The sequence below is a fragment of the Polyergus mexicanus genome, unplaced genomic scaffold, assembly GCF_030449975.1.
Source record: "Polyergus mexicanus isolate NDT 795.1 unplaced genomic scaffold, iyPolMexi1.0 SCAF_7, whole genome shotgun sequence".
Lineage (NCBI taxonomy): Eukaryota > Metazoa > Arthropoda > Insecta > Hymenoptera > Formicidae > Polyergus > Polyergus mexicanus.
Window position 1 is genome coordinate 4,231,474 of NW_027223327.1, and position 72,089 is coordinate 4,303,562.

The following is a 72,089-nucleotide window of genomic DNA, read 5'->3' on the forward strand; positions in this document are numbered from 1 at the left end:
ATCAGCGGATCGTGCTGGCAACACCACGGCGTGCATGCTGACATAACACCCGCACAGTGGGGGACCGATAAAGTGTGATGCGTGCGCCGTGCGTTTATTATGCGCGGCGTAACATCGCGCTCGGAATTAGAGCGAACGTCCGTCGTCGCCGTCGTTATTTACCGATAGCTTCGGCAGACGACGAGCCAACCATATTGTATGGAAATCCACCGTCGGTGTACAGATTGCTGAAAGCACTTACCGTACAGTCGCGGATTGTATTCTCGTATGCTTCGAATCACAGAAGCAACAGCCCGCATTTCCGCTCTCTTTACTCACACGTTCGGTCCTTTTAAATTAAATTGGTAGCTTCGAAAAGAGGCGAACTCCCTCTCCTCTCTTATTTGATGACTTTTATTCAACGCACCATTTAGAGCTTTCAAATGTGTAACACTGACAATATCCGATAAGATACACCATACTGTTCTTTTTTGATTCTACAAAATCCGCGTTGCATCTTATTACGAAAAATTAATCTCTTTACTTTTATATATTTTTTTCATGTTAAATCAATCCATCTGTTTGGTTTGCTTCGCGATTATATATATGTATATGTTATATACAAATGATTTGAAACATATAACTTCTATTATGTTGGACGAAGCTTGCTTTACCGTAGCTTCTAACGCGATAGGCGATCGAGCAACGATTCGACTGTAAGCAAAGTGCTTATCTTGTAACTAAATTTGCAGAATTTCTCAAAGTTCTGAATACACATTAGTCGATCTAAATCCATTTGCTATATATATATTAGAGCAATGGGAACAATGATCGAAATCCTCGTTGCGAACTTATGACAAATTGTATAAAAGAAACGCTGCCGAGATATATTAAAAGAAAATAGATATATTGTACTATATATAGTTTTTCTCGAACGGTTTTTTCCGCGATCATCATCCATAATGAAAATGCGAAAGTATATCGAGAACTAAAACAATGCGCAGCATAAACTTTGCTTCATCCTAGCGAGATCAGTTTGATTGAAATGAATTGTTTCAATAATATTTCATGATATTTGTGCAACGAGCATATTTGCATTTGTCATCTGGTTGCGCCAGACTTAGTGATTTAATCTGTGGCTTTGTTTATAAATTTCTTTCGATCGCGCGTGCCCGTGAAGCTACATTTGCCTGTCACGATGACTAATTTTATATCATATTATAAATTTTATTGTAAAACGTCGACGCGCGCCTGCGTACCGGTCGAATAAACTTTGTTCTCGCGTTATTCTAAATTGACAATTCATCTCCGACATACACTTCGTCTCGATCGACAAACATTTGCTACTCGTTATATGACGATGTCATTGCTTAACTCCATAATTTGCGTATCGTCTTCATAACGCAGGCAAGAATGTTACGGTAGCGAAACAGATTTCATCGATAATCACCTTCGTCATAGTAATTGCTCGTATTAATGGAGAAGCTTCTAAGGGAAGACATTGATATACCGTTGATCGTTACATTAATAAATCACAATTGCATGATTGCCAGATAATCTAATCTCAACCTGTAACGCTTATCAGCAAGCTTGTATATTGTCAGACAAGTGGCACAATATATAGTTAAAGTAATTCATTTTACATTAATTCAAATGTAAAAACATGATGGATTAGAGACAATAAATCGTACTTTTTTTCTTCAACAAAAATTGAAAATACCGTTACAGTGTCCGATGAACGATGCTTTTCTCTAAAAGAAAGCGTGAAGTCTTCGATATCCATCGTACAATGCGGCACCTATCGATGCAATTTATGGTACAAACGATCCACGCTTCGTAATCGATTTCGCACGCATCGTGCATCGCGGGTAATCAATTACTTTCGCATAACGACCGTCCCTCCGCGCCTCGTTTACGTATAGAAGACTCCCATGTCTGTGTGCTTCGTTCCACGAAGCTTCAAAAGAGGAGAGAAACGAAAGGGGAGTCTAATTTTTACTAGCGTGTGAGAATGATATCTGATTTTTTTAATTCATCAGAACTCTATTTTTAAAATTAATAAGGAACTCGGAATTGTAATAAAAAAATTAATTTTTTAACAGACGAGAGAGATACCACTTCGCACATGTTGATATTTGATTTAACGTATTTACTTTCAGAAAAGATTTCTTGATGGCTTCCTTTTAGACCTTCGATATTTTTAACGCGTAATCTTATTTACTTGGGAGTAGACTTTTATTGCGTGCCATGAAAGTGTTAAAATGGAATTAAAACCATGCGGACATCTCTCTCTCTCTCTCTCTCTTTTCTCGACAATGGTTAATGGTTTGCCAGCAGCGTCGAGATTGTCGAGTTGTTTCTTAATTTACTGAAAACTCGCCTTTTACACTAATAAACGATGCTTCTCCACGGGACGACCGAATGTACCAAAGCGATAACGATTCCGCAGACATGATGCGTGTCGTTTCCACGACAATACGGATTTTCGGTGATTTAATATAACGTCCGAGAGATATTCCATCATTTTACTTACACGTACTGCTAGTATTAGAAATTAAAAATAAATGCAGAGAATGTTGGACTATTTGGTTTTATATTTTTCCGATTTTAATATAATTTATGGCTTAATTTTTTTTTTTTTTTTTTTTTTTTTTTTTTTTTTTTTTTTTTTTTTATCTAAAACATAAAAGAAGCTATAAAGGAAAAATTAAGAAATTTTATATTACGTATATTCTCGGCAAAAATACCAGTTCAAATCTATCCCGTGTACGTATATATGTCTCTAGAGACAAAATTTTACTTCGTTTATCACCGAATACACAGTGTTACGACCTACCCATTATCTTTTACGAACTTTATACATGATAGCGTAAAGATACTTATATATCCCCCTTTCGAAGATATTTTCCGATAATCAACCTTTGCTAACACGATAAGAATTTTACGGCGGCGCGCGATGCTCGCGCTGGAATTTACATATCGCGTCATCTCGCAGTTTCCCTTCCAAAGAGAGCTGCTGCTATAAAGTACGAAGAATAATGCATCTCTCGCACACATGTTAAAACACCGTGTGTATCGTGACGCCGAGGGGTTTCGGCGCGTTACGACCATTCATTTACGTCGTATCACGCACACGTATAGAATGTACGTTGAGCCGTATTCCAGATCGAATCAGCTAATAGTGAATAATGTCATCCCCTATGTAACTAGAAAGTTGCACGCTACATTTACACATCCGTGAATTTAAATATTCACGACAAAATCGTTGTTTATTAATTATTTCTCGCTCGTCGCTAGACGATTTTGTACAAACATTTTTAATTTTGTTTTCTAATTTTATCTCGCAGACGCAAAGTAAGCTCGCTTAGATTAATAATTTCGCACCAACGGTTTTCCTCGCACGTGTCAAATAAATTATCGTACAGAGGCTCGTTGTTGCGCGTAGCCGGATGGACGGGCAGTCGAGAAGGAATAGTAAATGAATCGATAAAGCGCGAGGGGTGAATCGCGTTTGGCAAACGCCGTACTCTACGCACCATCGCTCTCAATCGTCCTTTTCTCTTCGAATTTGTTACAACCCCGTTGAATTCCGCATAGGGCTAATTTCCACATTTCCCTCGGTATTTCCTCCCTCTTGCCTCGAAATCCGCGCATTCCCCTCCTTTCGCTTCGTAACCTAAATTAACGGGCGATTTTACCCGACAGTCTCGTACCGTTCTGTAATAGATCGTACGGATATCGGCGCCATTATACGAATCGTTTACTCGGCCCCCCTAAACTGGATACTAACGACGACTCTAAAATAATTAACTAGGGTTCCTCGCGCTCCGAGGAGTACCGCGATCATTTGGGCGTACAATTACTCTGGATTTAATGACGATCGCTCGCGTTTAAATCGGATCCGTTGATTGACATAATTGTTCGATTACTTAGAAACCCGTTTCCGGCGACGTATGACAAACGGATGTGACATTTGTGGAACGGATAAATCTTTGCGATCGTTCACGCGCACATTACAAATAAAAATATCACTCTTCAACCTGATTTTAGAGAATTTATAATTTCGTTTGATGGAATTTGCGATTTCGTGAGTAACGGATATCCGAGATTTGACGGAAATCGCTTTTATTTTTGATAGAGATGTATATTTTATTTTTTAAAAGCAGTATGTATGACCTCGATGTAAAAAAAAATATATATATATATGTATGTATATTTCTCATATAAATTTTTAATATTTTAGAATAAACGACATTTTTTTAATATCGAAGGAAAATATTTTACGCATTATCCGGAAACACCGGATTTGCTCCATAGTCTCTTGACATTTAACACACGCGCGGATGCGCGCTGCGACACTTTAGAACCACCTATTATAGGGAAGTTTCATAAATTTTAGTAGGCTAAATCTTTCGCCAGTCTCTATTCTTGTACGCCGATAAATAATTCAGCTGCGCTTGAACCGCAACGCATCAGACGCATTCTTTAACCTGTTTATGTCGGGAAGAGCGTACCCGGTCATCTCTTGCCGGTGTAAATAATAAATTTTATCCTCGGTGATTGACCCAGAGATCTAGGGAACGGTAAACGGGGGAGCTCTTTTTAGAACTAATATATTTTATGGGCCATTTAAGCTAAGTAGGATTGATACTCGTGTTAATCGCTATGTGTTAATGGCATTACGATGAAATAGTAATAGGAATATGAGGGAGCACGACCAATATAGAAAGATAATATTATTTCTTAACGTTACGCGCAAACGATATAATAAATTATATTTAGGCTGGCATTGTGTAAATTATCTTCTCTTATATGTATATATAATATTTAATTTTTTTTCTTTCGCATAAATATAAAAGATAGATTATTTAAGACGACAGAATCGACGTTTTTTTTTTTTTTTTTTTTCCCCTGTATTCCGGAACTGATAGAGACCAATAGTTTAGAAAAGAAAATATCGATAATATCATTACATAGTCATATTATTATCATCGGCAATGAATGCGTGTATCGAAAAACGAGAATGAATCCCCTTTCATCTGAAGATTCCATTGCGTGCTCGTCTCTTCAATTCCCTCTTTGCCACACTTCCGTGTGACAGACGTCGACGTAATAAAGGCTCCTCTCCGACTATAATATCGCTACTGTAGCGCGCTAGAATAGCTCGTCGTGTACAAGGGTATCAATTCCAAATATTTATCGGCAGCGTTGGCGCGAAAAGACACGCGGGAAGATGACAAGGAGAAAGAGGCGAGGAGGACGCGGTAGGGATTCGTTTCCAGGAGAGAAAAGAGTATTGGGCTCTGTCTCGCGACAAAGCTACTGAGCCCATGAGAGAAAGACAGAGAACGCAACGAGGTTCGTCGAGCGACAACCATCTTGCCTTATGTGTCTGCATTTCCATGGCTGTAACCTGCGACGAGCGCGACTCCGCTGCGATCATAATGAAACCGCATGTTTCTTCGAGATACAAGTGCAATTCGTATTCGAACGCGATGCACGGCCCGAGATGAAACAAATACACCGGGACGAGTCGCGCTTTCGCCGCGAGCGTTGCCTCAATGAAACATTGACGAAGAGAAGAGAATAATATTGTCTTCTAATTTACGCGAGTAATAGGTAAACGAGCGACATGCGAAGGGAAATATGAATTATAAGTATATTACAATAATTATATTAAACGTATATACGAGAGGCGATTAAAAAGAGATAATAACGAATAATACTTTTATAATTAATTGATGCGGTTAAGGGATAAAGTAAAGTCCGGCGTTGAGATGAAATAAGTTGGATCACGATCCGCGAATGAACCGGCAAGCGCGGCGATGACGAAGAGCCTCGTACATTATATTTCCGATAATAACGAATTAATCGCGAGAGAATAAATTTGCGATATACATTATCCTATAACTGACACGCAATTTGTTTAATATGCAATATTTTTTTTTAATCAAACTGATGCTATTACCGATGCGATTTTTGCGAGCGAATACTAAATCGAATTGCTCGCGTGTCAGGCTATAATTGTGAAATAAATCGATGAAATGCGGATATGATAGCAAAAAGAAACAAATTTACAAATATTGAATGATTGCATAAGTTCGTGCCCGATTTTCATAGATGGCATTAAGTTACTGCATGGCGGAGTTCTATTGTTTTCGTGTGGTAATTGTTGCCTACACCGAATAGATGACGTTGTCTTATGTCAATTTAGCGTCAGACGTTGTTCAGATAAGTCCATTTGTGCATAAGAGAAATCATTAAAAATGGAGAACGAAAGGTGCATTTGCGGCATGTAACGCTATATGAATTTCGGAAAGGCGTGAGTGTTGGGATTGCACAAAAAAATATTCAAAGCGTTTATTTAGACCGCGCTCCTGCTCTCCGAACAGTCAAAAAGTAGTTTGGCAGATTTCGAAATGGTGATTTCAACATGGAGGATCAACCCCGCTCTGGACGGCCTTCTGGCATCGATGATGACATTGTGCATGCCTTAGTGGAAAGAAACCCAAGGATTACAACTGAGGATATTGTTGAGAGGCTGAACATGGATAATTCAACCGCTTTTCGTCATTTAAAAAAGCTTGGATACATTTCCAAGCTTGATACGTGGGTGCCGCATCTCCTGACTGAAAGGAATAAGCTGCAGGAAAACTGCAGGAGTTGCAATGGGAAATTCTGCAGCACCCGCCATATTCTCCAGATATTGCGCCTTCAGATTTTTATCTGTTCCGGTGTTTGCGGAATAGTTTAAATGGCAAGAATCTCAATTCCGAGGAAGCTGTCGAAAAGCACCTTAGAAACTTTTTTCAAGAAAAACCAAGTTCTTTCTTCAAAAATGGAATCGACAAGCTTATAGATCGTTGGAAAAGCATTGTAGAAAAGAATGGAGACTATATAATTGATTACTAAAAATGTTATCTCTAAAATATAATCTATTGAAGTTTATATTTAAATCGGGCACGAACTTTTATGCAATCACCCAATAGAATGACGAACACTGTTTCAAAGATCCGGCGAATCGAAAAGGATAAAAAATACACACGCGCGCATATTTGCTGGCAGTGTCCTGTACGTGAATTCGTCTCGGTAAAAGTATTATACACATTGCGAATCCCCACGGTGTCACTTCGTATCTATTTCGCAGTCGTCGCGTAGAAAGTTAGAGGATCAAAGGGTCAAGGGTCTGCTTGTCTCTTTTCACTCGTTCGTTGTCGAGGCTGTAGCCGAGAGTTTCTTCCTCCCCCGTAAGTCGTCGTTGGCGGCACGTAACCGCGACAATAGTTTACACATGTGTGTCTCCTCGTGTCGCGACATCCTCGACTGCCATAAAACTCCGCGTAGTAGCAAAAGCTTACATATATAACCGCCGTTATTCGTTCGCCGGCTTTTCTAGTCGGCGGCGGCGGCATCTGTGCGGTACAAGGGTTCGGGCAAAAGTTTACGACGTTTCACCGCGCAAAGACAGGAAGGCGTCGGTACGTTAAAGGTACGAGATAAGTCGTCATAAAGCCGGAAGTCTGCTCGTCCGGAAGAGACGAAAAGGGGAAAAAAAAAAGAAAAGAAAGAAAGAAAAATATACACACACGTCACGCTTTCTAAAAATATGAACCAGGTTTTAAATAATTTCGAATCGAGAGTAAATTTTTGTGTAACACACGGACATGATTTTTTTTCTCCGCCCATCGAGAAATACATTCGAAGTATATCTGTCGGAAATTACCTACTTAATTAACGAAAGTCAAGCTGTTTAACAAATTCTTTGTAACCATTAGCGTTTGCAACTTACTGCAAACTATTTATTGCCAACGTCTATTCGACGTCGTGAATATGTTTCTCCTTCCCACATGACGCGTACATGTATATGTTTGCATACGTCGTTTAATATGTGTGCGTCGCGTTTGTAACGTCACGACCTTATCGCGTTTCATTCGCAAAGAGACTAATTTTCTGGCTGCTGTTTCGAAACTCGTGGCACATGAAATCGCGTGATATTACGTATAGTATGTTATAGATTAGACTGTTTACCGTTATCATACCAACAACGTAACGGGAAACTGTACGATATGCAGATTGTTGAACTTCCGCAGAATCGCACGCTGCACGTGCATTGCGTGTTATATCGGGTATTAATAGCAAACCATACGCCGTCGCTTTTGTTTCAGAAACCTCTCCGTTCGTATTTTTCATTTATCCGGGGGAAACTTTGCACCGCGAAAACTTGATCTCTGCTTCCGAAACAATTCGCCGTTGCGTTATACATGAAAAGAATAAAATATTTCCTTTAGTAACACTAAACGCGGCATAATATTCGCCACGCGAAAGTAAGATAAATAAATTATTTTTCGTGCCACGTCATTGCTTGCGCGCGGTTGCTATTTATTGTGTGCGTATATACAGGGTGTCCCGTTTTAATCTCCTCAGGCAGATATCTCAAAAACCAAGCCCGGAAGAGAAAGATGTTTCCGACAAAAGTTGTTTGGTTTCGAGGGGGCCATAAGATGGTGACAATGATTTGACCTTGGAAAATCATTTGAAGGTCATGTGAAGGTCAACTTTAAAATCTTAAATGGAAACCCCCATTTTTTATTTAGTATTCTTGTAGCTGACATACAGTGCTTTCCAAAACCCTATAATAAAGTATTTTTTTATTAAGTACTTTTTGAGTTATTTTATATTTTAATCTGACATATTTTGATATAAAAAATTAAATATCTCGTAAAATATTGTATTTAGTTTTTGATAATCTTACCGTAATACTTCTATGTACAGAATAATGAGACAAATCAATTAGTATTAAAAAAAAAAAAAATTGTTTTTAAGAAAATTATTTACAATGTATTTTTTTAAACAATTATTTTTTTTTTTTTTGGCACTAATTAATTTGTCTCATTATTCTGTACATAAAAGTATTACGGTAAGATTATCGAAAACAACTTTTGTCTGAAACATTTTTCTCTTCCGGGCTTGGTTTTTGAGATATTTGCCTGAGGAGATTAAAATGGGACATCCTGTATATGTATATGCCACCCCGCTAAATTTTTTAATATCTAACATTCGCGCGCAAAGCTACCTGCGACGAACGTTAGCGCCGAGTCAATTAGATTTACGGCATCATAAATCTCCATCGGGCGCGAGTCAAATTGCAAATCGCTGCCGCGGGAAAGGATATCGATACAATGGCCCCCGAAAGGGCATTAAGCCGAAGGAGTGAGGGCAGGAGGTGCAACGCACGAAGAATGATACAAATATCAAACGAGATGGTGGCCGTTAATCTAATGTCCCGTTACTTTATCGCGACGTTTAGACTTATAGCAGACAATTCACACCGTGACCCGAGACCCGTCTCCCTTTCGCTACTTGTCGCGAAATTTTTAAGACAGTACGATGCGATATTTCGTAAAGTAATATTCATCGATTTCGCGACATCTGAAAATTGAATGCGATAGAATTTATATTTACAGCTGTTTGTACAAAAAATACGACACGGGGAAGTCGCGTGAACATCGATTCCTTCGAACGCCAGTGGCTCTCCCACTCGTGTACAATTATTTTGACATCCACACGGTATCGCGTTCAACTTTCGCTACATCATTCGATAAAAATCACCGGATCGTACACTTCCTTTCGATCATTAATCGTAAGAAGGTTATCCTTAAGTTCGCAAGCCACGCGCGCGTACACATACACAGACACACGCGCGCACACACACACGTATAGTATATCGAAAATCTAAAGAATTGAAATTCTTGAATTATAGTGCCACGTGTAGCACCACCTCATCTATATTTCGTCTCGTGACACAAACGGGGAGGGAGGTGGGGGGGGGGGAATGTAACACGATGAAAAGGGCCACGGAGGCACGATGGTACCTGCGTGCGGGAAGATTTATGAAATTCCCCTCACGAGGACGAGGAGAGGCAGCGTAGACGCGGCGATAAATAACGTTTCACCCTCGAAGACACGCATGCGAGAGAGGCGTTGTTATCGATGCAAATGCACCTTGCCGCGCCTTACTGCTGACGTGAATATAAGCGATCTCGCGCGAGCCCCGCATATTTGCGTAACCCCGTTTCTTCAAACAGGTCCGCGAGCGAAAAAACTGGCTTTGTCGGTCATAATCCCGCTAATTAATTTATTCCTCAAAATTAATCGCACGACAGCGGCGGTTGGCTCACCCAATAACTTACGGCAATTACAATTATTCACGATCGTAAATTGCATCTTTATGAGCTTTACGACGCTGCACGATCCGGGCCCAAATAAACCAACTACATATTTGCAAATCGACGACGTTGAGCGTTTTCTCGCGAATAAAAAATTGTGTACTGTCGAGAAGAGCATTCTAACGTGAAAACGAATCTTAGTATGAAACGTCGCTTTGAGCTAAAGCAGCGCTCTTTGAGCGAATGCCAGAATATTCAATCGGAAATTTTCGCTTCGTCACGATGACAACCGTTCTTTTTCTCTCTATTTTATCACTCTTTTTGATCGTGTACCAGTCATTACGTAATTCGTCCTTTTATACGACGAGATAAGAATGCAAAACAAGCGCCGCACGGTTGGCTTTACGCTCCCCGGTATCAACGACGACGATTGCAATTTCGCGGGTCATCCCTTTTAATTTTTTTCAGCGTGATACAATGCACGCTGACGTAAGTCTCTCTTTACGTATCGTCATGGTGCGAACGCCTACGATGATCGTAATTCCGTGTAATTGCTTCGTTTATTAGCTTCCTCCGGGCATACGGCATGTTTATCGAGGAGAAGGGGAGCGAGACGAGACGGACATCGCATGACATATCGATGACATGCGAGATAGGTTTTTGTCGCATGACATTTTTTTCGCCAACATTACTGGATCGGGAAGGATATCATCCCTTGCTTCCACCTTGTCCCTCCCATCCGTACGAACTATTAACTCTTAATGGACTGTTTGGCAATATATATCCCGTGGAATTGCGTTCGACCACTTTGTTCCTCTTTTTCCACTCTTCTACCTTTTCTTTCGGCAATTCCTCTCCGCCGAAATCTAGTTAAGACCGTGTCCGATTGGGTCCGCGTCGCTCGTCCTTCGATACTGCCGCTCTAATTGGTTTCTTCCATCTCGTTCTATTCGACCTACATCTCGCATCTTTCTTCTACGAGCTCCCTCTTGGAATCGTCGAGCGTACGATGTGCAGAGGAGGATTCGCTGCTTGGATTTAAAGTCGCGTTTCACGTAGGTTGGTGAAGGAACGTAGAAGCATGATGGTTGGATTCTGTTCTACCCGAATATGACGAACGAGACTCTATTTTATCGAGGATAAAAAAAAAATATATAGCGGTTGTTTCGCGAGACAATACATCATATTGATTAGAAGATTTTTGCGAATCAAGATCTGTAAATTTTGACAAATATTAAATGAAAAAGAATGAAAAACTTTGAGAAGCAAAAACAATATATTAATTACAATTCATGAAATGAAATTTATGCTTCTTTAAAATGTCGCTAATCTTTGTGACTTGCATTTTCTTCTAATTTAAAGGAGATACAATTACAAGTACTATTCCCACGAATAGTTCCGGATTGAATTGCAACGCCGGAGAAAAACGCCCGGCAATCGTTCATTTGCCCCCGTCCATTATCACGTCTGTCGGCGTTATTCGGCGAAGCGCGCAAATTCGCCATTCACGTTTGCTCGATACACGGGGGCCGCAAAACTTATTTGGCGATAACGCTCGCGTAGTTTCCTAAACGATGCATTCGCTAATCCCGCGCTGTCTACGGTTATTTCTACCGGTCATGTCGACCGGTGCAAGAAACTTGGCCGTTGTCCAGGGCGGATACAGCAGCTCGTAGTTTCATGCATTTCATCGCTGATCGCGAGGGATTAGACATGGAACGGGCTTTTGCACTTCCGGTATCGGCGTGTGTTGAATCAAGAGAACGATTCACACGCGTCGAGCGATTCCATGTTAAATCGACATCTCTCTCTCTCTCTCTCTCTCTCTCTCTCTCTCTCTCTCTCTATTATACGAGGATATATTTAATTATCATATACGAAACCATCTGTATTCGTTTGACACGCTTTATAATTGATTTATTGCAAATTATCATAACACATTTCGCGTGATTTATTTATTTTTCAAGATATCTCTTATCGCTTCTCTTTTTGTCCCACGTGCTGCGTTCGGATTTCGTCGACTCGCGCGATGTTAGAAGTTTCAATTTGCGCAAACCTGGAGAGTTATTCCGAAAGACAGTCTCATTAAGGGAATTGGGTCGCTATGCGACAATGAGCCCATGATGAAAACCTCGAATGATCCCTAAAGGACAACCTGCAATGAAATGCATGATATATCCGTGCACGGATGTCGTATTCGAAGCTCGAGTCTTGTCTCATCCCAGCAGACAGCGATAGCTTAGGGCTTTTGCGAGACGAATTTCGACCGCTTGTCTCTTGGTAGAAGCAAACTACGAGCTCGGAAATTGCGAGTGATCTGCTCAGGTGGAAAAATATCTCTTTATGGACGAACATCTCAACGTCAGGCAGGCACATTGTTGGACTAAAGCGTATCCCGTAGCGTGGTGACGTGGTTGTTTTAAGGTTTCGTCCAACATTCTTCGCTTACCCAAAGACGAGAAGTAAATTGCCGGCAGCGAGAACTGGAACGAGTCTTTGAGTTATATTGACTGGTTACGAGCGTCGTCTCTTTACGACGTTGTTCGTCAATCGCTTTAAGGACAGAATATTCCATTTTCCGTAAAAGGGTTGATAATTTCGCTCCATCTGCTGAAACAGAACGGACGTCGCAACGTATAACGAGACACGGACGTAAAGTTTGAACGTCGAGTTACGTTCTGGGAAAAAAAAAAAAAATATTTTTCAAACAGACCGGGTATGTTTTTACGACTTATAATCTTTCGAATATGTTCTCATATTTATCGACCGACGGATGGTTCGTCTAAAAGCAAATACATCGAGGACCAATGGATGCATTGCCGAAAGATAAATATGTGTTCGCCAGGCGAGAATGCTCAAGAAAATTGAGGTAACCAACCGTGAGATTTGCATCGACCATGTAACCATTTTTCAAATATAAAGCGTCAATATTTATTCGAGAGCCACATTTGGGCACTGGCCACCTAATGCGTTTATTATTATCGAGAACCCGGTATGAGATCTGGGAGGACCATAACGGACACGATCTTTTGTGAAAAAGAAAAAAAAAATCGATAAGAAAAAGAGAGAGCTGCGTGAATTTTTATCTTCGCTGAATCTATATCCTTTATTTTCTTGTCAATTAGAATCTCCGCCACGTGTGTATTTGAAATCATTGACAAGATTTTAGTCAGTTTATTTTCATTCGAGATGTGCGCTTGTCTCTTTGAGGACGAATATTTTTCTTCTTGACAAACGAAATTATTATTATTGGAAAAGTTTTCAAGAATCCTTAGAAATCTCGTGGAGATCTCGTGAATCCGGAAACAATTTGCGGAAACGAGTGCAAAACTATTGAAACTTTTATTTCCACATAATCGGGGTCTTCACTCTTCCTACCGATATTGATAGAAATTTTAAGTTATATGAATGGTGGAAAAAATTGACGACAGTTCGATATTGATTGTACTGTCGTATAAAAATAGCTCGCACAATGGTACATTGTTCGATCTATCTTTAATACCGCACACATATATGGCATTGAATTTGATTAAGGAGAACGATAATTGCCGCCGCGATAAACGTGGTGGGTATACCTCGCGTTGTTTTATGTTTATATGACTTTAATAAAGTCTCTCGCGCGCTTATATGCCCCGATATCCGCGAAAGAGCCAGCAGCGGGCGTGGTTATTTGAAACAAAAATTACGTAATACGCTATAGTCCGCTATAAATTCGGCCGATATAAGCTGGAATATTATCTCGCGTTTATCACGAAAGCAGCGGCGCACGGTATTATTTAAGAGTTAAAGTTAAACGGAGCACATCGACGATTCGCTTTATATTCATTCGCGAAATATAATCGACCAACTTTTTAAAGAGTTCGACTAATCTCGTGGGATTTCGTTAAGGCCAGCTTCACGGAGTCTAATTCATGGAGTATCTATCAACGAATCCCTCAGGGGGCTACGCAGCTTCTTCAAAATGCAATCTTAGCTGTAAACGCGATCGTAATGCGGTTAAAGTAGCCTCGGGTTTACTCTTTATTTTGTACATCGATAATTTCAAGCTCGTTACTTTTTAATCGTGTCAATAATACTGCAATTCTTTCCTCCAATTATCTCAATTATTTTAAGTCTCATTATCAGTTATAATTCAAATCTTTCACCTTCCAGTAATATCAGATTCGAATTAATATGTAATTAGTATTATTTCAAATTCCGGAGAACGCGGAATTTTGAAAAATTTCAGGGATTTGTTCTTAAAGGCGCCGTTATTATCACGGTGCTTTTTGTCGACGGTGTTTTTTTTTTTTTTTTAATTTCGATCGCTTTATGGTTTCGGATTTTTTTCCCGATTTGCAGATTTTTCAATCCTTTCCAATTTCAAGATCCGATTCTTCGCGACACAGGTAAACCTTCAGCGTTTCCGATGAAAGCGCTCGTCGAGAGACGAATGTGACATTGGAGCGTAGAAAATGGTGCGAATGTTCCTCCCTCTTCAGTTTGTTCTACATTTGCGACTCTCTATATGGAATCTAAAACGACGAAACTTCACCATCTCTATACAGTATACGATGAGAGATTTCGTAATTGTTCGTAGTTGACAGATGCACTCACAAATTCGAGTAAAATTCCTTCTCGTAATTGCGAGAATGTCTCTTTGAATTTCGATTCTAAAGCATTATCGTTATGTAAATTTTTACATTACATTGAAGTTGCGTTCCGTTCTCTAAATTAGAAGCGCCTCTTTAAAATTCATATATTAATAAATACGAGGATTAAATTGCAAGGGAATTCAGTTGTGAATTAGATTTTGTCAAGACTACACATTTTCACACATACGTATTTAAAATTATTCCGAGGAGTACTGTAAGGCGAGAAATTTATTCCATTTTGCGGTACATTTCTTATGACGCTCTAACGCGCACGCGGTTAGATAACTTCCATGAGAGAATGTTGAGAAGCTGCTTCTCTCTGCGAAAAGTTACGACTCGAAGCTGACATACCGTGTTACGCGAGCGATGCGACAATTATTAAATTCCATTAGTATGATGATGCTCCAGTAATAATTATCGTTATCAAAGGCACGGCGGCAAAGCGGTTAAATCGTCGTCATGATATTACGCTTCGCGGCTCTCTTCCGGCGTAATATTGTATTTCCCGCGAGGTGTCGTTTCGTTTTCCGGGCTTTTTTTAGACACGAGTATTCCCGAGTCGTCGTGAAAAATGCCTCGATAATGTAAACGGGAAATATACTCGAGGAGTCGCGAACAGTTCTATGTGTATATATTTATAAATTTTAGTGACTCTCGGCGAAAAAATTTAACAACTATTCCGTCTCTATGAATTGCATTTTATTTTTCTTGCACATTTTTTGGAACGAAAGACAGTATATTTATTTAAATATTTTAAACTTAATTTTTATGCGATGCTTGGTTAAATGAATCAACTATCAAATTTGCTTGTCCTCGCTTCGATAAATTAGATTATCGAATTAGTCGCATCATTAATTCTCAACTTTGTAAAAAGCCTTTTTCGATAATGACGGATACAGATTGTTGTTTTTTGATTGGTATTAAATAAATAATACGATATGTGCTGGCATCTATTACATATATTATATTGAATTATATATGTTCGTTGAAAAAATTAAAAATCATGCCGCTTTCGTGTTTTATTGTGCTCGATAAGATAAAATCGCGAATATTGCAATGAAATTTATTTGAGTAAATTTAGACGGATCTGACAAGCGTACGACAACACGGACGCTAAGAGACCGCCGCAGGCCGGCTCCACTTGTCTTTCTGCGATCTTTTGAAAAGATTTAGCTTTATTCTCCGTCTTGCGCCTGTCTTCGGGATTCCCCTCTTTCAAAGGAAGGAATGTGAGAAGCTTGTTTCACACGCGTGGAATGTGTCGCTACTTGATGTACACGCGATACAATCTTGTGACAATGAGTTATTTGCTACCTGACGTATCTCTATTACCGAAAAAAAAAAAACTAACGAACGAAAAGTATCATTGATTAAAACTTTAATAACTGAAATATATTTGTGTGTGTGTGTGTGTGTGTGTATGGCGGAACATTAAAAAAATATTTTTTGATATGAAATAGTTTTCGAAACATCATAACGCGTATACAAAATAGTTATTGCGTTAGATTCAATTTTTAATTTCTTCGATATCGACATGGACAATTATTACAATAATTTGACAACGTCAAAAATCAAACAATTTAACAATTAAATTATATTAATTATCAATAAGCTGTGTGAAAAATGTTGTTGACGGATATCTGTAATTATCGTATTTCTATTATCGACTTTTACGCGATATTCACGAATATGAATTCGATGGATGGAACCGAATGAACAATGGTGAGAGCGTGTGAGAGCATCTGTGCGTATTCCACGAGTGACGTTGATGGAAAATGTATGTCAACTATTTCGTCAAAGTGCGCATCTAATGCACACGGCATTTTGACATGCCACTCTCGTTCGTCATGTTTTCATACATGTTTGCGAGAAATAACTTATTATGGAAATAACAATTTGCAAACGAAACATTTACCAGACTGTAACTGTAACTGTTTCAATTTTCTATTACGCTTATTGTTGCGCGTAATTTGGATAACTTATATCGGTTGATATTAGGTCAAGAGAGCCATGTTTTTCCCGTGATCAAATTTCCTCGCGTACAAATTGATGTTATACGTACTTGTAACTCCGAAATTATATACATCTAAAAAAAAAAAAAAAGTTTAAATCAATATTCTTCATGAATATGAATAATCAATGATGGAATTGCAGCAAATTACGTTCCACGTCGAGAATAATAGCTCACGATCGGCACGAGGGGGAAAGCTCGCGTCTCGACGAGCGGCGAATGAAAAATATGTCACGATTCTGTTCACCTGCTAGTCACGCTTTTGTCCTTTCGATTGTCCACGGAATCTATGAACGAAAGACAAGGACACGCGAGCCGAGCTCGTCGATGATATTTTCTTATTGCGCTCGCACGTAGACGAGCACACGTACACTCTTAAAAAAATTCTTACAAAGTTAAACATTTTTCAAATATAGTGTTATTACATGTACACTTGAAAACGTTGCCTTTCACCGCGCTCGACAAACTTTTAACATTAAAATAAACTGGAAAAGAGGCACAGGAACTGCGCGCGTGATGCGCAACGACACCTTCTTCGCGAGTCTTTCTCAGCGGATTGTGGTCTGACACGAAATCGATATCGATGTCCTTTCTGTGCCTCCGGTACCGTGCTCCGACCAGGCTGTCGTCGTTTCTTACTTTGGATCGCGGACGTGAGTATCGACGCGGTAAAAGAGGATCCCGAAGATGGAATTCTCGCGCTCGGCTACAAATCTCTTTCCCCGAGGAAAGAGTCGACGGCATCGCTTTTCCGCCACAAGAACCACGTTGCGTCTACCTAACTCCACGGATCGCGATAATATGCGAGAGGAATTTCAATCGAGAGATACGCGAGTTAACGAACTTACATATTATCGAAATATCCTTGTGAACGCTGGATGAGTAAAGGCGTCAGTACCCATGATAAATCGATCTTCGCATTCGGCTCTCCGGTGACGCCGGATGTATTGATGGGAGCGCGAGCTGACTTATGGCAAGCGAACGTTATTTGCATGCAAACCTGTTTCGAGGGAGCGACGACAGCGGCGGCAGCGGCGACGATGAGCTTCGGATTTCCAATCTCGCGGGACCGCAAGAGCATCGGGCAGTGCAGCAAGGGTGATTCCACAACGTATACAAATCGATTCCGGCATCCGATATCGATGACGTTCTAGCTTTCGTTTCATAGATTAAACCGAATCTAGTATCGGGAGGATCGCGTCTCATCAGATGTGCGAGAATTAATTAAATTTTAAAGATACAGATACTATTTCTCATTCGCGTCTGTTCGCCATCTTAATTTACATTGTTATAATGCCAAAGTATAAAAATAGATTACTAAATAACAAATACAAAATTAACGTTTTATAATGGGGGAAAAAAAAATAACTTGGAGGGAAGATTAATAATCATTTTGATATGACTTTGTGTAAGGATCGTGTGTATCGATCGGATGCTGTAATCTCTCGCAATAACAGCAGCTCCCTATTCTCGCCCCGAGAGACTCCCAGTCGTGTTTCCGGCATCCGGATTTTGTCGTCCGATTTTTGAATAAGGCTCGACGGTGTCGTTTGATCGAGCAGGAATAGTTTCGATAGCACCGACTAGTCTCGAGGGTCTGTCGATTGTTCGATTGTCGCGATTTGATTGAACGGAAAGCGAACGACAAAAGTGTAACGCAAGGTCGACGTGAGCAAGATTCGCGGATAAAAAGAACCATTGGTAGAATTCATGGCGTAGAATCGCGAATATTGAAGAAGCAAATAGAATAATGCTCTTTCTCTCTTTTTTTTTTCTTTTCGTTTAACCTCGCCGATCAAATTCAATCATCTGTGAATTTGACATTAAATAGAAAGCACAAAAATACGAGCGATAGATCCGACCCTGAAGAGTCCTGAATTGCCTCGTGGTGAAACGAGGATATAAAGCCAAGCAACGACAAACCGATTAATGTTTCGTAAAAAGATATCGATATGAAAGACGAGAGAAATTCTCGCTCTCTCGGAGGAGGACAATCCCATACATTCCTACGTATCACCGTGTCCTGTCCCTCCCGATCTGGTAATTCCCACTCGTCCTCCCCCCCGCCGATTGACCGCAAGTTGGATTACTTTCCTACAGTGCGGGCACGAGTCGATCTACGTTCGGGGATACGTTCGTCGTAAAAAGCAGCTAACTTTCCGGTGAAAATACCGTCCTCTGACGGAGTCAATAACGGTTGAACGAGGAACGAAAAACACGGATATTAAAGTTTACCATATAACGCGACACAGGTATCGATATAAAATTGCGACTAGTTTGGCAGTGGAAATTTTTTCGTCGACACGGTAGCGTACGTTTAAGCGAGCGAAATAACATAAATAACGCCGAGGTATTATTACGTTCGCTCTATCATGCATTCTTAATTCCCGCGGTATGCATTGTTAAGCGAATCTCTGTCATCCCGCATTACATACACGTATACAAATTATATGCATGTATATTAATTCGCGTTCTCCCCTTACTTCCGCTACCCGCTACGATCTAGTCTTGTTGGAAATCTGTTCCTCCACTTTCGAACGAAGCTTTGTCGCCGTGTCATCTAAAATATAGTTATCGTCGACGAAATGACTTTATTTCGATTCGAATCGATACGAATAATAAATGTTCTTGTCTTTCTCTCTCTCTTTTTTTCTTCTTCGCCAATCTTCTTTCCGATTTATAAATTTTGACGACGGTCGTAATAGGTTTTACTTGAACGATACAACCATAAATGTCTCTCGACACTGATGCTTCCGCGATGTCCGCTGATGTGACTCTCGAGTACATCGGCTTTCATCTACCGGTAACAACAAATGCCAGTCGCGACGGTACGCGTGTTCTGACCATTTTTTAAAAGGTAACATCCGTACAAGCTTTACGATAGGAACATCTGTCCACGGGCGCAGACATACTACATCTTCCTATAAACGTCAAGTGACACAAGCAATACCTCTTAATGTCAAGAGCAACAAAAGCGATGATGATATTCTGTGTCGCACTTCATCTGTCTACTTCCTTTTATCTTCTTACGTCATTGCGTCGCGACTTATTTCTTGATTAATAATCTCATTCTTTTATCGTATTTTCGTTACACGCGAAATTATCGCATTATCGTTTACAAAACGCCTATAAGAATAAGAAATTATTTCATGGTTGAAATTTCTTTTTTTTTTTTTCCCCGTGACGGAGCATAATAAAATTCTTCACAATATTAAAATTTTAATTGCACGCCAGTAATCATTCCAGCCGGATCGTTATACGCGGGGAAAGCACTTTCAAGGCACTTTCGAGCTCATTGCCCACTCGGTAAATTACAGGGAGAGAAGACGAATGAGAGACGAAGGTGGTCCATCGCCCCAAGTTTGTCGGAGTTTAGAGAGACGTGGCTTCGAGAGCGAAGAGCGGGCAGTTTACGTGACATCTCGGTAATCGCGCCGAGTTTCACGAACTCGCAAACAAAAGGGGGGCTACCCTTTAGCCAAGAGCAACTGTGCGACGCTCAGAACGCGGGGATGGATGCTCGCGCTTAAGAGCTTACTGCAACGAGGGAGGGAAAATGTCAGCTGATCCCGTCTATTGGGACGGCGAAGAACAGCGGGGTACGTTTCGCGGATTACCTGGCTCCTCTAATAGCCCAGCCGCGATTTAAATTCTCGATGATAATTATCCCGCGACCTCGCTAATCGTTCTCGGCGTATTAACCAAAACAATCCTTATACTGTATTATACATCACTAGGATTTAATTATATTTTAAAATTGAAATAACGTTAAATATGACGATACACTACAATTGCATCAATGATAATTAAATTATAATGTTGTTATGCAGAATTATTTTATAGATAAATTTTTTTATATTGTATAAAAATATGACTTTTTGACATTTAAAGTACGCGATATGTGGGCTTATCTTTATACGCGCATGTTAAATTTTTGCGCGGCAAACTTCACCGAACGTATATCATCGGAGTCTGCGGAGAACGAAATCGTGATGACATTTTCCCTCGCGGAATCTCGGGCGAAGATTACTCGTTCGTTTCACCGCTCGCGAAGATACCGTCGCCAAATAAATAGATTTCGTTCCCAAAGGTATGGTCGGGCCGCAATAATAGCCGCGGAGATATCGAGATTTCTCTCGTCTTTTTCCGAAAGGAAAACAACCCTCTCTCGGCGAATATCCATCGCGTATCGAAGTAGCACGAAATCCATCTATCTATCAGAATATTTCGCGGATGGTGTCCATGTTTGATTCGCGTCCTAAGGTGGAAAACGCCCCGGGATAGTTCCGGATACTTCGCCCGGGAGTGAATTCTCTTGGATTCTCAGGATGTTGGGCAAGATGTCCCCTCTGTACAAGAGGGAAAATACTTTTCTTCAAATATCCGGAAGGGATAGTTTTCTGTATTATATCTCCGTCTTTCCGCAAATATTTCAACGTTCGCGTATCGCAAAATCTAGCATTTTTCCAGAGCACGATCAATGTAATAATACTTCGAGAGTTCTCTTTTTTTTTTTTTTCATAAATTATGTTATAAACAAAAAATAGTCACAACAAAGTAATGAGAAAATAAGAGAATTTTAAAACATAATGCTCTCAACACACATTCATTAATATTATATTCTCATTTATTTACTAAATCTGGATTATCGACCCTAGTTAGTAAACTATTTTGAAACCGTAAGACTTCGCGGCCGAGATTCTCGATCGAGACTATGCAAACTATTACGTAACGATATGCAGGTAACATGATATAATAGGAATTATCTTTTAATATATTATTACACATAAATACGAGATAACTTCTCAAGTGTAAATTATCGTTTATGTGCATCGTCGCACGCCACCCTTACACAAGTGGCGAACATTCCCTATCTGGCGTTCTAGTCGAGAGAGACTTTCTTTTATCGCGCGTCTCGGCCATAAAAGCGAGGAGGGGGACGCGACGTCGTTTCATTGCCTTCGTCCGGAACGAACAAAGGCGTATTCCCGCGACGTATCATCCGCGATGTCTCTCGCGACGCGCCTAACGGTTCCGCATCGGATGGATCGCGCCGCGTACTGTATCGTTATTTCAATTTCACGGCTGAACCGTCGCGGATTTACCTCGGTGCGCGCCTAATGAGTCTCGGGATTGTCCCCGAGTCGGCGTCAGCGAAGATCGGAGATCGGAACGGGCGCGCGCGCGGTCTCGCCTTTGTACGCACGAGTTATACTCATCAACGGAACGCACGTGGATCGCAGCGTGTCGTTGGCGACGAACGCTAGACGATATCGTACGCAATTCGAAATTGGACGTTTCTCGATCGAATATCCCTTTCGAACTCCACCTGCGACCTCGAATTTGCATACGGAACATCCCTCGTTTCCAGACATTTCTTTTTCCGCCTCCGGATTCTTTGATGAATTCGGAGACAATTTTCCGTTAACATATATTTCATTGAATTTTCTCTTTTTCAATTGCACTTGCAATTCCGTAAAGGCAATTTAACGAGGAATAAATATTATTTCGAGAAGATCATTCTTCAAATGAGTACTCAACGAAGCTGAATCAAATCATCGCTCTTCGATCCTTCTCACGGTGTCTCGATCGCGTATATCTTGCTCTATAGTCGTCATACGCTCGTGTCAACGACCGCCACTCTTAATATTATTCAATTCCAGGCCGAGCACGACGACGTCTGTCCTCGATAAGCATCGTCGCGGACGTTGCGAAACGATCGCGTGCCCCAAAGTCGAATAATACTTTTTGCTTCAATTCGTTTCTCCAACACGCGCGAAGGTAAAGATAATTCTACGGAATCTTACAGTACATAAGTACCTGTTCAGGTGTATCGTTATCTATTTTGTCCCTCATTTTTTTCCAGTCATTATTGTATTACGCTGCAATATATTATTTTAACAGCTAAATATATCATTTGTCCGTTTTACGAAATTAATTTCCTCTATTTGTTTTATGAAATGAAACTAGCAAGAGATTATTAAGCAATTATCTATTTCCCATTTTTTATATTCGAGATAAGAGAAATGCGAAACGCTTGTATATATTAATTTAATTATCAGATCCTTATTATTATCATATGAGACAATTCAAAATTTTACGAATTCAACGACACGCATTTCTAGGAAGCCGTTAAATTCCACGATATACAGGAATCCGCATACTCCGTGTTAAATATAATCGGGAAGATGCGTCTCTCGTCTCGCGATAACAATAAGTAATATCGCGAAGCATCCACCGCGTACCATCGCCACTTATCGCCGCAAAGTCGTATCGCGCATCCGATAAATGACGATAACCCGTCGCTGTATAATCGCGTCACGGGTGAGAGAGAAGTCGTTTCTCCAATCGTCCGTGAAGGCAATCGAAAAGTCTGCGGTTATACGAGATCCCGGAACGATCCCTAAACGAGTCATTAAGACGCTACGATCGCGCGAATCCACGCCACGGTAGATTTGCCTCGCAGCCCTTTGTACTCGCGTCTCGACACGGTCCATAATCTCCCGTCTTATTCTCCCTCACCGCCTCGCCGTCCATACCTTCGTCACCCGTCTTCTCTCTCCTTCTTCCGTCTTGTTCTGCCCTTAATGCCAGCCTCTTGGCTAAAACGACGACTCGCGGCTGTCTTACGGGCGCTGTGACGCGGCAATTTAGGCATTTGACTCTAAGGGTCGACGGCGAGTTCAGCCGTTTAACCTTCGCGCGACGTCTCTGTCCGCTACGGCCGTCTCCGCCGGCTCGATTCTCCGCTCAACTCGCGCCCACATGTTCCCTTCCTCTTTACACGCGCATTCCTCCTCGTCTTCTTCCTCGGCGGACGCAAAACGACCTTCGTCCATCTCCCAAGCCGTGGGCGCACCTTGTGTAACGGCGGACGCGTAAGAAGGCTGGAGAATTTGATTCGACCCATCATCAGCTGATCGATATGCGCGCAATTTCGTCAATTCACGGAAACGACTATTTCGATCTTTCCTAGAAATATTTTATTAATGTTGGCTCGCCATCGACAGCGATGCGGATGATGTTAATTTAGCGACTGAGTTGGAGTAATATCATAATGTCGTAGTGTCTTATTCTTCTAGATTTCTGATGCTGATTATTCTTTTAAAGTAAATTTCTTGATATGATGTTTAACTATGATAGCGAAACTGAATTATTAAATAATGAATATTATGATTAATTAAGTTTAATAATTTAATAATTGATAAGAAACTGTACAAAGATAAAAAATTATACATAGTATCGTTTTCCAAATCGATCTCATCTTAGGACATATAAAAGTGATTATAATTCATTTAAATTTATTTTTTCCTAAAACGTTTCTTTTAAAGAGATATTATATATGTTTATAATTATTCAATTTACGACAGAGCTTCGATATAGAACGATGCCGGAAGTTGATCGTCTCGTCGCAATTTCTCATATTCATTTTCGTAAATTAAACCATCAATAAATCTTCGTCTACCTCTCATCACAGACACTTTAACGAAATTGCACAGTGGATATGCAACGGCTGTCTATATCAATGAAGCAACCAAGGATTTACGGAATTAACTCGTGTGTTTGGAATTTTGAGTTGCGGCTGACGTGTAATTAAATTAACATCGCGGAAATTTAAATTGACAAGTTTTTACTACACAGTTGACATTATTATTCGCGAAACGCGTGCATTAGAATATCAGAAACGATGAAACATTTTATTTTGATTGTTCATATGGCTTTACGCAGATTATTCATCGGAAAATAAATATATATTTGACATATTTTTCAAATAATATGCTTTCTCGTGCAAAAAAAAAAAAAAAAAAAAAATTAATAAATAAACAAAATTTTTCACGAAAATATTAATATGAGAGGACAAAATAAGTTTCATTTTTCATTTCGTTTATCGTAATTTTTTCCATTTTGCCGTTTGTTATATTATTTATTTTATTCATATAGAAATTCCATGCACATGGAAAAAAGAAATTAATTTTATTATATTTTTATTGTCTACGTTATACTTTCTTGTGAAATCTTTGTCATATCGTCCATCGACTAGTTCTTTTATGAAAATGTCACTTTAACGGCCGTCGAAAGTAACGGCTACCGCTAACGACTAGCCCCGAAAGTGTAAAGTAAGGGCTGCAGGGGAAGAAGGTTACTCGAGCTGAACTTTATGAGAGCAGATGTGATACCCGCGGGTCACGTGCATCGCGCGGAAAAGAAAATGCCTGAAAGAGAACTCGACGTATGAAGAGAGAAAAATGTTGTCCGAGGAGACACGCTTTCAGGTACAATTTATTCAAATTGCAATTACATCTCAGTGCACTTTGCTTACACGGATGACTTATGTAAGCATTTGAGATACTAAAAGCTATAATACAGCGACACGATAAACTGGCTTTCCACATCTCGCGTAAATTTTTTACGGCAAAAGCGTGAGAGGAAATCTCCCTAAACTACTTTTAAATAAGTTACGAACACCGTGTAACACCGGGAAAAAATACTTTGTCCGAATAAATTTGTAATATATACGATGTTGTCGCGCGCACCGCAGTTACGTAAATTTCCGACGACACCGTATGTACAATAATATAAAGAATGTGCGCTGATGGAAATCCCTTTCCAGAGCGCGACCGAAGGTTACATTCGATTTGATGCCCCGCTAAATGTCTCGTCTTTCGTTCGAAACTTATTCGGTTGACGAACACGCGACGGCGATCACCGTGTTACACCGAACGGCAGTACCAAATCCCGCATGCGATATTTGCATAAAGAGAGAGAGAGTTACGGAGGAATGATTCTTATATATCCTATATATTTTGCGCTCGCACCAATAGAATGGTCAGCTTTATTCGGATTCGTGTAAATGGAACTGCAGAATCGCAGATTCGAGAGAATTGATTTTCATACTCCCGCTTCCGACGATCCAATCTTCCTCGCGCGCATCTCGATCGTCGTTATCGTGGAGCTCGTTTCTCTCAATGTTTCAAACTCAAGAACGCAAATGGACGATAAAACTTCACTTCTCGTTTAAGATTACATCCTGATCTTAACGGAATTTTTTGGTAAATATATTCGCTATATAAAGATTGCCTTCTTTAATCTTTTTAAAATACATAGTAAAATTTCGTGAAAATCGAATCTGCTTCAAAAATTTTGTCGCTTTTATCCTGTTTTTTTTTTATTATTATTATAAAATCAGTGTAATAAAATATAATAATTTACAATAAAATTTTTGATCGCTAGACGAAGATCCGAAGAATGTAATGAATGTTGAACTCGTCGCTTTATTCCTTTCTTTATGAATGAACATTTTTCGTAGCATTATTGTTTCAATTTTCGCAGAAATTTCGATATTTGATATAATATTGTTTTACATCGTCGCATTCCTGAACGGATTAGCAGTTTTATTTATGTTATGTAAATAAAACATCCGAGCGCGCATTGAAGAATCTTTCCCCTCATTACTTGTATCGTTATTAATTTTCTTTATTTAGTATCGTCTCAACTATCGTAAGGATTAAATCGAACTTTTCGTGACTCTCTCTAGTGTGATACGCGGATTCGTTATTTGCGCTTAATACTATCAAGAATGATAAATTAATTATATGTACAATAAATAGTACTACGCGCTTATTGATAACTCTTGATAAATATTATGATATTCGCACTCCATAAATTAATATTCATACGCATTTATATTCAATATGCCATAATGTCACGTCTAATAGAAATTAGTGATTCATACATAATCCTAACTATATTTGATAAATGTAATATAAATTTGGAATCGGATCGCGATAGATATAAAATAGTTTGGAAAACTCTTGCAATACACTGTAATTAGCAATGTACTATGTCATCGGGATCGATTGAAAGGTTAAATACGTATACAGCGTAATATTTACGTATTAAACGATCGTTATAATCACGCTGTCATATCACGTCATCATCCCTTCCGCAGCGATTTAGATAGAGCCTTGGTTCTATCCAAATGTTTACATTGATGCCAGTCGGCGGTGACGCGCGAAAGAGGCTAATTTAAAAACATTACTCTTGTTAATCGATCAACGATCTGAAGCGAGCACTTCACATTTAGCAGAATAACCGAAGCGAGTTCCGTTGACGCGAATCAACCATGGCACAACTACTGTCAGACAGGTATGTTTACGCGTTAATGTCGGCGATAAAATCGGAATAATAATAATGATAATCTGAAATTCATAAACCGGTGGGCGATGCTTGGAGCGGTTTGCGAGGATCTCTCGTAGATTTCGTAAAGTACTGCCGATTCGAGAGATGCAAATGTGTTGCTCGCGTGAAAGGATAAAAATACAAGCGACGATATCGGGAATGGCATAGCATTAGAGATTAAAGAATATCATTTGCGAAAATGTTAGGCGGTCGGTGAACGTTGAAGAAAATCGACAGATATATCTCCGGCTTTCTAGTTGGAAATTATTAAATCTACCTAGATTCATTACTTTCGTAAGGGCTCTGAAACATTGACATGTAGCTGTGCATTAAATTGGAAAAAATAGTCGAAAGTGTTTGTAAAACGAATGTATTGATCGAAACGGATACTACCGGTTAATTAATTATATATCCGAGAATTATTTTACATATAGAGATCGTACTCATCTAATGAATTTTATCATCCGTATACTTGACATATGAAAGATGAAAACTGAAACTTGACACAAAAAATACCGGTATAAAGTGGAACATGAAAAAAAAATGTGAAGCGAATTTAAAATCTCGAAAATAATTTCAATGTGTGTGTAGTTTTTTTTTTTTTTTTTTTTTATTTACTATATTAAATTACCGTCTGGTAAATATGAATGAGTTTGATCGTGGGTGCGTTTCTTAGTAATACTCCCACGCGGTAAACCTTATGAAAAAGATAGGGCGAGTGAGAAAGAGAGAAAATTCCGCGCCGGTTGGTTACGGTTGTAGGATCTGTCAGGCTACGCGGCGTAATAGAAATAATGAGGCCGGTCGTAGATACGTGCCCGAGATGGTGGTATCTACCGAATAGCCTCAGGGCCCCTCACCGGCTCTCCTGTTCCTTAAGCGGAGGGTCGCAACGGCGCGGCGGCGGAAGTACGTGTACCGTTCTTAAGCAGTAAGGGGATTCCCGTGTGAGTGTATGAGTGCGACCGATATATCGTACCTGCGTAAGGGCACGTCTGGTATTTTAGAATTAACTCTCGCGGGCGAATATTCAGATCGCTCGTTCGTTTTGCGCGTCCCGCGCTACGTTTGACCGCAGAGATAAAAATCCTCGATCGAACAATATCCGTGTCTATATGTATAATATCTTTGAACGCGAATTATATATACGAGCCACCGATGTTTTCAATTATCGGTCTTTCGCATATCGATGTTACGTCGCCGCCGTGGAAACCCGTGTTAATTGGAGTTCTCTTCGTGCTCGTTCGTTTCTCGGAATATCGACGGCTGGGTTGGGATGAAAATGGCGCACTTCCGAGTGAAGGTACCTTACGGCGCCGGCTTAGAGATCGCAAGATCGATCGATGGGCGTGTCGGACGCTAATAATTCAAGCTAAACCGGAACGAATATCTCGGCGCGCTAACAAAAGTGGTCAGACATGGTCACAAATATATATATATATATTGGGTGATTGCATAAGTTTTTTTGTGCCCGATTTAAATATAAACTTCAATAGATTATATTTTAGAGATAACACTTTTATTAATCAATTATATAGTCTCCATTCTTTTCTACAATGCTTTTCCAACCATCTATAAGCTTGTCGATTCCATTTTTCAAGAAAGAACTTGGTTTTTCTTGAAAAAAGTTTGTAAGGTGCTTTTCGATAGCTTCCTCGGAATTGAGATTCTTGCCATTTAAACTATTCCGCAAAGACCGGAACAGATAAAAATCTGAAGGCGCAATATCTGGAGAATATGGCGGGTGCTGCAGAATTTCCCATTGCGACTCCTGCAGTTTTCCTGCAGCTTATTCCTTTCAGTCAGGAGATGCGGCACCCACGTATCAAGCTTGGAAATGTATCCAAGCTTTTTTAAATGACGAAAAGCGGTCGAATTATCGATGTTCAGCCTCTCAGCAATATCCTCAGTTGTAATCCTTGGGTTTCTTTCCACTAAGGCATGCACAATGTCATCATCGATGCCAGAAGGCCGTCCAGAGCGGGGTTGATCCTCCATGTTGAAATCACCATTTCGAAATCTGCCAAACCACTTTTTGACTGTTCGGAGAGCAGGAGCGCGGTCCAAATAAACGCTTTGAATATTTTTTTGTGCAATCCCAACACTCACGCCTTTCCGAAATTCATATAGCGTTACATGCCGCAAATGCACCTTTTCGTTCTCCATTTTTAATGATTTCTCTTATGCACAAATGGACTTATCTGAACAATGTCTGACGCTAAATTGACATAAGACAACGTCATCTATTCGGTGTAGGCAACAATTACCACACGAAAACAATAGAACTCCGCCATGCAGTAACTTAATGCCATCTATGAAAATCGGGCACGAACTTATGCAATCATCCAATATATATACGACTTCTGCTCATGTACGAGATATGATAAATAGGGCAAGAGGAACATGTTGTCGCCTCCAACATTTTTATTCGTTCGCGGCGTATTGTACCGTAGGTTGCATATCCGCGACAAGACGTTCGAAACGACACGGTAAATCAGCGTTTATGCAACCTCATACATTTAACGTACGAGCGCAGCTGCGACTTATCACGTTAGTGAGACAAAGTTGGATTGAGATTCTCTCGAAGGGAAAAATTTGTTTGACAGTCAGACGCGGGATGGGAATGATCAAACTAATCATAACTTTGCGACGGTGCCATTAATGCACTAGTTGCATTGAGACGTGCTCTCGGCGCTTTGCTACACAGTCTATTATAGTAATCGTTCGAACGAGAAAATATTTTGAAAAGAATATTATTTTGCAAAGCATATCTTCCGATGCAAAATTCAAAGACATTATTTAGAAATAATTATCTCAATTTTTATCCTCTAATAATATTAGACTCTCTTAGTTAGCGATTTTCGTGATTTTAGTGAATTTCGTAATAAAATTTTCTTTCTTTTATATAAAATATATGATTGTAAGAGAATTTTTTAGATTACTGATCGAGCAATAATTTCTATATTAAAAAGCAATATTGTGCTTGCGACGATAGTTTCCCATTTTTTATTAAAAAAATTATGTATATTCGCCATTGATGTCGGTTGTGTGACGTCTTTGTCACGCTAAGTTGGCCGTAGATCTGCTTTGCTTTTTTTATCCCGCCAAAGTCAATCATCTTTTCGTCGGGAAGATTCCTTCGCCACCGGATCTCTCACCGACGGTTTTGCTTCAATAATCATCTCGCGGATGGATGGGATCCGTCTTATTTCCGTCTCCGCTTGGAGAGTACGTTCTCCATGAGAAATCAATTTCTCGTCATTTTCCCGACGGCTGGATCGTTCTTCCTTTTTAAATATACGACTCAAATTCCATAAAGTCGACGACACAGTTTTGTTGAGTTCTATGACATTTTTCTGACGCGTTATCCCACTATCCTCCATCGAAAGTCTTGATAAAACATCAAATATATCGAATCTTCAATTCTTTCGAAAATGTTCGCGGAGTAACACTGAGAAAACGAAAAATTGAAAATTATCTTATCTATACGAAAAAATATTTTAATTATAAAGTTAGAACCTGTCGTCGTTATATTTCGAATATAAATGTTTTTTTTTATATAATCAAAAAAAATGATTGTTAGAAAAAGATGCATATATACTAGTCTTATTTTATATTGTCATCGATAGAAAATTGAGGTAGATCTATAGGAAATGAATTCTGACTTTCTGCGAATTGAACAGCTCTTCCATAAAAGACGCCATACGTGCTCGTGCTCTCTTCCCCGCACCGGCATTGAATAATCTTCACGCCCATTCTGTAAATAGAGTAAGTCCTAAAGAGGGTGGATGGGAGAGAAGATAGAGTAATACCTTTTCTTTTCATTTTTCAAAATCTATTCAATAAAAGGATATGGAGAATAGAGATGGGCCATGTAGTACCTCGTCTGCCTTATTGACGTTTCCATTTGCGTAACATCTTAACTCAACTTCATTTGAATTCATCTCCGATAAAGCATGTTCTTCGCGTTTGTCGAGTTTTCAAAGTAACATCTCGAATCCGATTATGTTCGCGCGCGTTCCGTATCTACTATATACGCTCTACGCTGTATCTCGCAAACTAACGTCAGCAATTTTTCGTCAGACGATGTTGCTTTGTTAGAAAGATCTTTTCTAAACAAAAGTTCTCGTTAAAGATTAATATAATTTGTCATATTATTAATTTATAATTGTCATAATAATTGCGAGCAACAGTGAGATCAAAAGTTTTAATACGAATAAATGATATTAAAAAAAAAAAATCCGGCAGCGACAAAAATATCAAGTACTTTTGATCGCGAAGAATTCGCAAATATAAGTCAGCTGACTGCAATCATCTGTGTCACAATTAATTAACTCTTTCTTTGCGACAGCGCGAGTCGCTTAAATGCTTAGATCGACGGGATAAGCAGCGCGAGATTTCCTTCCGCGTTCTAGAGCGTTTGCTCGTCGGCTGAATACCCTCGTCGCGGAGGTGCAAAAAGATCGGACAGACAGACAGAGAGAATTTTATTGGAAGTAAGAAACGTTTTCCGTCCTTCTTTCACGCGATTTCCAGACGAGGGAGGCGACGATGCCCCGTTTCTTTTTCTCTGTGCGGGCCTCCCTGGCCCACCATCAATAACGTCCTTTCCATTCTTCCCGCGGCCGATATAGAGTGCCGGGAGGAGGATGTGCGAACAGAGGGGAGGGGTGTCTTTGAAAAAGAAAAAGAGTATCTTTGATCGTCGGTTTATTATCTTCTTAAATTGGACAGCGATGCAACAACATCCGCACAAAGGCTGTACAATGAGCGCCGCTGTTGAATATTATATACAAGGGTAGATATATATATATATATATAGAGTACACACATTCTCGTGATAGCATCGTCCTCGCATTCACCACACGCGATTATTATTAACGATCCTCCAGAGGGTGGGACAGCGTCGCACTCACGTGTCTCATTCGAGGATATGCCAAGGGAATCTTGCCCTTGATTTTTTTTTTTTTTTTTATTTCGGTGTTTTGTGGAACAGCATTATATTAGAGAAAATTTTTTAATATTTTATTGTAACGATATTTCATCGCGTTAGTCGCGTAGAATATATTCATCTATAACGAATAGAATGTGCATTCTGAACGATGGCATCAGCAGATTTCGTTTCGCATGAATCGCATGCCGATTTTCCGATTTTACAACATTGCTCTGTATTTTTTAAAAATCCGAGGTGCCTGCGAGCCGAGCGATTGTGTAAAAGAAAATTAGAAATTTGGCGAATTCGTAAAACGATTGCATCTCGGTGTCGACGTTAGATGCTTTGTGATCGGAAATTCTTCGAGTAGCGTGGTAAATTTGCATACATATATATCCATTCTTCGGCAGAAATTCACATTCCCTCAACTTGATTCTTATAATATATTTTTTCTTTTTCCTCACGCGAACAATAATAATAATAAATCATTTTGTCGACAATTATAGAGATATTGGCTATCGAGATAAACAGACAGACGGAATTTGTGTCGACAAAAACATGTATAAATAAAACTTACACGCGTGCCATAGATCGTGACAAATGCAACCGTGAAATCCGACAAATATTTCAGCATTTTTGCGAATGATGATCGCGCGACGAAAGCGTTATGTATCGTGAATATGTATAGCCGCAATGATAATGGCTATACAGTGGCTTGTGTAACTGCAGTTGCGATTCGTGATGGGCGAACGTTGTACGCCAGTTATATATCTTTCTACAATATACCGAAAATGGAAGCTCGAACTTGTACCGTTCTGGTCACGAGAACGGAATTCATTCGAGAATCGCGACAAAATCAACTCCGCGCGACAGCCGTTCTCTTAAACTTAAGTACATGGTAGTAGACTGGATATTTACGGCGATCGTTTCAAGAAACTACTTTAGATCCCGGCAATAAGAGAGCGATTCTCATTGCCGCAACATGGTCACGCGACGAGGCGCCCTCGGTTGTTCCCCTCCGGGAGAAGCGAGACTTCTGCGAACGCGCGAAAACCAATTTGCATTTTGTAGAAAATCGAAAAGAAAAATAGTCCTCCGCGAAAACGCCGCGGCGCTACCGGTTTTTAACTTCTTTTCCTGGTAAAAGCGGGCTTCGACCGAGTACACGCAACGTTTCCGCAGCAATCGTGCTCTCATCGTGGAGAGAATGGCGGGACTTAACGATTCGTTCTTCTTCTTCTTCTTCTTCTTCTTCTTCCTCTTCTTCCTCTTCTTCTTCTTCTTCCTCTTCTTCCTCTTCTTCTTCTTCTTCCTCTTCTTCCTCTTCTTCTTCTTCCTCTTCTTCCTCTTTCTTCTTCTTCCTCTTTCTTCTTCTTCTTCTTCTTCTTCTTTTCTTTTCTACGACTTGTATATAATTATGTGTTGAGAAATAGTACGAATTAGCGGAGAAATCAGGACGATATCGCATTAAACATTATAGTATCAAAGCTTGTGGGCGTTTTTATTGCTCGAATTATTTAGTCGCGAGATACTTATTTCGATGTTTATCGACGCGTTTGCATTTATATATCTCGCATTTAAAACATTTCCAAAGCTCACGTTAAGTATTTTTTCGGTTCGCTAACGCCCGCTGATCTCGAGTGGCGATAAGTCTCATGCCGAACAGCGGTTTCGTCATCACGCTATCTCGCTATCCATCAAATCGCGCGCAATCGATGACAAATCCGCGATATCGTACGTCTGAACTAACATCTGTAGAAATATAAAAAAAAATATGTGTTAATCTAAAAATAATATTTTATTGTTGACTCTTCTCATTTTTGTGTTTCGCAAAAAGCGCCGAAACGAAAAGAGCACGAGAAGATTATCACTGGTAAACGTTCGGTTACATCAACTATATCGAAAGATGAAAATTCATCAAAATTATTATCGTTTCAATTTTATTATATCATTATAATATATATTTCATATGGGATGTATAAAATTAGAAAGAGGATGTTCATGGTAAAGCGATTATTAAACAAATGTATGTATGTAATGCTTTATTGGTCCCCTAAGGGTTTCAAGGCGCTTTTAAGGAGCGTACCCGAACCTTTACGAAACTCCAACTTCTTTCTACTTCCTCTCTCTTATACCATGTCCATTCCTTCCCGTCTATCCAAATCCTTCTGTTGCTTACCACCACGCTTCTTCCGCATCCTCTTTCCATCTTCGCTTTTTCTACCATCCTCCATCACATTCTTCTCTCCTCCATCGTTAAGTCCTCGTCCACGCCTATCTTCCACAATCTCCTTATCTCACTCCTTTTCTCCAATATCTCGTCCTTGTCCTCTTCTTTATCCATTTCCACTAATAATACCTTCCCCCCCTCCCCTCCCCTATTCCTTCCACTACTCCTCTCATTTTTACCCTTCTCCCCAATACCTCTTCCATTACTTCTACCAAAACTTCCCTTCTCTCCTCCGGCTCTTTTCCTTCCACGCCTCTCCACACTACAATTCTTTTCCTTCTTTCTTCTAGTCCTCCTCTTGTCCCTTCTTCCTCTTTTCTTCTCTCTTCTATGTCCTTTCCTTCTCTCCTGCTCACCTTCTCTTCCTTCGCCTTCTTTCCCTCCATTCCTCTCTTCTTCTCTCTCCTCCTCTCTTCTCCTCCTTGTCCTTTCCCTCTCCTCGTCCTCCTTTCTACTTCTTGTCTCCTTCTTCTCTCTTCCAATTCTTTCTCTTCTCTCTCCTCCTGTGCCTTCTACCGTGCTCTCCTCTATCCCTTCCTTCCTCTCTCTCTCCCTCCTCTTCCTCTCTCTTCTTTTTTCCTCTCTTCTCCCTCTCATCTCTCTCTCTCTCTCTCTCTCTCTCTCTCTCTCTCTCGCGCAATACGGTATAGAAACGCGATCATCCGACCGAAGCGACTGCACGGACAAATCGCGTGATTCTCGTATCGTAACGCGGTCGATTTTCGTTCCCGGTCTCATTTCCGGCATAGCAATTGCAGAAACGGATGATTCGCGTATGATTCGTTAACCGCGATACAATGCAATGGTTAAGATACGAGAGCGTTTCAATCAAATATTTCTCCGAACAATTACATGGGTTCTTCGATCCTCTCGCGAAAATTAATTCTTCATTCCGAGCGATAATAAAATTTCCAAAGTTTTACATCGTATCGGGAACATTTATTTTTACCTCGTCTAAGTCGCTAACTTCTAAAGTCCTTCGAGCTTTTGTGCAACATAATGTAATCGGACGCATCTCCGTGCGCAAAGTGGAGCTTCCCAGAGCGTCAACATTAAATTAGCATCGTGAACTCGATCTTCGAGAATCGCTAATGTTGGGAATCCTCGTTGTTCATAAAAGTCAGAAACATAATTAAGGAAGATCCGACGAAAGGCAAGAAGCGCACGATGTATGCGCGATGTCGCGGTGAACGCGAGTACGCGCGAGAGGAGAATACGAGAGGAAGCGATCTCTCGCGAAACGACATCGTCGTTCGATCGTCCGGGCAATAAAATTTGCGAGAGAAATGCAACCAAGTGCTGACGAGCTCTCGAGCCATCATCGGCGTTGCTTCGCTCTCGAGGAAAAGCGCTCGCCTTACACGCTCGAGCGACACTTCAACCGATGAACGGTGTCGACGGTCGAGCGCGTGCGACGAGAGGGTCGTCGAGATAGGGTGGCTCACGGCTAATGTATTAATAGGATGCGAGAGTATCCTCCCCTTCCTTTCGCTGCGCACATATACAGTCAGTGGAGGGAGTGTCGTTAATCTTTTCGAGACGGCTGGTGCAAAGTGCCCCCGGCTACTAACCTGTCCGCCTGGTACAGACATCTAGCTACTTGCTCCGCTTATCGTCACGAGTCTCATCAATAGATATGTCGAAATTACCAACTGGGATTTAATCGAGCATAAAACCGATATTAAAAGCGGAAATCGCGCGTGTGACTTTTTTCCGTTTGACACGAGAAATATCCAAAGGGATATTCTAATACGAGATATCATATATTCGATCTTCGGTGATTTTCACCGTTCTTCTTACAACGGCGAATTGACAGTGACGTCTTTGATATACGACATAATAGAACACGCTACACTTGCGGACGAATTTAGCGTCGCTTCGGTAAACCACCCTCGACTAAATACACGACCGGTCGCGAACTTTTGCCATTTCGGCGATCCGGCAGGATTTAATAAAAGTGCCTAGTTGTTCTTGCAACACGCTACAGCTCTCGTTTATCCCTCGTAACGTGCAACGCAACGAGACCCCTTTGTGATACTTACTCCGGTATTACCGAAGAAAGGATTTTTGGGACGACACCGAGATGCGAAAAGTTTCGCCGGAATTCCCGAGAACGATATACTTTCTCAGACGACGTTGTCTTAGTCGTTTCTTCGTTATAATCTAAAGAGGATTAAATAATTCGACATTCCAAAGAGACTCTTTAAAACTTACTCTTTTTTTCTATTTTACTTTAAACTTTAATTTTTATTTCCATCACAAAGAAATGCCTGTGGAAGCGCGTAAAGTACTTTATTCGACGCGAATGCGGAAACTCGTAAAATCAGTTGTAAAAATAATAATCGCAGTCGCGCAACAATGATCGAGACACACTCGGCAACTCGGTATTCACGTGTCGAATATGCGTTTAGGATAAACGCATCGCGATGCGATCGCTATTCTCGTAAAGTTGCGAATGTTTCAAGATGCTGTAAAACTATCAGATACATAAATTTTACGATAAATTTGCTATCGATATTCCAGTAATTCCGGTATAGCTTAGCCGCTATACTAATGATAATAGCGTACGTGCGGAAAGATAGACGAGACTCGTGACGCCTCTCTTGTTTGCGAAAAAAACATTTGCCTTTTTTTTATTTATTTTTTTTTTTTTTTAGCGGAGAACGTTTGCTTCTTTCTCTTATAATGAAAAATTTTGTCGGACTCTCTTTATGCAATATTAATAAATAAAATTTGCGTATGCACGTCTATACACTATAAAATACGAATTTACTGACAGAACGTGATGAGAATTATTGGATAACTGCGCTCGATGCCGGTCGTGCCGATGTAGATGTGCGTTTTCGTACGTTCTTTTCTTGCAAATGTGGTACGCCATACGCGGATGAAACAGCTTCACGAGCATCCGAGAAAGGGGCCACGTTATTCTGAAAACTCTCGAGAGAGTACGTTTTATTTGGTAGGGAAATCTCGGAAACTGCCACTGATATCTCCAGTTAAGGACTACTCCGATCCCGCAATAAGATCGTTGCGGATGGCGGTGGGGGAGGTAGTAGGTGGAAAGCGAATAAGCCGAGTGGTGAACCTTCGTAACGATGAAGAGGGGAGGGAGACTGAAATTCCCGGGGGACTCGAACCCAATTTCCGCCCCGGTTCCAACGCGGTTTCCACAGATCCTCCGCCGCGAACGGATCGTTTAATTCGCTTCCTTCGACTGCGCTATGGAATTACCGTATTATCGGCTAAGTTATTTTGGATTCACGTCTCTCTGACGCGAACAGGCTCGTCGAATCGGCCCGTCGATCGATTGATCTTTTTCTGCGAGTCTCCGTTCTTCGTGACTTTTTTCCGCGAGCGCAAAAGCAAGCATCCCGATAGCATCGGGCTCTCCCGCGTGATCCAATGATCGTTAAGGGGCGATTACGACGCTTTTTCCAAACGCCCGTGCAGATTCTCAACGTCGCTGCCCCGACGAAAATTGATTTTCGCGCTTAACGTACTTTCTTTCGCGTCACCGATCGCCCTGACTCACCCTTCGAGAAAAGCAGCTGCATCGTCTCGCGTAGGGTGGCTAATAGCGCCGTTATTAACAGGGCACCTTATCAATACCGCCCTCTTTGTCATCATGGCATTTTCTAACTTTGTTCCTTATTATTAAGAGGTCGAACGTAAGAGCGTAACGATAAGACGAAGACAATCGTTCCGGGGATTGTTCAAGGGGAAAAAAATATGGATCCCGATGAAAGTTTCCTCTTCTCTTAAAAAGAAATTAGTATTTTATAACTTTTGATGTATTGGATCGTCGCGGGGCAATTTATAAATTTAAACTCTATTGTGAAGAAACTGCCGATCGTCAATTTTAGCGATCAAGCACTGTTTGATAGATAACGGTGAATAACAAGCTGTGTAATCAAATTTTAGCCATGAACGATGAACATATAATTTTTTAACAGACAAGAAGAGACAAAATTCTCGTAGCTTGATTTTTTAAATATTCTTTTTTATTCTTTAACATTATTTTTACAAAAATTGATGACGTAACTCGATTCAACATTCGGACTCAGCGCTCGTTCGTTGTAAAGATTTCATTCACGCACTCGTAAAAACGAGCCCAACGCACACGCTCGTTCGTCACATAAAGTTTCGCATTTAAAAAAAAAAAAAAAAAAAAAAGCGTTAAAAATTCACAATGTAGTTAAGCTCCACTATGTTTGCCGCGCTTATTACGATTGCGGTCTATCAGAGTCATTCCCGCAATGTCAGTTGCCGACAGCGTGAATATTCGTCTGTGGTCTGGAGATAGTCGTAAAAAATTTAATTTTTTTTTCTACCACAGGAGCCAACGTTTTTTTTCTCGAGGCACGACAAGCAATTTTTGCGGTGACTTCAAGTTACCGCAAAAATGTCCATCCATCTTAATCTTCGCATTGCTAATTTTCGATCAGCTTTGAACATAGGTATAAAACGAGAACTTAATTGAATAAGGTAATTGTATAATGTCATATTTTGACGAAGATTGAATTATCTTTGGGGAAATTTAATTATTTCGCATATGTACGCGCACAAAAGAAAATACCATCAGTTAATGCCAAATTAAATGCGGTCTCGTGAGGAATAAACGGGTAATATATTGTCGCCGTGTAATATATTCAGCATGGAAAATGGAAATTCATTGGAATGGATGCCGCTATGATATTATTGTCCGCGATCGTCGTGACTATTCGGTCGACCTGACGTTAAGTGCTTCCTTTGATCGCCTTTCCTTCTTTGTTTCGCATTAAAGCACGTACTCCACTAAGCTAAGTATTAAAAGAAGAGAGCGGGACCTCGAAAAGCCTTTCAACCTCTTTGGTTCTATGTCCATCTCAATGGAAAACTTTTACCGACTTTCTCATTAAAAATCTTTGTTTCGACGCGGCAGCTTATATTTACTGTTGTTTTGCTATTGAAATATTATAGAATATTTATAATATTTGCTCGTAACGCGCTAACGGCCGGATTAATTGAGGTAACAATAATATAAAAACATATGTAAACATATGTAATGGTGAGAAATGCTGACCATCAAAAACAATTCGCGTTAATAATTAAAAAAAAAAAAAAACATATTTATGCAAACATGCAAATTGTTACGGGTTTGAAAAATTGAATGCAGAATAATTAAAGTATAGATATGTTTATATAACTATTAGCTGAAAAAATTTTCAGTTTCAAAAGTTTTTAAAAAATTCGCATTACGCATTTGAAAGGTTAAATATTGAAAAAATTACGTTATTGAGAAAACACACAAAGTCGTATTTTTTTTTTTTTTTTTTTCCTTCTTAAATCAGAATGCGTCGGTAAAAATTCAGACAATATATCGAGCGTGAGAAAGTCCGCGGCAACGGGCGATCACGCGCGCGGTCATTTTATCACGAAAACGCAACCGGTCGTAACTTTCGACACGTGCGATCTCGGATCGCGATGTTTGTCCGAGTTACGCTCGTATAACAGATTGTCGGTTAGCGCACGCCTATTCTTGAGGGAGAACGGGCACGATCGCGCCCGTTCGTATCTTTCGTGCCCCTTCGCGTTTACCCACGCAATCGCTTCCCCTGGAATGTGCCCCTTTAGGAAACGAGCGGGGACCATCTCTTTTCGAGTTTCATGAATTTTTGATGTATCGCTACGATATTCGGAACAAGAAACGATTTCAAGAAAACGCTCTTCGATATTATGCAAAGCGCTTCGAGGAAATATCTTTAGCGAAGTTTCTCGTCGACAAGCGATTCTCTCTCTCTCTCTCTCTCCGTCTAGGCATCGAAAACTGTCTCGGGCAAGTTTTTTCTCTTTTTCCTTTTTTCTTTTTCAATATAGTGTAACAGAAATAAATCTCTTTCTTCGAGAACGATGTTTCTATGGGATTTAGATTTTTTAAATCCACCTTTGAAGAGAAACACGCCCGCAGTTTTGTTAGCTCGTTTGTTTCCGCAATTTTATCCCGAATTGTATTTTCATGTATATCCGAGCGGGTGGATCGTACATCACTATATAACGGGACGCACGCGGCGGCTCCGGTCTATGTTTTCAAAGAGCGAATATTCGCGTGATATTCGCGGTATTTAAATCTACACACAGCGAAATTTCGCGGAGTCAACTTTTCATTCCGCGGTCGGATAAATCGGGCTTGCACGCAGAGATTTTTTTTTTTTTTTTTTTTTTTTTTTTTTTTTTTTTTTTTACGCCGTGTCGTTCCACGTTCTCGCTTTTCGACGGTTCGATTGGCCAGAATCTGCTACGTCGAGTCTGATTTATTTGGATTGGGTGTATCGGTATCGTTTACGCGAGTTCCTTCTATCTTTTTACGCTTCCTCTCCTTCGTCTCGTCGATGAATTGTCAATCGCCCACGTGTAAAATGTGGCCTTTGACCATCGCCGCACTTGACGAAACGGCAATTTTATTCGGCATCTGTCTGTCGCCGTAAATTTTTGCGACGAAAACTTATTACAGACGTTCTCCGGCTAAAGCGCAGCGGGATTTTTTCGCCAAGTTGCGCCTGCCACCATCTCGAGATGCACTTTCGAAACGAGATTGCGCGTGTATATGTATACCCTCGCGAAAAGAGGTTACGTACGTGTACATCGATGCGCTCGGAGGAAGATATTCTTGATATCGTAAATCACGATTCTCCGAGAGCGACGTCATCAGTTTCGATCGGCGTACTCGAGAATTTTATACGCACGTAATCGCGTTATTTTCAAGTCAAAGAAATTTTTGTTTAAGATACAATTTAACGCGCGTATACGTTCCCATAATATAATTACATGGTCAAAAATAAAATTTTTACGTCGCAATTATATCGGATTAAATCTCTGATTTATAACGTGAATAAACAATTGTGTACCGATTGAAAGCATTAGCTATGACTGTCGCGTTCATTCTCTCTCTTTCTCTCTCTACGCTTGGAATAATACTTATCGCGCATGTTTATCACTGACGATATTTTTGTCTACGGGCACGTCGGCACGATTGAGAATAATGACGCGATGATAAATTGATCACCCACAGAAAAGATTTCCGGATCTAATGCTATTACTCTTCAATCTATCATAAAATAGGATCGATATAGCGACAATCATATTTATTATTGAAAAAGGAATATTTTAATCTTAAATGAAAAATTCTTAAATCTAGAATAAAATGCTCTTGGTGCTATCCCGTTAATTTTCTCACAAAGATGAAGATGGAAATTTGTAGCGATCTAACATCAAGTTATTCTAAACGCAAGAATATATAAGCTTAGATATGTACATGTTACTCTTGTCTCAAGATAGTAAGACAATCTTATTTAATTCGAGAGAGAAGAAAAGAAATTGGACCGTTTATTTTGAAAGTGGTGTAAGTCCTTTTTTTAAAAAAATGAGATATGACGTAATTTATGCTTAATTTAGTGTAAACTTTTTGTTTATAACTAGTTAGTATTTAATATCTTAAAAAATGCTAATGCTCTGTTCAATTTAAAATTGGCCGGTAAAAGAAATTGCGTAACCATTGATTATGAAAGTGGTGTAAGTCCAATTTCCGTCACGATGCCAGGCCTATTACATACGAAAAATATAAGGATACGCAGCAGCTATTACCTTATATACCTCCTGTGCATCATGAATATTTCAAAACACTGTCACACGAAGAGCATAAATAATTAATAATACCAATATCTTGTGTTAAGTTTAACAATATATAAATATAATTAACGTTCAAAATAAAAAGTACTAATTCTATTTTATTTCTTGTTATTATTTATAAACAAAATTGGATTAATATGAAATATATTTTAAGTGATATTTGTTATTTCAAAATTGAAATTAAATAATATTTACAATTGACTAATTATGAAAGTGGCGTAAGTCCATTTGCAGCCTGGAAATATATATTATTTTAGTTAAATTCGCCTAAAAGAAATTTATATAATCAAATTACATATTGATAAATTAGTACAAACATTCCCAGACTTCACATAATTAACCTATATTTTTTAATTGTCAGATCTGCTAACATTTAATTTTCTCGAAACAAAAGAAAATGGACTTGCACCACTTTCAAAATAAACGGTCCAATTATCGATTTAATTTTAAAATTGTTTTATTTTTATACCGCATAAGGTTGCGATACGTTTAAATATGTGAAGAATATTTTTTGTCTCGTTATCAGAAATCCTTTCTGAGAGTGATATGAATGCATTTTGATAGTGTTTTTCGTCTTTTCTTTCTTCCTCGTTTTTTATCTCGCCATTGTTATACAATAGCTACTCTGCCTGTCGTAAGATAAATCTTTGCCTTATCTAAATAAAACGTCGTTAATTTTATCTCCGTATAGAACGTCGTATACAATGACACTTTGTTACATTGATATTCGATTATTCGACATCCTATTATGTTACTATTAGACGATACACGCGTCGACGTAACCATCGATTGAAATTAGAGACACGCGATTATTGCGGATATCGACTGGTCGAGACGGAAACGCATCGCGGCCCGGTATGCGTGTGTCTCTCAGCGGCATCTTAGGTTGCGTATAATAATGTCGCATAGTTATCGCGCGTGAGGATATTACAATCGCTCCAGCGTGCGATCTGAATTTCAAATCCATTTGGTGCGTCCCGTTAATTACAACCCGGGTTATTCCGCGCTAACCACAATATTTACCGTGATATTAATTGCAAGCGATCGTTCCCTTTGCCACCTCCCTCGCACGAGGAACTCTAACTTGATTTATTCACCGTTGGATTGGTATCCCTAACGTTCTCCAACCGGGTCGTTATTATAAACCCGAATACTTCAACGTCCACCGCTCGCTTCTCTCGCGGTGATTTAAACAAATGATTTACAATATCCTCGCATTTTCACCGGTTTTTTTTTTTTCCTCTTTCGTCTAATTCGTATATTCATTTTTCTTCGCCATTATATACGCTTCAACTCCCTCTAATCTTTGCTCGCTTAATTTACTCTTCGCGGCGATGATTCTTCTTTAATGTATGGCCATCGAAAAGATACTCGATAGTAATAGTATAGGTATCCTTTTTAACAGTCGTCTTAAGATAACATATATTTGACGGAAGTCTTCATCGATGATCAACATTTGACGAATTTTGCTCATAGCATTTTATACGATATTTATATCAATTCTCTTTGGAATACATTTATTTAGATAGTCGCGGTAAAAGGCAGAAATATTTGCAATTTAGCGTGTTTAAACGCAAAATATTTTTCCCAAAGTTTTTCTGAACATTGGTCGCTGAGCTACCAACGTTCATAGCTTTTAATCAAACATTCATTCGACGACAGACGCGTATACAAAGACCTGCACGAATAAATTCCGGTAAAATAAACGCTGTTTGCGAAAATGCGTGGATAGTCGTCTCGACTTTGAGCGTTTTTTTTTTCCCCTCTTTTTTTCGCTGCGTCTGTGGATCAAATTTATCTCTCGCATGGTCAATGAAAAATAATCAATCGTGATTGGTAATATAAACTTGTGCAGCCTTTAGTATCGGATTCGTTGGTTTTTGTATAATTTTTGCGCAATATATGTAATTTGCGTTTGTTTTTAACTGTGCGAATTTCGATGGTTCGGCTATTTTATACATTTGACTTTAACTTGTATTGCTTGCGGATCGTCGATTTGTTAAATTTTTTACTTTGTTATAATAAAACGATCCACGTCGGTACACACATCGTATAAAATAAGATTATAAAAAGATATAACAAATAGTTTTTATGTATTAATTAAAAAATGATAATTTTTTTCCTTTTAATAATGTTTGCGACAAGTTTTGAATACGGTTAAACAAATTTATGGCTCTTATCTCACGCAGAACGCGTTTTGTAAATAAAAACGAATCCGCGAAAAATTGACTACAAACAACTTTTGATGCAGCTTCATTTTATTATTTTCATCTCTGACAAGATGTAACAAATAGCATTTGTTACTAATATCGTCTATATGTATTTGCGCTAATTAAACGTTACGAGGTGATACGCGGTATAAAAGCACGTAAAGAGGTAAAAGGACATTTAAGGGAGCGTGTCACGGATTTCGTGGGAACGATGCACTCGGGTTAGTCGAAACAAAGCCGTCGACCTCGGGGTGACCGCGAAACTTAACGCCGCGCCCGTTACATTCAGACGCGGAGAAACCGCAGCGAGACGAAGGAAAGATACGCGAATGTGTAACGAGTACGTGAAGGAAAAAGTGCACGATTTCTCTAGACGAGAAGAGGAAGACCTTAAGAAAGACGAGAGAAGGAGGATGGGGCGAAACTGGTTAAATCCGGATATTTTTTGGCGTATACACTTTTCGTGTCGGGCCATAAACCTCGGCAGAGTAACTTCAGTAACGGCTGCGATGTTGAACTAGTTTTATTTTTTTTCCTACCGATCTCTCCTTTATACGAGCCCCGTTCTCTTTCGCTCCTCTTCCGTTTCTCGATGGGTTTGATCTAATAAACCGATCATCTCTTTTACAGGAAGAATCCCGGCTCTCTGTTTTAATTATTAGGTGATTGCATAAGTTTCTCTCTCTCTCTCTCTCTCTCTCTCTCTCTCGTGCCCGATTTAAATATAAACTTCAATAGATTATATTTTAGAGATAACACTTTTATTAATCAATTATATAGTCTCCATTCTTTTCTACAATGGTTTTCCAACGATCTATAAGCTTGTCGATTCCATTTTTGAAGAAAGAACTTGGTTTTTCTTGAAAAAAGTTTGTAAGGTGCTTTTCGACAGCTTCCTCGGAATTGAGATTCTTGCCATTTAAACTATTCTGCAAACACCGGAACAGATAAAAATCTGAAGGCGCAATATCTGGAGAATATGGCGGGTGCTGCAGAATTTCCCATTGCAACTCCTGCAGTTTTCCTGCAGCTTATTCCTTTCAGTCAGAAGATGCGGCACCCACGTATCAAGCTTGGAAATGTATCCAAGCTTTTTTAAATGACGAAAAGCGGTTGAATTATCGATGTTCAGCCTCTCAGCAATATCCTCAGCTGTAATCCTTGGGTTTCTTTCCACTAAGGCATGCACAATGTCATCATCGATGCCAGAAGGCCGTCCAGAGCGGGGGGTTGATCCTCCATGTTGAAATCACCATTTCGAAATCTGCCAAACCACTTTTTGACTGTTCGGAGAGCAGGAGCGCGGTCCAAATAAACGCTTTGAATATTTTTTTGTGCAATCCCAACACTCACGCCTTTCCGAAATTCATATAGCGTTACATGCCGCAAATGCACCTTTCGTTCTCCATTTTTAACGATTTCTCTTATGCACAAATGGACTTATCTGAACAATGTCTGACGTTAAATTGACATAAGACAACGTCATCTATTCGGTGTAAGCAACAATTACCACACGAAAACAATAGAACTCCGCCATGCAGTAACTTAATGCCATCTATGAAAATCGGGCACGAACTTATGCAATCATGCAACTTCCCCGCGTCTTTGTCGTTTGGATAAAATATCCGCGTCGCGATTTTCATCGACTTTAAACCGAAAACCTCTCGAAATGAAATTTCCTCATTTTACTTGTATCGATTAGAAGAGAGAGGCTAATTTAATGGACCAAGTGCGCAACACTTTTCCTCATCTCTATCCCTCGATAGGGGAGTAGTCGAATATTATATAAGTTTTTAACGATGCGGAAAATTGCGGTGTGCCTTTTTTTTATGTTGCCGGCCTGTCTCGCGATGCGCGACGCAATTGCCGGGCCAGGATGTTGCGCCAAAATAATTATGTTTGACGGGCAGGTGCAGACGCGAGAGCGCTCTTTCGAACGTCGATAAAAGCGGCTTTTTTTTTACGACTACGCTGACTATAAAAAAAAAAAGACGCGCTCATTCATCCGCGACGCGTCGCGCGAGAAATCCCTTTTACACCTCCGTTAATTTTACTACCGTTCGAACGGATCGCGCGCGTCGCAAGCGTCTGCATGATTATCAATGTTTCAAACATACGTGCACGCGCACATCGATCGAGATCGATACTATATAAATTGTGTAATACACACTCATACTTTCGCTATGCTTCAAAAGCTATTCGGAAAATTTGTTTCGCTTCCTTGCGTTATTCACGAGCGATGGTATATGGCATATTCTCTATCTCTCTCTTTCTTTTTTGAAAAGAAACGAGATCGCGAACGAATCCGCCTGAGAAACTCCAGTTGGTCTTTCATGTTTCTTTACATTGGAAGATCTTCACATATAAGGACACTAAATAAAATAACGCTTTAGTTCCCCGACTAAAAAGTTTAAGGGATAATCTTTGCAAGTTTCAACTTTTTTTACTTTATTAGATTATTACTAGACTAGGTTATCAACGTTTCGTCGCTTTATTTGAGAGATAAAATAATCCAGTTTTTGCTTTATATAAAAACATTATAAATCCTAAGAGCATATACGTAATTTGCGAGATAGGAATATGTTTGCGTCGTGAAAAAAAAAAAAAGAAAAAAATCAATGGAAGAATTGATTATCAACGATGTACGAGACACGCATGAAAAACGCGTTAATTTTGTTGCAAAGGTGAACGGATATAATCCTTGTATCGTGGCAATCGATTTTTAACCAACACTGCATTGCGTTGATCTCTGTTTTCACTTCGCAATACCATGTACGCATGTTTCGTTTATCCTAATGGAAACCGCAATTTATTTACGATGTGCCATTTGCCAATCCATAAAGCGCAGAAATTTACATCTTTTCAAATCCCGCGATGTCAAAAGAGCAAAATAAACATTTATTTTCTATTTTAGCAATCAAGAATTCTTTTGATTCCGTTAAAATGTATATCTTATACCGGTATTCATAGTCCTTCCTTATTTTAAGGACGGAAGAAGCCTCCATGAAGGATTCCTTGAATCTGCAAGGCCACCTTGTTTCATAGATGGACCTCGAGTCTCCCTTTCAGAAGGAAGGAATATTTTAGGGATTTTTAGTGACCGACTGGAGGCAGCACCGTTTTATGCTGCCTGCAACTAATTTCATGTAATACATATGAAAACTTTTTCGTATCTTCAAAAAATTCCACGGGATTTTCCCAATCGCGCGAATGTATCTTTTCGGAATCCGCCACAGAATCCGATTCTCTGGATTTTTGTCTTCAGATCCATCGTCAGAATCATTTAAAAATTCATTGTCCATTATCCCCTTTTCCTTTATACACTTTCAGTTTGAGAGCGCGACAACAAATAACCACAAAACCACAAATGTAACGAAACTAACTTTTGGAGGTTATATTTGGTTATATTCTGCGTATCGTCTGCTAAAAAAGTCACATCCACGCCTCAAGGAAGCTCGTGACCTTCCTTGAGATAAGGGAGCCAATAAGATTCCTTGTTCGGTCAAGGAAAGTTTATGAAACGTGGAACAAGGAATCCTTATTCCTCAAGAACGGACTATGAATACGGGTATTAATCTCGTTTATCTTCGTGCGTAAAAAATGAATAACTTATCTATATCTAATTTCAATTCGTCTATAATTACTATAAAGGTAGTAATATTTGAATTTTACACTGGACAAATAAATAAATTTTAATATATATTATATATTGTATATTGCATACAAAATTTAACTATATAATAGCGATAATTACGTAGCGCAAGTCATGCGATTCGATCAAATATATTGTGGCATATTTATCATAAAATAGCATTCGCGGTACATTAACGTAACTTAATGGCGATGGCAATTATTACGAACTCGTACGACACCCTCTGGCTATACATTAAATTTGTCTCGCATATTAACAACAACCGGATGGACGCGCGGACTCTCGCTGAGCGAAACCGCGGCAACAGTTACTTTGCGGTGCGTCAAGCATAGTTTGGAAGCAGACCGCGTTTTAACTACTAAAAATTACACAGTTCGACTTCTCTCTGTTAAAACATTATTACGCCGAACGAACACGAAATTCGAAAGCAACGATTATTTAAATCTACATATGTCTGCGAAAGAGACACGGACACGCCGGGTGCACTTTTTTCGCACTCTCGTGGATGCAACTTTTTCTCTTTTTATTCCTTCGATATTCAGTGAGTGAGGAGTTTCGGAATATGTGAGGTAAGCGCAATTTGCGAATCGGTCTATTGATCTATATCGATCGTGTAGTAATTATGCCGGCACATCGATCGCCGCATTGTCCATTTTCGAACGACGCACTAACGCGATAATCCAAGCATTAGATGCCGTGGGCCACACGTATGTAACGGCACAAGGGAATTGTCCATTGTTGGCGCGGACCGATACGCTTACCCAAAGAGGCTTAGCGGTTAATTAGAGCCTGATCGACCATCACGCTTGCGATATATCATTCGTACTACATATGCGACACGAGCCGCGTTAAGCAACAGATTGTCACAGTCACGCCGTACAATATGGATTTCTAGCACGCGTGAGCTTTTATCTTTTACATAAAATTGCATTTCTGTCGTAATCTGATTTTTCATATGAAAAGCATGGTATAAGAATATTATTCGAAGAAACTAAAGCGGTTTGTGTATTCGTTGTAACTAAAAATACTTCCTTCTCCAGCTACATTCGAGCGTATATTAGACGTTGTCGACTCGGGATTAAAGGGAAGATAAGGCGTGTATTTTATTTTATCGCGGAAGGTTTCCTTAATTTCATTCCTTCGTGCCGCTGACATTTTACTGCCAGACGACCAGTAGTCGTATTATAACATCGCGAAGGAAAGCGCTGGCTTTACCCCGGTCAATTTATTATATCGCTTGTCATATCGATAACCGGTTTTCGCAGCGCGTTGATTTACTTCCTCGACGCGCTAAAAAAATACGATGATTAATAAGAATTTAAAAAGGAAAAAAAAAATATTAAAAAATACAAATTATAAGCAGAAATATTCCGAATTAGAGAAAGATCCGATAAAATTCAAAACACGATCTGTCAATCGATTTTACGTTACACGCAACATAATATTTCCCATAGTTTATCAATTTCATTTGCTAGGGTTATCCCGCTATTTAAAGAGAAATTAAAAATAGAAGTGCGTTATTTACGAGAACGATCTCGGTAGCATGCGAAAAAATTGGCGTTTGCTAAATCTCTAATATTAGAAATCGCAATCAGTCGCCGAAAAAAAGAAGTTACACGGCACCATGTAGATTCCGCGCGCGATCTAATTCCGCGTCCTAGCATAGTACGGTGTATGCGAGCTTTTGATTACGCTGCTGATTGTGAGTCATCGACAGCCAAGGAAATTTATAGGCGCGGGATTCTTTTTCGCGCGCGAATAAACGGGTCGGCCGCATCATCCATTAATCCATTTTTGCGCGGTCGTTTGCGCGTATACCGCCATTTTATCAACGGAGATTTACAGCTGATTAAAAGTACACCACTTTCGCGAGCTCTTTCGATGAGACGATTATCGCGCGTACGAGATGCGCTCGTAAATTCGATGTTCTAAGACGGTTGAGACGTCGGCGATGGATTAGTCCTGCTCTCTCTCTCTCTCTCTCTCTTTTTTTTTTTTTTTTTTTTTTTAAAGAACCCCGTCTTATATTAAGATCGCGTACATACGTTTGAGTATCTTATGCGTCGTGTCGGCAATTCATTACGCTTGAAGCAGCACTCCTGTACAGTATTTCCGTGAAGTGGATCGGTGTTATCAAACACACACACACGCGTACTCTGTGCAACGATGGACGTTGTTACGTCTTAAATCGTAAAAGCGTTTATCTGACCTCGACTTGCAACAAGATAGGCGTTACGTCAAAGGATTTGCTTGCATGGTAAGAGCTCGTTAACGGAGCGCACGATTTCAGGAGATTTTTATCGTACCGTCTCGATGGCAATGGAAATAAAATTTTCTACAATACTTCTTCATTTGACATGTTAACGTCAACAACGTAGCTATCTCGTAATGAAGTGGATGATCGCGAATGTTTTTATACTTGTTTTTGCCAAGACCGTTAAAATCTTTCACCAAGAATAGAGAAACGACAGTTTTGCGAAAAGTGTCTATTTATTTTGTAACATATCGCCACTTTATTTTTAATAAGAATAAAATTTATAATCTTTTACAATCTTGAATGTTATAACGATTTTAGATATCAATTTTCTGACAAAATGAGAGAGAAAAGATATTAGATCTTAGAAATTTATCTATCTTTATCTTTAGAAGAACGTTGTTACTGTTGTAGTTAAAAGCGTCATCTTCGCCGTCCTTTCCAACTTCATTTGCCTAACACTCCTGATTCTGCAAGAATAATTCATGTTTTAATTGTAGCCCCGTCTTGTTCGCAAACGAATAATAGTGATTTATAGAAACGATTTTATTGCTCGGCGTTATAAGTGCGACGAGTCGTTAATGAAAAAACTGTGCGCTCGCCTCGATAAGACGTATTTATGATCTTGCATTTGCTTTCTATTTGCAATTCTACAAGGAAGTTTGCAAATTAATCGCCTCAGATTTTCTTGTGATTTTTGTATTACAAAAATATCGAATTTTTAAATCCATGCTATTACGATCAATATTTCGTTTAATTAAAAAAAAAAAAAAAACGTAGATTTTTTAAAATTCTTGAGACCGCCTCTAATAATCTACAATTAACACGTTCTACAAATTTCCTTTTCGCTCGCTTTTGCAAGAACTCGCTAATTAATCCCGATTCGCGATATTCTTGCCCACCGTAAAGGGGAAAAAGCTTGTTTAAGTATTGCTCGGTTGTCCGAGCAATTATTTTGAAGCAATTCGCACCAATAGCCGTTTGTATCCATGCGACGCATTTTGCGAAAAAGACTTTCCCACGACGTAACGCGCCGGCTTTAATTACGAGTCAGGGCGATTAGCGCGCCCGGAGTTACCGGGGTATCCGCGGTTGATCAAATCTAGACGAGCTGAGGAAGAGGAAAGGAGGGATAAGTGTGCGACGATGGGAACACGGTGCCGGGCAGAGGTACAGACATCGGCTCCTCTGATCCGAATACAAACGTGCGCGCGCGCCCGAGCTTTTGCTTAAGTAAACGAGTTTCTATGAGCTTGGTCGTCGAGGGAGGGGCGTCGCCGCGGGTACCATCGGGTTACTTCGGTGTTTGCGAGTTCGAGTTCCACTTGGGGAAGCCCCTAGTAAACCACAAGCCGCCGGCCGTATTTCCCTTTGAGCCGTCCTTCCGCGACGCTTTTACTGCCGCCGTTCGATCTCACCTCGACTTCCCTTTCTGTCCCTTTCCGGCGGACTTCCGGTGGCGGAAATGTCTCGATCACTAAGGATTTAAGAGGGATTTTTTTTTTATTATTATTATTATTATTATTATTATTATTATTATTGAACGCAGCGACGTCTCGATATCCCAATTTGAGGACGGATGATTTTTTATTGTAACTAGCGAGATATTTGGAAATTTGATAAAAATATAGTATACATACCACAATACAAGACAGCAATAATTCAAGTACGATAGTTTTCTTTATATTTCTATTACTATTTATAGTTTATTTACAACAATAAAATGAAGGATTTAAAAATAGATAGATTTCATATAATTCTTTATTTTATTTTTATCACAATAGAAAATGGCGCGAAAGTTTTTATGTTACTACATCGTTCTCTCTGTCTCTCTCTGGTTCGAAAGTATTCGCAATGTAGAGAGAGAGAGAGAGAGAGAGAGAGAGAGAGAGAGAAAGAAAGCTTTCCATCTCTGACTTCTCTAGAAGAGCCTCCGATAAACCACAACGACTCGCTCCAATTCCCTTTGAATACTCTCGTTCCCTCTCCGCGCGCGAGCTCCAATCGGCACCTTTATTTATCGAGCACGACGATTCTCCGTTCGGAGCGGTAAGACGCAGAAAATCTCGCCGCAATCTCTTATACAGTGTATGGAATTTCGCCACTATCCGAAAGAGGATAGACACGAATGGAACTTATGTAAATCGATCGCGAGCGAACGCTTTTCTGGCCGCGCACACATCGCGGCGCACCAATTGAATATACATTATTTAATACCTCTATCGAAAGATCAAACGCTAAAATGCCGATCGCTGGCACTTTACTGTGCAACCGTGCCGCCGTTTCATCGACCTAGATTTCAGTATATGAGATTGAAATGTACTGTACAATAAAGCGACGAATCAATGGATATCGCGATCTCAGAGAAAAGGATATTTTAACGCACGCTTTTCAACGATGTTAGTGTTATTATACTTTTTCCAAGTGCAAACGGAATGCATTCAGCTCTCGGCTTCTTCTTCAAACTGGAATGATGAAGAGCCCGGTAGATCCAAGAGACTACAGACGGTTTAAATGTACATCGAGTAAACGGAATAGTTAATTAGTTCATTTTAAAGGGCTCGAAAGTTTCTTCGGATGCCGTCTCATAAGACAGACGGAAAAGCGTTTGTGTATAAAAGGAAAGATAGGAACGCCTAATGAAAAAGTTTGTCCATCTTTTTGTGTTCAACATGGGGAGAATATGCGGAGAGCGGAAGAGAGAGAGAGAGAGAGAGAGAGAGAGAGAACAACATAATCAGTCTTAACTCAGAAGGATGTCGCTAATTTGTTCGGGCGTGGAATCACGATAGGTACGGTGGAGCTTACGGCCTGTGACAGGCCGCCGACGAGTTTTGCCGAAAGTATCATCGTCGACAAGCGGAGGGAACTCGGAGCTGCGACGTGGCGCGAAAGTAGAGCCGAAATAAAATGAGAGAGAATCCCGTGACCAGAGATGCGACCGCGTCCACGACAGGCGAGCAGGGAGACTAATTTCGCAGCGCCGAAACGCGAACGGGGAGCATTTCGGTGTTAATTAAAAGTTGCCGTATAAACGTAATACCATCCGCGCCGGTTGATTATGATCTGAGATAGTCTAACGAGCCGTAGAAACTTCTGACTCGACCGACTCGATGCGCCTCAAAGATACGGGCCTCCGGCACGAAATTCCGGAGCGCTCGCGTTGCATATGACGCGCGTTTCGGTTCTCTCCTGAGATATAGAGACAGAGAGAGTCTTTCCACTTGCGACGAGAACGTGCTAAAGCGGCTGATCCTATCGTCGTTGTACTATCGTTGCAAACTGTGCGCGCACTCACTTGACGCACGTGATCACTGCGTCGCTCGCGACCAACGGAAACGGTGGACAGCAGTATTAGAAAAAAATTATGTATGGTATATATATATATATATATATTGGGTGATTGCATAAGTTCGTGCCCGATTTAAATATAAACTTCAATAGATTATATTTTAGAGATAACACTTTTATTAATCAATTATATAGTCTCCATTCTTTTCTACAATGGTTTTCCAACCATCTATAAGCTTGTCGATTCCATTTTTGAAGAAAGAACTTGGTTTTTCTTGAAAAAAGTTTGTAAGGTGTTTTTCGACAGCTTCCTCGGAATTGAGATTCTTGCCATTTAAACTATTCCGCAAAGACTGGAACAGATAAAAATCTGAAGGCGCAATATCTGGAGAATATGGCGGGTGCTGCAGAATTTCCCATTGCAACTCCTGCAGTTTTCCTGCAGCTTATTCCTTTCAGTCAGGAGATGCGACACCCACGTATCAAGCTTGGAAATGTATCCAAGCTTTTTTAAATGACGAAAAGCGGTTGAATTATCGATGTTCAGCCTCTCAGCAATATCCTCAGTTGTAATCCTTGGGTTTCTTTCCACTAAGGCATGCACAATGTCATCATCGATGCCAGAAGGCCGTCCAGAGCGGGGTTGATCCTCCATGTTGAAATCACCATTTCGAAATCTGCCAAACCACTTTTTGACTGTTCGGAGAGCGGGAGCGCGGTCCAAATAAACGCTTTGAATATTTTTTTGTGCAATCCCAACACTCACGCCTTTCCGAAATTCATATAGCGTTACATGCCGCAAATGCACCTTTCGTTCTCCATTTTTAATGATTTCTCTTATGCACAAATGGACTTATCTGAACAATGTCTGACGCTAAATTGACGTAAGACAACATCATCTATTCGGTGTAAGGAACAATTACCACACGAAAACAATAGAACTCCGCCATGCAGTAACTTAGTGCCATCTATGAAAATCGGGCACGAACTTATGCAATCATCCAATATATATATATATGATATGGAAAACCAGATGTTATATAACGTATTATTAATGATCTCCTATTTATATACATGTGTCAACCTCGTTCTAGTATATAGACAACCGTATAATCCGGATTTATAGCTTTCAAGAGATTATTTTAGGGAAAGGGGAAAGAGAGAGCTATAGATCCGAAACGATTAAAGCTACCGCTGATAAATTATCTCGACAGCCGCATCGGAGGTGATACGCGGCGAGGAGGGAAAGATAACGCGTTTTCGTAGTTTTCGTCATTAGTTTTCAACAATAGTTCTCTAGAATGTTATACGAGAGCAAAAACCGTGCGCGCGCGCGCGCGCGCGTCATCAGTCTTCATTCAGATAGATCAATCTGGAAGGCGTTGACAGATGAATCGGTCATAAATTATTATCAATTTCGACCACCGACGATTATTTTTAATTGACCTAGATACACGTGCGACACATGCGGAGCGCGTTATTATTTATGGCGTTATGGCGCGCCATAGAGTATAACAGTTAACGCGATTCCCGCATTGTATTGTATATCACCACCAGCTGTTTCGAAGCGATTTATCCCGTCTGCCAAGTTGGATCTTTGCGGAATACGCATAAAGAGAGAGAACGTGACTATATAATATTACTATTAAAAAAGAAATCCATTTGTTAATTTTCCTCATTAGCTATGTATATATATAAGTCATTATTGAAAGCTGCGCGCTTTTTGTAATTTTTGACCAGTCGCCGCGACGCTCTTCGGAAAAAAAAATACCATCATTGTTGTCGCGGTCTCTTTTATATCGCGGCGAGATACACCCGGTAGAGTCGTGAGGGGAACGGCTAATTGAGAGCGGTCATTCCAAAAATGAGTCCGGCGCGCGGCTCGCGGGAGCTTTGAATGTCGCATGACGCGACGAGAGTCGATGATCGATGAACTCGACGAGTCTCTCGAAAGATGCGTTTCACCCCGCGCGCGGACATCGGCGGCTTATAATAAGACACGTCTCCTCCTGATCTTCGAACTCGCAGCTTTCTCCCTCGTGATGGAATCGCGTTGCGCGATGTCGTTTCACGTGGCTCGGCCATCCCGACGAAATATCGGGTCCGACATCTCTTTCTCATTTTGTATTGTAAGTATGACATGTGTGTAGAATTACTAATTGAAATTTATTTCTACAACGCGATTGTGCAAATTTGCTGCTAATTTATCTCGCATATATTTTCACACGGATGTTAAAAGCGCGACATAATATCGATAGATACTAATCTGATTTCATGTATCTACGAAGAGCACATAAATGCATCAACGAGAAAATGACACGTGCTTAAAATTACATTGCGGTGGTTACCGATAATTCTCTCTTTGAAATTCAATGTTGATATTACGTGTGTAATACCGCTAATATACCGCTAATAGCGAATAATCACAATCGCGAGACACAATAGTGCATAAAAGTGTATGAAATCATAATATTTATTAATAGTTTATATGCTATAAATTATATTTAAACAATATACAGAGTTACAATACGTATACCGATGCGCACAAACGAAAAAATATTACTAAAGTGGGAATGCCATAAATCCAGTTTTAGCCGTAATTCCATCCTCCTCTAAGAGAACTGCCTTGCTACTTTTAGGATTGCTATCAATTTTTTAACGCCAATCGATTTTTCTCGACGCCGACCGGTTACCGTTGAATGTTAAAACGGGATCTCGTCACCGGCAGCTCCGGAAAAAAAAAAAAAAAAACAGACGGTCTGTCGCAAAGACGAGCTGCTATCGTGTATCTCTTCGAACGGCTGTGAGCTTAAATAGTCCCTTTCTCGGGCGTTTCTTTTCCATTCGACTTTTCTTTTTCGAGGGGGGAAGCAAGTGAGCGAATGAAAAGAATGAAGGAGCGTGACTAAAACGACGACGCTTCGTTCCACGATTAGGGGCACTCGGAAGATAAATTCGATTAACGAGGAACAGAGATCGGACGCTATTGAATCATGAACGCTGACGCTTTGATCTTTCTTGCATTCATGGCTGCAACTCGATTTCATTTCGGTCCCGCTCCGCACGTGACGGGACGAAAACATCGGAGGATATAATTCGAGGTCCGATCGATAATGGCGCCGCGATGATCGGACAGGATAAAGGGTCCCCGGGGATTAAGATACGCGAGCCCGTCGATCGGATGGATTAAGGGATCGGCAAAAAGCGAGACCCCCTGTTACGTTTCGCGTTACGAGTCGAGGTTGAATTATAAAGCACGTTGAGGACGAGGCGCGATTGAGAATTTCTCCAAGTAATTATCGATATCTTCAGCTTTCTTTCGCGACGATGGAATGGATGGGGGAATAGAAGGAAATGTTTTACACGGCAAAACGCGTCTCTCGCGCGAATGAAAAATCCCGGTGTCTCGAAATCCGTTATCGGTGCGTGTATCTGTATTTGTATGCGTACGCGGCGATTTATACACAGCGCGATTTAATTATCTTCCCACGGTTGTTGCAACGGTCCTCAGGCCCGTAAAAATCTCGTTACACGATGGAGGTGCGAAGAGATGCACGTAGGCGCGCGTACATAGGCACGATTTGTCATAGCTCTTTCCGGCGCGCGACGCAAACTGACTAATGCTGATTAGCTGCCGAGCGAGATCCGACTATATCCAATTACGCCGTCGCTCTCGCGTGTCCAACCACCCCTCGTCCGTTCGCCTTAATCCCGCGGAATAATTTGCTTCCGCGCGGTTCGTCATGCGCCGTCAGCGAAACACGCAGTCGAGCAAGCCCGCACACGTTGTTTACTACAAGTACATTTATATCGTAGGTGGTTCTTTTCTTTTTTAATTTTTTAATTTTAGACGCGCGCTGAGACTTTTACGTAGAAAACGATACTTTTGTCGCGGTCTTCGCGTGTTATATTGGGTTGAGTAAAAAGTCATTGCGTATTTTTTGTATGTTTTTCAAAGTCATTTATTTATATAAAGAACAAAGATCAATCAATGATATATTTTCCGTTTTGTTCGATGACCTTTTGCCATCTTTCGGTGAGCTTCATAATTCTCCGTTCGTAGGAGGACCTGTCTTTATTGGCGAAAAACTGAACAAGGTGCTGATTTACCGCCTCGTCTGAATTTAACGTTATTCCACGCAAGGAGTTTTGAAGAGAGCGAAACAAGTGGAAGTCTGACGGCGCAAGGTCAGGCGAGTATGCTGGGTGGGGCAACACATCCCATCCAAGCTCCAATAATTTTTGACGGGTCGCCAAAGATATGCGTGGTCTCGCGTTGTCGTGATGGAACACAACTCCTTTACGATTGACGAGCTCCGGACGTTTCTGGATGACAGATTCGTTCAAACTGTCCAATTGCCGACAGTACACATCCGAATTGATTGTTCGGTTCCTTGGAGCTCAAAAAACACCACACTCTTCCAATCCCACCACATTGAGAGCATAACCTTCCTCTGATGAAGTCCTCTGCTTTTGAAGTCGTTTGAGGCGAATCATCACGTCGGGACCAAGACCGTTTGCGTCCCACATTGTTGTAAAGAATCCACTTCTCATCACCAGTTATCATTCGTTTCAAAAAAGGATCGTTTTCTTCACGTTTCATGAGCATATCGCAGATGTTTATACGCGCCGTCAAATGAACTTCTTTGAGTTCATGAGGAATCCAAATATCGAGCTTGCTTACGTATCCCAGCTTCTTTAGATGGACGTGAACACTTTTTTGATTGATCTTCAATGTTTCTGCAATCTCTCGTGTCGTGTAACGTGGGATTGACTTGATCAATGCCTTTATTTTGTCGTCATCAACCTCGGTGGGACTTCCTGACCGAGGAACATCTTTGAGATCAAAATTACCAGCGCGGAATTTCTTGAACCAGTTTTGGCATTGACGTTCTTGTAGAACATCGTCACCGTAAACTTTACGCAATTTTTCACAAGCTTGACGCGCGTTCTTCCCTTTACGGAAGTAAAACAGTAAAATATGGCGAAAATGCACAGTTTGGTCTTCCATCTTCAACTTGTTGTAAAATCTCCAAAACTCAACCAAATCGCTCAATTTCTTTTAGAATGAAGCTTAAACCGTCAGCTGTTAAACGATATATGACAAACATATGTGCGAATGACTCTAGTACTGCCAAAACTGAACTAATGCCATCTGTTGCAAAAATACGCAATGACTTTTTACTCAACCCAATACAAGACATTTTACCCGCGTTTATACGAGTTTATACGTTCCGGTACATGAGTTTGCGGCGCCTTCGTGAATTTCGATCGAGAAACGACGAATCAATTAGTCCGCCAGCCGTTCCCTTAAATGATTTCGCCGCGGTCGAATCGATTCACCGGCGACGATGAATTCGCCGGTGCCCTTTATCGCCCCGGGAGAAATCGCGCCATCATGGCGCGTCAGCGTATCCAGGCGCTGAATCGGTCTCGTCGGCTCCGTACCCGGATATCCGATCGATCTCAATTGTATCTCCCGCGCAACGAAGTTAATATTCTATGGAAGAAATTTCATGCCGTTTGCGATACAACGTGCGTATATGCTAAATTTTTTCCTACTAATATCGTGACAACGAGAGATATGTCGAGGAGTACAAGTTATATAATAATTAGATGGCTTAGCAGTAAAGAAATATAACACCTCATCTTTAACTTATCGAATAGTATCGAGTCAATTACAGCAATAAAATCATTGGTGCGTTACATCAGCCCAGACTCCCATGACTCGGATGTCCCTAAGCTTTCGCGAGCGCCTCGTGCGGTCGCGCGCTTCTCGCGAAACCTTATTATAACGTGCCCCTCCGGCGCAACGGTATTTCTTCCATGACGATGATAATATTATCAGGCCGTTCGGGAGGGGGGGGGGAGGACGTGCAAATTATATATTGTCGGGCTAACGATGCCAACGCGGCAGCTCTTTGCTCGCTCTCGGCCATTTTCCGCGGTGATACCTTCGCTCATTAGGGCGGATCGCGCTCTTTCAATCCACGTTCGAAATCGCATGCGAACGCTCGGCAACTCGTTTGATTGTCGCGAGTGTGCTCGCCTATCGCTGAGCGAGATCGTACAATCGATCTCTTCGATCTCCGCGTAAAAAGATTGCGCTGCAGGGCAATACGCGCTCCCTGGAGCGAAATATGAGCCGACTTTGTCAATTTTTTTCTACATTTCAATCCTCTGATTACACGTATATAATTATTTAGTTGCTTCGTTTTTCATGTAAGGACATTGTTTCTATAAATATTTATAAGCAAATATTATGAAATAATAAATTATAATATTTATCGCTTTATAAAAACAATGTCTTTACGTGAAAAAAAAAAAACGAATTGTTTTATGCCACGATAACGACGTTATAATACCCGCATTCCTCGAGGATGTTTCGTCGGGACGTTGACATCTTTGCTCTCGCGGCGGCTCGTCCGTTCCGCCGTATTCCTTAAGTCATTGGCGTCCTCTCGCAGCCGTGTTCATCACGTTCTTCGCGTTATGCACAATATCATGAACAATAATCGTCGATGTCAGGGGAGAGAGAAAGAGAAAAAATTGTAAAGGGCCTCAGCCGTCCGTCGCATCGTCGACGTCGCGTTTCGGACAATGAATGGTCGCCGCGCAATGGATCGCCTTTTAATCCCTCACTCCCGCGGCCCTTTTTTCGCGGATGTCGACTCGATGGCCGGCGTCGGTCAAATGGAGCGTGAAACCTGGCGTGCCAGGTTTCCCACGAATCGTCCGCTTCGTTCCGTTGATCTCTGCCTTCTTTTCTACCCTGCAGTTACGCGCGAGAGATGCTTTTGCGAAAAAAAAAAAAAATACAGGATGTCCCATTTTAATCTCCTCAGGCAAATATCTCAAAAACCAAGCCCGGAAGAGAAAAATGTTTCAGACAAAAGTTGTTTGGTTTCGAAGGGGCCATAAGATGGTGACAATGATTTGACTTTGGAAAATCATTTGAAGATTATGTGAAGGTCAACTTTAAAATCTTAAATGGAAACCCCCATTTTTTATTTAGTATTCTTGTAGCTGACATCGAGAGCTTTCCAAAATACTATAATAAAGTATTTTTTTATTAAATACTTGTTGAGTTATTTTATATTTTAATCTGACATATTTTGATATAAAAAATTAAATATCTCGTAAAATATTTAGTTTTTGATAATCTTACCGTAATACTTTTATGTACAGAATAATGAGACAAATCAATTAGTATTAAAAAAAAAAAAAATGTTTTTAAGAAAATTATTTACAATGTATTTTTTTAAACAATTATTTGTTTTTTTTTTTGGCACTAATTAATTTGTCTCATTATTCTGTACATTCAAAGTATTACGGTAAGATTATCGAAAACTGAATATTTTACGAAATATTTTATTTTTTATATCAAAATATGTCAGATTAAAATATAAAATAACTCAAAAAGTACTTAATGAAAAAAATACTTTATTATAGTGTTTTGGAAAGCTCTCGATGTCAGCTAGAAGAATACTAAATAAAAAATGGGGGTTTCCATTTAAGATTTTAAAGTTGACCTTCACATGACCTTCAAATGATTTTCCAAGGTGAAATCATCGTCACCATCTTATGGCCCCCTCGAAGCCAAACAACTTTTGTCGGAAACATTTTTCTCTTCCGGGCTTGGTTTTTGAGATATTTGCCTGAGGAGATTAAAATGGGACACCCTGTATATATATGATCGTTCGGTATTGAGTGAGCCTATAGTGAACAGATGTCTTAAGATATCGAATACACGCTCAAGTAATCATAGACGGAAATAGTATTTTGTTTTCTTTAAATGTAGAATTGAAATTTGCAAACGGTTTACCAATGCTCGATTTTACATTAATGAAAATATCAAAGATAGCCTTCATAGATACCTTCAAAATAGATGATCGAAAATGAGAAGCTTTTCACAAATTAAACTTGGCGGAGGTTACACTCTATGCCAGTCCAATTGGGCAAATTCAGACTGCAAAGAGTAACATTAAGGATCGACGAATACGTTATACACGTCTGCCTTTTGCACGCAATGAAACGCGCCGAGTAAAATGGAAACCGCATGAATGCATACGGTCAGGAATATGATGGGATAGAACACTCATATAGAGAATTTCAGTGAGAGTTATAATACGACCCGTTCCATTTGAAGTACATGAATCGCAGAAGGTAAATGTCTCCTGCGAAAATACGATTCTCTGGTTAAACGTGAGCGGTTTATATATATATATATATATAGTAAGTTTGATCAAGTCTTGTTAGGAGAGTAAGAAGATCTACGTTACAAATTTAGAATCCCATATATTTTACATTGAAGTTTTTGAAGATTTGCCATTTCATATTGTGATAGAAAAGAAAATGTAATGCAAAGATAATTAATTTTTTTAACAGATCTGTTTGAAAATTTAGCGTAAATGTTAGTGTTATGAAAATTTTTCTTCTTTATTTCATTTTATATTATCAGGGAGATTTTTTGGAGGAGAATCGTGTTACGCGCATTTTTGCAGATTAATTCTGTTGTTGAAATTTTTGAAACGTAATACTTTAAAAAAATCAATATCTTGAAATATATTTAATACGCGCACGCAGATATTTCTTCTTTACGTTTTTTGTATGCCCAGATACGTGTAAAGATTTTCCTCGAGGTACTCGAATGCAAAATGTAAACTTTCACAACTGATGTAATTGTGTTTTTAAAAACTTCTCTCAAAGAGTATCTTATATATCCTATCGTTTCGAGCGAGCTTGCGTCTCCATGCAAATTTTATCGAAAATGAGACTCGAGAGTTTTCCGTATCAGTTATTTTTATAGACAATTGACCGCGCGCGCTTCTCTCTTCTTTCTTTATTAAATTCAGTTCTACTGATTATACACTTACGGCAATTTCGGAATGATAATGTGACGGAAGAAATCCGGCGTTAAGTCATCCGTGAATCAATCGCGAATTTATACTCGAAAGTTTGTCGAAAGCAGCCAGGCTTTGAACTCGGCCTCTCGTCCATAAATTAATTACTGTTTCAACTAATTATAACAGGTTACTCGTTTTTCTATCTTTTATTAATTAAAAGTTTTTGCTTACATTTAATAAATGTTTTACTAAATTTTATAATGTATATAGATATCGATATACACATACTTTAATTAATATTATTGAATGATCTTCTTTTCTATCTTAATTACATATCCGTACAATTATATTACATGGTAATTAAATGTGATTTTGTGGGCGTATGTATGTATCTACGAAAATACGTATATGAGTTGTACAAATGAAGAAATTGAGTATAGATTATTAAAATACCTTTACCAATCTCTCGTAATCTTACTTAAAATCGATGCCTCGTAATTTTGATATAATTCATGATGATTCGCGTATTATTGAAAAAAAAAAAAAAAAATTAATATAATATATTTCTCCGTAGGTAGTATATAATAAACATTTGCGTTTATTTCTTCGTGGAGACTTCCTCGTTCGGAGTCACTTGCCGATACTATCGGTTATATTAGCCGACGTAACGCGGGACATAATATACGCTGAGTGCCGATCGTCGTCACTCGCATAAATAGCGTAGACCGGAAATGATGCCGATCGGCGGGCCGCGCAAATCGTTAAAGGAGACCGGTCGCATAAAGATATCAAGGAGAACGCCGATACTATCTCTTCCGAGGAACTTTGCCGCCAAAGTAACGAGGTATATAACGGCGGTAAGTCTCCGCCGCGAAAAACGTTCGCGATCGGGCTCAAGCGGACTATTTCGAATCTCTCCACTAGTTTATATTCAAGAGTTCCGTTAATTCATCGCGCTGCTGCTTCAGCTACGGCAAGACGACGACGACGACGACGATGCCAAGGGCTTCGGATTATCCAGTGGAAACGGCGCTGATGCCGCCGTCTCTCGTATAAAGTTGGTAATCCGAACGCGGCGTAAACTAAATGCATAAGTAAATCCGATATTTCGCTCCTCGCAGTCCTCTTGTCGCGCGGAGAGAAGAGCAGTGAGTCGACCGGTAAAGGGAAATCAAGAGAGAGAGAGAGAGAGAGAGAGAAATGCGCATATCCATGCATTGTATGCATTGCGTCAAGCATCTCGTAATCAATAACAGGGCATTCGTGTTTAATATATTACTGAAAAAGAATATCATTTTCTACGCAATAATTCCGAATAAAAAATCCCGTTTGCGGATTTCGAGTACCGGAGATTTGCATTCGGTTATGCGTCGCATCGTAGTTCTCTTTCTCGGTTATTTTCTTGTACTACGTTTATACGTGATATGCGTGCACCACGAGCGAGAGAGCAGCCCGGCCGCAATATCAGATTTATAATTTTGCCGTTTCAGCGCGATAGCTACTTTCCAGCAATCGTCCGCGTCGTCTTTTATACGCTTGGAAGCGTTCCCAGACGCGGGCGTTGCGAGAGATGATCTTGTAGGAAAATACGAATTGCGGGAGAGAGAGAGAGAGAGTAAAGGAGAAGTAAGGGAGACGTGAAATACGACGGCGGAAAATCAGGGGGCACTTTGCGACGCTTCTTAAGTCTCCTTTCAGATTAACACCGATGACGTTAAAGTGGCTTTAATCGTCGCTAAGTGCGTGCTTAATTTAACGTTGTTGTTTCGCGGAGATGCGAGAGCGCGGAATAAAATGAAGGGGTGAAGGGAGGAAAAATCGCGTCTTACGCGATCAAGGAAATTTTTGCTTTACGCAAGATATATCGTCTCCGAGACAATTGTGAATTGTGAAAAGGGAAATGATATTATTAATAATGCATAGTAATACATAGTAACATACAAATATATATATATATATACAAAGGATTTAATGAAAATTAGACGTTTATCCGATTAAAAGATTGATTATAAAATAAATATATACAATAATTATCTTATTGGAGATTCCACATAAGATACATTTACGTTGAAAAAAATTTGCCACTCGAAAAATTTGTGATACACTTAAGTTTAAGGATATAAACGATATTAAACGTGTGATGATCGTATAACGAAATGTAAAACTAACGTTTTAACTTTCAACTAACGTGACGACGAGATTGGCCATTAATCGCGCCGTAATTAATTTGGCTCTAGCAATTTTGAGCGTGATAAATGTTTCGAAATTTCGGCGTAATTAGCCTTTTTGCGAAAGTATTGAATTTATATATGAATGAAATCGCGCTTTTCTCTGAACGCCGCCTTTCTAGCTTATTTAGCATGCTTTTGTTGCAGCATGTTGCACAATTTCATTCAGAAAGCACTATGAGCCGCGGAATATATTTTTAATTAAACGCCTATTTAATTAAACCATTTAATTAAGGCCTCATAAACGTTATCCGCTACACCTTACAATGGCGTCAATGCTCTTTGTGTTCTTCTTTTCCAACGTTTCGAATAGTCAGGGAAACGGATACGGTTAAGCCATTATTTAATAACTGTAATTAATCTCTTTGTTAAATTATAATCTCTTCTTTTTATTCATCGTTCGCGTTGATAAAAATTTTTGACAGCGTTTAAAATGCCGACAAACGAGAAAATATAATAAGTTTCTATTTTTTTGCATCAGCCGATATCGGTGTGCGATAGAATTTGCGAAAATCTCAGTACGAGATTCATTACGAAAAATGCGAATTATACGGTTTAATTTCCATCTCTCTTCTTTTCTCGAATTACACGATAATTCTGGAAGGATGTAATTAAGCGTTTGAAGCGTGAACAATAAAGCTCGGCTCGGTCGAGAACCAACCGGTGGTCCTCTCACCGGATATCTCGAAGAAAATCGAGTCGACCAGCATTGCCCTCTCACGCACTCGTATGCACGCACGTGCGTTTATCGTCCGACGATTATAATCGGCGAATTTGCGAGCGAAGGGCCCGTTTTCTTCTCTCACGATGCTTACACGACCCCGCGGATCTCACCGTTGAAAAGAATCGAATAACGTGTTTCGCCGCACGTGCATTGATCTCGAGTCGAGCCTGCGATTCTATTACGTTATACAGGGTGTTCCATTTTAAAGGACCCACTCAAATATCTCAGAAACACTGCGTTAAATCGAAAAATGTCTCAAACAAAAGTTGTGTGACTTCAAGGGGGCCATAAGATGGTGCCAATGATTTGACCTTGGAAAATCATTTGAAGGTCATGTGAAGGCCAACTTTAAAATCTTAAATGGAAATCCCCATTTTTTATTTAGTATTCTTGTAGCTGGCATCGAGAGCTTTCCAAAACACTATAATAAAGTATTTTTTTATGAAGTACTTTTTGAGTTATTTTATATTTTAATCTGACATATTTTGATATAAAAAATTAAATATCTCGTAAAATATTTAGTTTTCGATAATCTTACCGTAATACTTCTATGTACAGAATAATGAGACAAATCAATTAGTATAAAAAAAAAATTGTTTTTAAGAAAATTATTTGCAATGTATTTTTTTAAACAATTATTTGTTTTTTTTTGGCACTAATTAATTTGTCTCATTATTCTGTACATTCAAAGTATTACGGTAAGATTATCGAAAACTGAATATTTTACGAAATATTTTATTTTTTATATCAAAATATGTCAGATTAAAATATAAAATAACTCAAAAAGTACTTAATGAAAAAAATACTTTATTATAGTGTTTCGGAAAGCTCTAGATGTCAGCTACAAGAATACTAAATAAAAAATGGGGGTTTTCATTTAAGATTTTAAAGTTGACCTTCACATGACCTTCGAATGATTTTCCAAGGTCAAATCATCGTCACCATCTTATGGCCCCCTTGAAGCCACACAACTTTTGTTTGAAACATTTTTCGATTTAACGCAGTGTTTCTGAGATATTTGAGTGGGTCCTTTAAAATGGGGCACCCTGCATATCCGTGTAATAGCGACGATACGAATGGCACAGCCGAATCGAACCGTAAATCTACTTTTATAATTTATCGTATATTTGCCGCAAGTTATTGCGGTACGAAACATTAAACGAATTGCGAATGAACATTACAATGTTATATTACAGTGAGATTACAATGGCTTCAATACTATTTGTCACCCAATTAAGGTCGAAAGTTTTGCGTAACATCCTGTATTTAATAATCAGATCGGAAATATCATTCCAGGGACATTGTGTTATTTTACCTTAAATGGACGAGTAATCTTGCCTGTTATCCAGATAATTACGAGTAATGTCGATTCAGATAATTGCCGGCGGAACTACGATGAATAATCGCAGGAATTTAATTAGATCGGGTACTCCTTGTGCGCACGAGCGAATTGTTGCATATACATAAATCTCTCGAATGCAGCGAAGACCAGGTGATTCGCTTAATTGAGACTGCATTTGCCATTAAACGTTATCGGTCCCTCCCGCATTTCCCGCAGACGCGGCCGATCAGATTCTTCTCGTCTTTCTCGTCTTTCACCGGATAATAAATTGAGTAGCCGTACATTTAATCGAGCTGATTAGAAAAACCTCGTAGCGAGAAACAAATGCATTCTCGCGCCGCGATTTTCTATCTTTGAAATTCCGATAAGCGCCGCGATTCGCTAGCGCGCCCCCCTCCGACACTTGACCTCCGGAATTAAGGACGACGAATGGCTGACTCCATTGATTACCGTTAACCCCGACGATAGAAGACGTCGTGGCGAAATCCCGCCGCGCTTCCCGTTATGCGATTGATAATGCTCGTCGACGCGGGTGAGTCAATTTATTATGCGCCGTCTATACAACGTAAATCGCACTGCCGATGCCGTGACGAAAATATCTCGGCATTTCGCGGCGATAATCTTGGTCTACGTTCGTGTGATTTATATCTCGCGCACGCGGTAATCCATCGCGATCAAAATTGTCGAGAGCTAAATCCGGACAAAAGACAGGAAGTTCGTAGCGTCGCGTTATTATTATTATTGCGCGAAAATCTTCGAAGCATGAGCGCATTCTGTCGTCCCCGATTATGCGAGGGAATATTATTTTCATCGAAAAACAGATTCCTCGATTTCGTACGAAAATTTCATACGATTAGAATACTTATCGTTATAGAGTTTATTTTATGGAAGTATGAAAAATAGAGGAATAGAATAAATCAACCAAATTCATGTCACTAAAATGTGATCGCGAGACGAAAAGGCAAGCGGTTCGCGTGAATGCGCGTTACACGTCGTGTAACCAATATTAGAGACGGTTAGTTGACCGACGATACCGTCGAGATTACACACCTATAATAACATTTAACGAGCCGCAGAGCGAGCGTGGTAACGCGCGTCGCACAAAGGACGACGACGCGCCCAACACACACTACCGGGGGGGGATCGGCGACGTGATCCTGGATGGGGGCAACAGTGGGGGGTCGAAGACCGGGCCGTATTACGCCTCCGCGAACACGGTCAACCACCAAGGAGAGGCGGCCGGGCTAATTCCATTACACACCCTTTGATGTTTACTGCAGCCGGGGATCGGCGGCGCGCGCTCCCCCGGTCTTTCTCCATCCCTTTTCACGTCTCGCCCTCTCGTCGACACGCGCGGCGTGTTTTCGCGCGCCATCGAGATCGCGTGCATAGCATCATCTGACGACCGTATCTGGGGTCTGAACCGCCGGGGGAATTCAGATCGTGCGGCCTTTCGCGTAATACGCGCGCGTCTCGGGACTCGCCTCTAATTTTCTCTTTTTTCCTCCCTCCATCTCTCTCTCTCTTTCTCTTGCCTCCAGTCACGAAAACTCGCGTTATCTCGCACGCCGATTCGCGTGTCTCGAGCCGACAGTCTGACTCTAATAGCGGTTACCTCTGCTTCTCGAGACTCCGCGCGTGTCTTCCTCTTGTTAAACGAGATATACTTACTCGTTCGTGCGGAGAAATTTTCCAAGTACACCCACGGAAAAGATTTCCGGATCTAATGCTATTACTCTTCGATCTATCATAAAATAGGATCGATATGGCGACAATCATATTTATCATTGAAAAAGGAATATTTTAATCTTAAATGGAAAATTCTTAAATCTAGAATAAAATGCTTTTTATTGAAATTTGTAGCGATCTAACATCAAGTTATTCTAAACGCAAGAATATATAAGCTTAGATTTGTACATGTTACTCTTGTCTCAAGATAGTAAGACGATCTTATTTAATTCGAGAGAGAAGAAAAGGAATTATCGATTTAATTTTAAAATTGTTTTATTTTTATACCGCATAAGGTTGCGATACGATTAAATATGTGAAGAATATTTTTTGTCTCGTTATCAGAAATCCTTTCTGAGAGTATATCTTTCGACGGGTTTCATACATTTTTCACTGAGATAGTTATTTTATTCCGCATATTTTTTTCTCGTGGAAAGAAAACGCGCCTTAATTTTTTTTTTTTTTTCCGTTATAAAATAATGCAACTAACTCTTAGACTCTTTATAATCGTAATGTTCGCGATTGAATATTAATAATGACAATATACAATATATAGCAGTAATCTATATTATTTAATTTACTTAATTTAATTTATTAATATTTCAGCATCCTTATAAATTAGATAAAGTTTATGATCAGCGTGATTACGAGGGAAAGTAGCGGTAAAAAGAGCCGGTAGCGTGTCCGGATTCATTTAAAGGTCAATAACCATGCGAACTCATTTCGAACAGGTGAGTTGTTCGATTCCCGTACGACCTTTAGTAGCTCGTAGCTACGAACGTCGATATCGTGAGCTCGATGCATCACGTGCGGTCAACAGCATCGTGCACGCGACGTTGCAGTTGCTCTTCTGCCATTTCGCTCGCCTTCTCCGGAGGAGACGGGCTATCCTTAACTAACGAGTTGAACTATTCCGCGGAATGAATTTATCGATCTAATATAGATCGTTTGTTCATTATGGATGGCGGGAGAATGGGTGATTGGCGACTCTCGACAATCTATCGTACGAGACACGAAACGCGCGGCTCGCCGGGGATGTTTACTCGACGAATCCCAGCGATTGGGGGTCTGGGGAGAAAAGAAAAAAAAACAGGATTAACGGAGAAGGATCGTCACTTTACGGCGTTACATTTATACAATAGAATGAGAGATAAAATGATTTGATAGATGTATGAGATATATTTGCAGATTTTTATATGCGACTGATTTATAATCGGTCAGGATAAGGACAGAGCGTACATCTTGCAGTGTTCTTTTAACCGCATCAACGGCCACATGGCCGCATTTACGCGAATCGGAAACACCTGGGCCGCGTGTTTGCGTGGGGGTTTTGACGTAGTGGAAACACTTACGCATGCTCGGTTCATTAGCGGCGAGCGAAACTGCAACCGTATAATCCCGCGAGTTCCGCAATTGTTTCCCCGGTTAATTGCCTTATCGAGTCGCCGAGCCGCGACGAATCGGCGACTCACGTTCGGCATCGTCGCGTTACAACGCGCCGTAAAAGACTGCCAAGTAAATGCGCTCGCTCTTCCTCGAAGGACGAGAAAAATTTCGATCCATTTCTTTCTTCGTCATCAGGCAGCGCGGCGGTTTAACGAACAGCGATGAGTCTGAAGGAGAAGATTTACGTAACCTTTCGATTGGTATCGCACACGCTTGAGAGAAATATCACGACACGGCATTAAACACGCGATGCCCTTAATCGCAAAAGTCGCTTCCTCGATACGATCAATCTGTAAATCAGTCAGTTGGAAATCTTCTTGAGAATTTTTTTATGACGAGAATTTTTATAATACATCTTCTGTCATCCGAGAGTGATATCAATTAGGCAATCTTACGTAGGCAGTCAATTCGATAAATTAATATATAAAGGATTAGTCGGAAAATAATTAATTTCTTTGATTTTGAGTATAGTTCTCTCTTGTGCCGGGAAGACGTAGGGTGATTTTATGGGTTAAGGGGATGAGCTCAAAAATTAAAACTATATTAGCTTAAAAGCTCATAAATAGCTCCTAATTCTGCCGCAAAGATTGATTGAATATTTTTATTTTTAAGTGGTGGGGGGGCTGAGTCGATATCGACTCAGCCCCCCTCCACGATAAATATTAAATTCCTGTGTAGTGCAACGAGCTCAAAATTTTTAATTTGCGGGATATGAAAGCTCATAAATAGCTCATAATTGTACGCTATTTGTTTTTTTATTTTTGCAAGGTGGGGGGGGCTAGCTCGATAGGGGTAATCTTGCCTTTCATTTCTTCCATCCTTTTAAAAAACTAGAACTTTTTTTCGCACTCTGTATACATCGCGATATATCACGCGAGCGCGAATAAAAAATGCGATGTATATATTCCTGTTGTACACCCTCACATTTTTTGTAGCTCGCCGTAAATGTCGCGCGACCCCCGCATTCCTCGAGTATGTATCTGCTCTTTATTACTTAATCGTTCGGTAAAATAACAGCTTGAAAAGATCGTTACGCGAAACGTTGGTTACGCACTTTTTTTATTACGGCGACCCTCTACGTCCGCGTTATTTGCCTTTGCGCTTTCGTCGCCTTGATTGCGCAGATGACGTGAAATTGTGCCGACTTTTCAAGCACTATGGAACGGGAAAAGTGCAAATATTTCTTCATCTTTACTCGTCCAACACAATCGGGATTTACCTTTTTATAAATCGACGCGTGCATTGTATATATATATATATATATATATTTTTTTTTTATCGGAACGTTTATTATTTTGCTCAAAACTTCGAGGATTTAATTACAATATTACAAACATATTCCTTGTTCCAATTCATTTAAAATTGCCTTCTCATTTGTTTTGGAAACGAATCCAGCTCTCGTGATTTTGGATATACCTATAATACTGAATACCGAACTCACTTTTATTCCCGCATCGTTTGTTACGAATATGACGTGACGCACTATGTAAATCGTGCAACGTGTACGAAATCGTAACGAGCCTCCGAATGGATACACAGAATTGGTGAATAGATGAACTTTGTTGCATGGAAAAAAAAAAAAAAAAAAAAAAAAAAAATAAAACCTTTTTCGAATATTGAAAAATGGATGGAAAGATAGAACTTTTCCGGATATTACAAGACAAACAAAAAATTTTGTAGGACGTTGAAAAATAAACAAGCATGTTTAAATATTTAATTTAAATAAATAAAAAATATATATACTTGCAACTACATTTAACTTATTTTGAATTTTGCAAATCTTTTCAAGCGTGCTTGAAAAAATTTTTGAAAAAATTGAAAAAATGTTTGCTCGTATGATAATTTTGGAACGCTCTGTAAAGAGAAAGCTCAAATATTATATACGAACAAAATAACGAAACGAGAGATACAATTTGACATGGCTCGAATCTCTTTGTTTACTAGTATTTTATATATTCCATTCATGTTTTAAAACATGAATTGTTTAATCTTTTTCAAGTAGCATATATACATCAATTTATGCGGTTTTAAGCAATCGTAGATTAACATCTCGGGACAAATTTTGCATTGTTTTTAACGTCATTAGTATCAATTCGTATTATACGACATGATGAAATATTCTTCCATAAGTATGCCGTATTTATCTTTATATATCATTGCAGATTCAATATAAATGAAAATGTTCATTGGTATATTAGAAGAGAATATTTTGTCGTGTTGTGTCGTATAAAAAGTAAATCGACGTTTACCAGGTATATAAATGTGAAACCGGAATTTTTGTATACAAAATACACGTTTATTGTATGAAAATGATAAAAAATATTTTATTCCAAGTATTGCCCATTGCTAGCTATACATTTTTCCCATCTCTCTGACAATTTGTGGATGCCACGCCAAAAAAACTGTTGCTCGTTTGAGGCAAACCAGTCATCGAGCCATTTTCGTACATTTTCGTAAGAAGTGAAGCGCTGCTCAGCAAGCGCGTGCCCCATCGATGCAAATAAGTAGTAATCGTATGGAGCCAAGTCTGGTGAGTAAGCCGCATGCGAAAGTATTTCCCAACTAAACACC